This window comes from Sceloporus occidentalis, unplaced genomic scaffold (assembly GCF_023333645.1).
Source record: "Sceloporus occidentalis isolate IW3139 unplaced genomic scaffold, rSceOcc1.0.p SCAF_104, whole genome shotgun sequence".
Lineage (NCBI taxonomy): Eukaryota > Metazoa > Chordata > Lepidosauria > Squamata > Phrynosomatidae > Sceloporus > Sceloporus occidentalis.
Genome location: NW_028317084.1, coordinates 3,523,983 through 3,577,068, shown reverse-complemented (window position 1 = coordinate 3,577,068; position 53,086 = coordinate 3,523,983). Strand labels below are relative to the sequence as shown.

Here is a 53,086-nt window from a genome sequence, read left to right as displayed (position 1 = left end):
AGTGTCCCCGACTCGCTCCTTTTCCTTAATCCAGAGGAGCAGCAGGCGCTCCATCTCCTCGTGCTTCGGTGTCCTCTGCTTGGCAATCGTTGTCACGCCTTTCGCTGGAGCCACAACAGCTCTGATGGCCTCCTTCTGCTTGAGGACAGTGCCAATTGTCGAAGGGTTTCGTCCATACTCCTTGGCAATGTCCACCAAGCGCACGCCCCTCTCGTGCTTGGCGATGATTTCCTTCTTGTCCTCCAAGGACAAGGGAGCCCTCTTCTTTTTGTCACCGCCGCTTTTATCTGTGGCTTTCTTGGGAGCCATAGCTCAAGCCTAAAAAGGACAAAAGGCACAGGCACTGAGCAAAAGCCACAATTGGAAACCACCCCCACCCCCATGGTCACACTCTCTGGCCCAAACTTGCAAAACTCACACCCCACACTCTCAAATCATCACAGCCATGACCAAAGCACCTCAGAACACAAACCCATAGGCCAAAACCCCCAAATCTGCAAATGCAACTCCAAGGTCACACTCTCTGGCCCACATCAAATCAAGGCCAAACATGCAAAACTCACACCCCACACTTTGAAAACATCACAGCCATGACCAAAGCACCCAAGAACACAAACCCAAAGGCCAGAAACCCAAAATCTGAAAATGCCACCCCAAGGTCACACTCTCTGGCCCACATGGGACCAAGGCCAAACTTGCAAAAATGGATGCCCACACTTTCAAATCATCACAGCCATGACCAAAGCACCCAAGAACACAAACCCAAAGGCCAGAAACCCAAAATCTGAAAATGCCACCCCAAGGTCACACTCTCTGGCCCACATGGGACCAAGGCCAAACTTGCAAAAATGGATGCCCACACTTTCAAATCATCACAGCCATGACCAAAGCACCCAAGAACACTAACCCAAAGGCCAGAAACCCAAAATCTGAAAATGCAACCCCAAGGTCACACTCTCTGGCCCACATGGGACCAAGGCCAAACTTGCAAAAATGGATGCCCACACTTTCAAATCATCACAGCCATGACCAAAGCACCCAAGAACACTAACCCAAAGGCCAAAACCCCCAAATCTGAAAATGCAACCCCAAGGTCACACTCTCTGGCCCACATGGGACCAAGGCCAAACTTGCAAAAATGGATGCCCACACTTTCAAATCATCACAGCCATGACCAAAGCACCCAAGAACACAAACCCAAAGGCCAGAAACCCAAAATCTGAAAATGCCACCCTATGGTGACACTCTCTGGCCCACATGAGACCAAGGCCAAACTTTTAAAACTCACACCCCACACTTTGAAAACATCACAGCCAAGGCCAAAGCACCCAAGAACACTAACCCAAAGGCCAGAAACCCAAAATCTGAAAATGCAACCCCAAGGTCACACTCTCTGGCCCACATCAAATCAAGGCCAAACATGCAAAACTCACATCCCACACTTTGAAAACATCACAGCCATGAGCAAAGCACCCCAGAACACAAACCCAAAGGCCAAAACCCCCAAATCTGAAAATGCAACCCCAAAGTCACACTCTCTGGCCCACATCAAATCAAGGCCAAACATGCAAAACTCACATCCCACACTTTGAAAACATCACAGCCATGAGCAAAGCACCCCAGAACACAAACCCAAAGGCCAAAACCCCCAAATCTGAAAATGCAACCCCAAAGTCACACTCTCTGGCCCACATCAAATCAAGGCCAAACATGCAAAACTCACATCCCACACTTTGAAAACATCACAGCCATGAGCAAAGCACCCCAGAACACAAACCCAAAGGCCAAAACCCCCAAATCTGAAAATGCAACCCCAAAGTCACACTCTCTGGCCCACATCAAATCAAGGCCAAACATGCAAAACTCACATCCCACACTTTGAAAACATCACAGCCATGAGCAAAGCACCCCAGAACACAAACCCAAAGGCCAAAACCCCCAAATCTGAAAATGCAACCCCAAAGTCACACTCTCTGGCCCACATCAAATCAAGGCCAAACATGCAAAACTCACATCCCACACTTTGAAAACATCACAGCCATGAGCAAAGCACCCCAGAACACAAACCCAAAGGCCAAAACCCCCAAATCTGAAAATGCAACCCCAAAGTCACACTCTCTGGCCCACATCAAATCAAGGCCAAACATGCAAAACTCACATCCCACACTTTGAAAACATCACAGCCATGAGCAAAGCACCCAAGAACACTAACCCAAAGGCCAGAAACCCAAAATCTGAAAATGCCACCCTATGGTGACACTCTGAGGCCCACATGGGACCAAGGCCAAACTTTTAAAACTCACACCCCACACTTTGAAAACATCACAGCCAAGGCCAAAGCACCCAAGAACACAAACCCAAAGGCCAGAAACCCAAAATCTGAAAATGCCACCCTATGGTGACACTCTCTGGCCCACATGAGACCAAGGCCAAACTTTTAAAACTCACACCCCACACTTTGAAAACATCACAGCCAAGGCCAAAGCACCCAAGAACACAAACCCAAAGGCCAGAAACCCAAAATCTGAAAATGCCACCCTATGGTGACACTCTCTGGCCCACATGAGACCAAGGCCAAACTTTTAAAACTCACACCCCACACTTTGAAAACATCACAGCCAAGGCCAAAACACTCAAGAACACAAACCCAAAGGCCAGAAACCCAAAATCTGAAAATGCAACCCCAAGGTCACACTCTCTGGCCCACATGGGACCAAGGCCAAACTTGCAAAAATGGATGCCCACACTTTCAAATCATCACAGCCATGACCAAAGCACCCAAGAACACAAACCCAAAGGCCAGAAACCCAAAATCTGAAAATGCAACCCCAAGGTCACACTCTCTGGCCCACATGGGACCAAGGCCAAACTTGCAAAAATGGATGCCCACACTTTCAAATCATCACAGCCATGACCAAAGCACCCAAGAACACAAACCCAAAGGCCAGAAACCCAAAATCTGAAAATGCCACCCCAAGGTCACACTCTCTGGCCCACATGGGACCATGGCCAAAGTTTTAAAACCCACACTCCACACTTTGAAAACAGCAAAGAAAAAAAAAAAAAAAGCAAACCAGCACCCCAAGCCCATAATCCACACAGCAAAAGCATGCTCACACTGTCTCACCCCACAAGAAGAAGGTAAAAATCCATCCACCTACCTGTAGAGAAATTCCTGATGGCCGGTCTTGATCCGAAGAGTACACCTGGCAAAGTCCAAAGGCAGAAAGCCAGGAAAAGTCCAGACCAACAGTGGAACCAAGAGTTAGAGCTCAGAAGAAACTCTTGCTCAGACAGTCCACAAGGCCAGACAAAGGAGCAGATCAATGGAAGCCGGCTTTTGTTTCTCAAGCCAGGCCACCCCCCCAATTTCGTTAGCCAATCCAGATGATCAGCTTGATTTCTCAAGCCAATCACTGCTGCTAACGAAATTCAAAATTCGCGCCAAAGCTAACCCCTAACCCAGCCCCCTTAGCTTTCCGTTAGCCCTGGAAAGCCTGTAGCTGCACTTTGCATCATTTGAATTTCGCGCCGAAATGCATTTCGTAACCCGAAAAATATTTCGTAACCCGAAACAGTTTTTTCCAATCCAAGTTTTTCGTAACCCGGAAATTTCGTAACCCGATCATTTCGTATCCCGAGGCACCAGTGTATTCAGAGTTATAAGCTGATCAGCATAGAATCCCTCAGTTAATTTTAGGAAATACTTAGCTCCAGCTTTCAGAAGCATTCTAGCTGTGTCTATTTTCCTCTTTGAGAGGTGGTCTTAAGCCTCCTTTGGCCCCCATTTGCTCTAACTGCTCAGCCTGACTCTCCGTCCACTTCTGACCAGAGAAGTCCATGGAGGCTGGCAGTTGGACAGAGGCAGCCTGGATACTTCTGCCTTCATCGTACGCATCACAATGGCACAGAAAAGTAGTCCCTGGAAACCTTGGGCCAATGGAGGGAAAAGTCCATTGCTGTCCATTGGGAGATATTTGATGGGGAAAGTGGCCATGGCTCTGTTAGTGGACATATACTGGCTTCACAGAAATACACACACACACACACACACACACACACTTTGCAATAAAATCTCAGTGTTTTTTTCAAAGACCAGACTGAACAAAAGTGAAAAGGCACTCAAATCCCACCCATTTGGACAAATGGACAAATGAGTGACCAGAGAAGCGCATGGAGCATAACAAAGGACAGCCTCACTCCTGAAGCAGCCTCCTTCCTTCTGCCTTTATTGTATGCTTCGCAATAGTGCAAAAAAGTAGTTTCTGGGAGCAATGAGTTGGTGTAAGAAAAGTGTTCCTTTTCAGTGTTGTGAGATGTTTGCTGGGGAAGTTACTATTTTTATGTTGGTGGACATACTGGCACACAGAAATATACATGCACAGACACACACAGACAGACCTACTAGGAGTCCTAGTAGACCACAAGTTCAACGTGAGCCAAGAGGGTGATGCAGCAGCCAAAAAGGCCAATGCGATTCTAACATGAATCAATAGCAGTATAGTGTCTAGATCAAGAAAAGTAATAGAATTATAGAACTGGAAGAGGCCACAAGTGCAATCCAGTCCAAGCCCATGCCATGCAGGAACTCATAATCAAAGCATCCCTGACAGATGGCTATCCAGCCTCTGTTTAAAGACCTCCAAAGAAGGAGACTGCATCACTCTCCAAGGAAGTGTTAGGTTGTTCCTAATGTTGAGCTGGAATCTCTTTTCCTTTAGTTTGCATCCATTGCTCTGGGTCCTATTCTCTGTAGCAGCAGAAAACAAGCTTGTTCCATCGTCAATATGACATTCCTTCAAATATTTAAACAGGACTATCATATTGCCTCTCAACCTTCTCTTCTCCATACTAAACATCCATAGCTCCCTAAGTCGTTCCTCATAGGACATGGTTTCCAGGCCCTTCACCATTTTGGTTGCCCTTCTTTGGACACGCTCCAGTTTCTCAACATCCGATTTGAATTGTGGTACCCAGAACTGGACACAATATTCCAGGTGGAGCCTGACCAGAGCAGAATAGAGTGGTACTATGTCTTCCCTTGATCTAGACAATATGCTTGTACAGTGCGCCCTCCCCTAACGTGGGGATCCATTCCTTTTAGTTCTTCTGGGGCGTGCAATGGGATCTTCCAGCGCAGCTTTCAGCATATGCTGAAAGCTGCATGTGGCGCGCCCACGTAAAACACGGGCATGCAGTATTGATGCAGCCTAGAATCATATTTCTCAAGCATAGTTCTCCTCATAGGGCATAGTTTCCAGATCCTTCAATACATATTAAATCAATACATATCAAATTAATAAATCAATTCATATCCATCAATTCATAGCAATACTGTACAGTCGACCCCTTGTATCCACAGATTGATTTCATCCATGGATTCAAGCATCCATGGCTTGAAAATATTCAAAAAAGTAGAAATTCCCAATAGCAAACCTTGATTTTCCATCTTGTACTAGAGTCGCCATTTTCCTTTTCCGTTATATTTAATGAGACTTGAGCATCCATGGATTTTGTTATCCTCGAGGGGTCATGGAACCAAACACCAGGATATACCTCACTTGGAATATGACCACCATAATTCAAAAAGGATATGGACAAGCTGGAGCATGTACAGAGGAGGGCAACCAAAATGGTGAACCACCAAGCCCTGTGAGGAGAGACTTTGGGAGCTGGATATGTTTAGCCTCGAGAAGAGAAGGTTAAGAAGTGGTGTGATAGCCCTGTTCAGATATTTGAAAGGGTGTCATTGTAAGGTTGGAGCAATGTTGTTTTCTGCTGTTCCAGAGAATAGGACACGGAGCAATGGATGCAAGCTCCAGGAAAAGAGATTCCACCTAAACATTGGGAGGAACTTCCTGACAGTGAGAACTGCTCCACAGTGGAAGACACTGGTCCCTCGGAGAGTGGTGGAGTCTCCTTCTTTGGAGGTCTTTAAACAGAGGTTGGATGGCCATCTGTTGGGGGTGCTTTGATTCTGTGGGAGGCCGTCCTCTGAGGTTGAGAGAGTGTGACTTCTCCAAGGTTATCCAATGGGTTTTCATGGCTGAGATGTTATTCGAAACTTGGTCTCCTCAGTCCTCGTCCAACACTCAGACCATCATACCATGCTGGGTAAGGTGGGAATGCACACACGCTTTTCTATTCATGTTGGCCTCATTTTCTGCACTGGTGGTGCAGAATGGGTTTTCCATTTTCTCCCAGTTTGAGATGTCTTCTTCTCTCCTTAAGGGAGACCCAAACTGTATCCCTGAAGCTCTGAATTAATTCAGCATCATATAGTTGGTCAAACTATCTCCTCTCTGCCAGGGATGGATATCTTTCTAAATTATGTTGCCCTAGCAAATAATTAATAATTTTATCATTCTTCTCCCTGTTGTGGGCAAGTCCTCAAATCTATGCAGTTTTCAAGGATGTGTTTGTAGTATGGAGCTTATGGGTGAGGGCATATATGTCTTTTCATTATTTTCTGTGCAGAAATGTTATTTTCTCTTACAGAAAATCACATTTGCTGTGCAAAAAAACCTTCCCCCGCCGTTTTTTGGGGCCATAGAATGGATTCAGTCCACCACAAATCCACCTAATCATTCTGTCTTTATTCTATTTATTTATTTTATAACATGAACATTAAAATACATTAATATATACACATATACAAATAATAATAATAATAACAATAATAATCTTTTATTTATATCCTGCCTACTCTGATTAGGACTGAGGCAGCTTACAGTAAAAAAGTCAAAACATAGTAAAATAACAATATACAATAATCCCAAGTTCTACCCCCCCCTTAAAATAACAATTAAATCACAGTTATATTAAAAATTCATACTAAAAAGATTAATTAAAACAAATAAACCAGAGGATGGGGTGCAAGAAAATCAATAGGCTACATAATAGTCTGCTCAATGGGTACGCAATAAAAACAAATACAAAACACATCAAACACAATAAGACAAGAGTTAAGCTTCCTGAGCCCAGTATAGATTACTTCATTCTAATTTATAACTCTCTCTTCCGCTTTTGAATCTGTATGCTTCTATCCAGATTATAATTTCATCAATTCTTCTTCTCCTTATCATATTATAGTGAATTATATTATCATATCATCTCTACATTCATCTGTATCATAGAAATCATATTCACTCATCTTCCTACTCCCTCAGCAGAGCTCTACTTCAACATTCTACTGAACTCTTCTAAACTAAACTGTTCTCCTCTGCCCCTAACCAGCACTCACTCCTCTCTTTTTATATCTACTCCTCCCATGACAGTCCCTCCCCTACAGCAAGGTTGAACCAGGACTGGCTGTTGGGAAATCAAGTTAGCCCAGTGCCTGCAACACATCTAGTTTCTGCTATAAGTCCTCCAGATTGTTTACCACTTCTGCTCAAAACAGAATGAGCCAAATGCTGTTGTATGCTGATGACAGAGCCCTCTGATTTACCATAGAGGTAGGACTGAGGAAACTTCTAAGCAAATAGGATTTGAAGTTGAGAGAATTTGGTTATTACCTATTTCAAGACAAAGGTAATGGTCTTCTCTAAAAGGAAGCACCTTCATAAATGGTGCTTAGATAGCCATTTGAGTGAGTAATTCCATAGTTTTAAATATTTAGGGGTACATTTCTCTTGTAATGGAAACTGAGAGGCATCTTGTCAGCATTGGCTTTTTTCTGGAAGGGCAGCATGGGCAAGAGGGTTCTCAGTTGCTGGTCCCAGTGTGACCAGGTGCAAAGGGAGCAGTGACCAAGCAACCAGTTGAGCAATGACTGAATAGCCTTTTGCCTAGGCTGGCCTTTGCTGCAAGGCTGGCACAGGTGAGACACTTCTCCATCACTGCTCAGTCAGCTGCTCAGTTACTATCCCAAGACGACTGGGTGCAGTGACTTAGATTGGTTGTTTTGAATCTGCAGCAGAGGTATAGACCTAAAATCAAGAAATTTGCATGGGGGCACTTGGGTTATTGCCCAAGATGAAAGGAGGCAGTAGCTGAAAAAAGTTTGGCGACCACTGCTTTAGACAAAGGGGAGGAAAAGAAAATAAGTCCAAACCCCCAATGAAGATCCTTTGGATTGTAGAGTGCCAAAAGTGTTTGAAGAGTAAAAACTTTGTTTAGTTCTGAACGAATTTTGAAACACCTCAACACCTCCGAACCATTTGTTGTCCAGGAGCTGTCCTGTTGCAAAGAGACCCAGAAGGGGTACTTCAATCTTGTGGTTACCTTTCCAAAAAAATTGAGGGGAATAGAGTTGGGCTGGCCATGCTGGAAACAGGAAGAATTTGCTGTACAATGAGCTTTGCAGTCTTGGAGACAATTCCTGGAGGGGGAACCACATCCTTTTGAAGTTTGGGCTGATCATCATAATTTAGAGGCATTGCAAACCTCCAGGAGACTGAACTCCAAACAGATCAGTAGGCCAAATACTTTTATAAGTTTAACTCTAAACTTAAATACCTGCCTGGAAAGCAAAATGTTTTGGCTGATGTTCTATCTAGGCTGCCCCAACATGAAAGCAAATGGGAGGCACCCATAGACACCATATTTTCCTCTCAGCAGTTAGTTCTAGCTGGAACCATCAGGATCCTGGCTCAAGAAGACTCACAGGAATCCACTGAAATTGATCCTTTGCAGCAAAGTTTTCTGGAAGTAAATGCAGAGTATCCCTGGCTACATGAACATAAAAAATGAACTGGAACCGAAACGCAGAGTGTGGTGTAAGGGGGACAAGACTAACATTCCACTCAAAGCAGAACAAAGTTATTACAGTTGTGCCGTGATGTTAAATCAGCTGGACACTTCGGCTTTGTAAAAATGTAGCAAAAATGCTACTGGTGGGAGGGGGTGCAACAAGATGTGGAAGATTATACCAATGGGTGCCCTACCTGTGCCATGGGGGAAAGGATGAGGGCCACACCCAGAGGACAGTTGCATCCACTCCCCACACCTACCACACCCTGGTCACATATTGTGTTGGACTTTATCCCAAAGCTCCCAGAAAGCCAAGGAAAAACACAATCTGGGTGGTTACAGATTTGTTCTCTAAACAGGCTCATTTTGTGGCATGTGGGTCATTGCCCACTGCCCAACATCTGGCAACTTTGCTCATTACCCAAATTTACAGTTTAGATGGAATAGTGGCCAAATTAATTTCAGATTGGAGCACCCAGTTTATCACTCAATTTTGGAAAGTATTCTTGAAATTGTTAGGGGCTGAACAAGTCATGAGTACATCCCATCATTCCTAGTCAGATGGACAATTGGGGAGACTCAACCAGGTACTGGAGCAATATTTAAAGTGTTACACGAATTACAAACAAGATGACTGAGTATACCTGTAGCCTTGCAATGAAATAGCTTATAACAGCACAGTACACCAAAGCATTGGACATTCACTATTTAAAATATGGATCTGAACCAAGGATTTTGCTGACATGAGAGGTCCATCAGACTAGCCCAATGTCTTTGACAGACTGGGTGCAAAACATCCAAACTGCCTGGCTTCAAATAGTTGCTGCTCTGGATGAGGCAAAAAAAACAGATTAAAAAAAATATTCTGACAAAAAACGTGGGCCAAACTGGGACATAAATGTGGGACAAAAAGTATATTTGTCAACTAAATTCTTAGTGACACAACAGCCCACTAAAACGCTGGCCCCTAAATTTGTGGGGCCTTTTGTGGTCAAAAAAGTGGTGAATGCTGTAACTGTAGAACTTGCCTTACCTAAGACTTATAAGCCTTTGCACCTTGTGTTTCATTTCAGTCTGCTCAAGCCTGCTGTGGAACAAGACTGATGGCAACAAGAACTGGTGCCTCCACCTCTTATTACGATTGTGAGGGAGTAACATTTTGAGGTGTAATAGATATTAGATTCTAGATTATATAAAAATAAGCTTCAATATGCGGAAACACTTTTTGAAAGCTGAAAGGGAAAGGGTGTGTGCTAAACATGTTAACACTCTAAGGTTAGTTTAAAAGTTTCGTGTTGCTTATTCTGATGCGCCTGAACCCTAATTTAATGGAAGGGGATTTGTCATGGGGAGGCAGGATATAAGAATCTGAATGAATTTCTCATGTGTATATGTGTATTGGTTATTAATGTAGTATTACTAGGAGGTATTATTTTGAAACTGGATAACATGTATGTATTGTGAATATGGGGGATGATGAGAGGTGTACTGTTGTGAACAAACCTTGACGGTGATTGACAACAAAGGTAATAGCTTGATATAGGAAGTCAGTAATCATGCAGTGTCCATCATCTTAAACTATGTTTGTATGTTGAATATAGCCTTTCAATCACAGCTTGTTCTGATGTCATAGATATAAGTGTAAAACATTTAAGAATGCTGTTCTCACCAGCAATGGGAGTGCTTTTTTACCAGGCCATGAGTACTCAATCCGGCAAGATTAAAGTGCCATGAAGAACCAATCTCTTTCTCGGTCTCTCTCTCTCTCTCTCTCTCTGAGGCTTTGGGTGGCAATGTTAAGAGTGTGGGAAGAACCAAGATGACACCAGCATGTTAGTAGGCATTTTAATAAGCTCCAAAATGTTTGTTTTTATTTTGGACTTTTTGCCTTTATCTTGAGTCCTGCCTGGATTATTTGGCTTTTTAGCTTGTAGTTCCATTTTCTCTTTTTGGATTGGCAATGGAGTACCAACCAATGCCTGCTTTGCAAAATTTAATCATTTTTGTGGAGTCGAAGGCTTTCATGGCCGGCATCCATAGTTTTTTGTGGGGTTTTCGGGCTATGTGGCTATGTTCTAGAAGAGTTTCTCCCTGACGTTTCGCCAGCATCTGTGGCAGGCATCTTCAGAGAATGCTTGCCGGGAAAGGAGTTGAGTATATATATTGTGTGACCTGGAAAGGCAGGAGTGATTTGCATGTGTATTGTTACATTGCTAATGGCAGACCTCAGGGTGGGAGGGTCTGCAAAAGAGGATTGGTGTCTGCTTGATTAGTGCTCATTGTCTACTGCTGCTGCCCAGTAGTTGTTTTCCTATGTCACTCTCCTTCCCCCTATTATTGTTGAATTGCTCGTTTCCCTACCCTTCTCCTCTCTCCTCCCTCCTTTTCCTTTCCCTTCCTTCTTTATTTTAGTCTCTCATCTGTCTTCTGGCCCTTGTTTGATTTTCCTTGTCTGTCCTCTCTGTTTTCTCCTCTCCTCCCTCTGGAAGGAGGCAGGAAGAAGGGATATAGTCTGTGCCAGGGTTGAGATGGACTCAAGTGATTGGGATGGGATTAGATGGAGTCTTTTTCCACCTCTCTTTGTTGCTTCCTGAGGCTTCTTCAGGATGGGGGATGAGGTTGGATGGAGTCTTTTCCCCATCTCTCTTTATTGATTCCCGAGGTTCTATCATATGTCATAAATGGTGCAGGACTCCCTGATCCTGCATCAGGGATTTAAGAATACCAGAAATGTCTCTGCTGGTGGTACCTCAGAGGTGTGTGGCAGTTTTTCCCCAGCAGTGGTACCTGGCATAGTGTACATTTGTTTAGAAGTCCAGTTGTTCCCAACACTTTTGTCTTTCAGGGACCAGTTAAAAACATATCAGTTTGTGCAAGGATTCAAACAATAATGCAAATTTTAATTTGCCTCTGACTGCCTCCATTTGTTTTCCTTTTATTGTATTTAGGAAATCCTTTTTTATTATTATTTTAGATATTTGTAATATTAGAGCCAGTGTGGTGTAGTGGTTTGAGTGTTAAGTAGAACTCTGAGAGGGCAGGGTTTGCATCCCAACTAGAAATGGAAACCTACTGGGTGACCCTGAACAGGTCACACACTCTGAACCGCAATGGAAGGCAAAGAAAGCCAAGCCTCCTCTGAAGAAATCTTGCCAGGAAAGTCCTGTGACAGGTTTGCCTTAGGGCCAGCATAGATCAGAAACAACTTGAAGGCCCACAACAACAATAGTAGACATGTAATGTGTGGATTCAGGCTTGTGGTTTTAACTTAAAAAAAAAAAAATTAAGTGTGTGATTTTATGTGAGATTGTTACTTCTCTTAGCTTTTCAGAATAAGGACAACAACAAAAATTAATAGTATTAATAATAGTAGTACAGTTTTGTAACTTCCCCTTGGAGAATGGCAACACTGCAGGTAATGGTCTACTGCTATGAAATCTACAATACAGGTTTCATTATTTTCTGCAGTGACTGCAATAAGCACTGGTTCAGTTTCCAATCAAATAAATGGGTGTCCAATCATTCATGAAGCACAAGCACCTCTCTTCATGCTTCAGCATACGTAATTAAATAAAGCTATCACTTCATTATTCATTTTGAATGCAATAGTTTATTAGAAAATCGTCAATTTAATTCATAGTTTCTTTTGCTTAGATAAGGGAATGATAGATTGGGGGTGGGTGGAGCTTTTTATAATACTTAAATTAACATCTGGGCAGTTGTCTAGAAATGACAGACTGGTCCACGCATAAAACAATATTATAGGTTAGGATTCAGGTGAGAATTGACAGGAAACTCATGCTTCACTGAGTACAAGAGCATGCCACATGAGATTGCACGGTGTCTATGAAGTCCTCAGATTTTTCTGCAAGTTTTGTCAGTTCAGTAGGCAAAGTCGTCCCTGGAGAGGAAAAACAGAAAATTAGTTGTAAGAATGAATGTTTTGCAATGAGAAAAATGCTTTTCATTCTAGCAGCTAAAGGCAAAACTGACTCTCGCTTGCTTGCTTTCACTGCCTGCTTTTGAAAAGGATCTCCTCTCTGGAACTTTTTTCTTGTATTTCAAGGAAGCCTCCAGATGGCAGTTGAGGGAGACCATTTTTGTCAGGATTGCAACATAGAGAGAAAGTGCTGCTCTTTCCTGCATGCCCACCTTACAAAGAACAAGAAATTTCTTTGTAGTGTCCTGAATGCTGTGATAAATCAGGCTTCTTGGTGCTGCCCTGCAGACACCTCTAATTTTTCCCTTCAGAAGAAAGAAAGGAAAGGAGAGAGAGAGATGCAGACTAACTTATGTGGACAATCCTAACTAGAAGGTGCTACATGGACTTACCAGCTGACACACAGTGGAAGCCAGCAGAAATGTCAGTGGTTTGGGTGGGTGAGCATCCTTCTTGGCACTGCAATACAGGATGATTGGAAACACACTGGGAATTTTCTTCTGCAATCAGGGTTGGGTTCTCATGTCTTACTGTTGAATGCTGAAGCTTGCAGGCTGGAAGAGAAGCAGAATTCTTTTGACAACTTGTACAAGAGAGTAGCTATTCTACAGTTTGACCCCAAAAAATGGCATTTAGAAGAGCACCATCTTCCTTCCATTTGGTATTCATTACTTTGCAAAGATGTGTTCCAAGTAACATAGATCAGATAGCTCAATGGAGTCAAGATAGATCCTTCAAAGGTTGGCAGCAACACTTGCATCCTTGGCCAACTGCAGAGTGATCTCAGACATGACATATTTCTGGGCCACTGTGGATAAAACTACCTGCGCAATGGCCCAGTGCCATTTTTACAAGTTAGCTCATAAAGCCCACTAATAGATGAGTTAGCACACTAAAGGACATTTTGCTTATGGCCCCTACAAAGCACCCAACTCCCAGCCATCTTAGTAATACCAAAGGGGAAAAAAACAAGCTAATAAGAGTCCACCTACTTTCATCAGATGCAACAACCCAGGACTGAGCAAAGCTCACAAGATCTTTAGCCAAGTAGCCACTTGGTGTTCGGAGGTTGCCTAACTGTCCACCATACACTTCACAGAGACCACATGCGATTCCAATCTCAGGAGTAACTGTAACCTTCATGGAAAGAAAGCCAGCATTCAATGAAATTTCATTTACAATCAGGATATGAAACAATGTAAGTACGACTCCACTCCGTCTTTCCATAGAAGCATTGAATTGATATATACAGCAAATCGGTATTGTGTTGATGTTAGCAGTCACCTACCAAGAAGCACTGAGTAGTGTTGTCAGCATTGACTAAAATCTGTTAAAATAGCCTAGAATCACAAGGAGTTCTAATAGGCATTTCTCTTGCTTCTTAGCTTTCAGTCTTAGGAGATTATCACATTGCCTTTTGTGCTGATCTCGGCATGAGCTGAGACCAGACTAGGAACATGTGCTATCACACAGCTCCATGCCCAGACCACTACCACCTCGACCCCAAATGAAATGTCTCTCATAAGAGAAAACAAGCATTTTTACCTTAGGACAGGAGAAGGATGGGATAGTAATTATCTGGGCACAGAGCTGTGCAATAAGACACAATCACAGCCTGGTCGCAGCCTGTGCCCAGATCGGGAAAGGGCAGCTAGCGTGATAAACCCTTTAGTCTTATAACTGTATCAGTCTTTTCAGCAGAGAACCAAGAATCATCACTTCAGCTGTAATTGATCAAGAACACATACTTGAAGTTTTCTTGGAAACCAAACAAACCGAAACCCCACTGCCCATGATATAGGAAACTATCTTAAGAAGTTTCAGATCATTGGTCCATTAATTCAGCTGAAGCTAACACTGACTAGTCACCACTGTCTGGAGCCTCTGACATCTTCATTCTTTACTTCTATCTCCCACATATCACAGTACACAAACTGAATTGGGATCTCTCTTGTCTTAGCTCTCGTATTTTCCATTTCTCATCTTTTCTGCCTTCATTGCGACCTCTCTTACCATCTGTCAAGCCACAAATCCTGTCAGATATTTAGAAGGGTGAATGTTGTAGTCTTTTGGTGGTTGGCAAATGGGGGCTTTTCACATTCAGCTGCTATTACTCGGCCAGAAGCTAAAGAAAGTATGATTACATTGCTGCTAAGAGAAACATGGTAGCGGTACAGTGCAGAACTTATCAATGCACACAATAAACTATAATGATTTTCTCTTCCTTGCCCCAAATTAATCTGTGGATGAAAAAGACTTCATGAAACGCTTGCAGCACATTACTCTCTACCAATGGTTGCTGATAATTCCCAAATCAGTGGTGAGGTGAACCAAATGTGAGTAAAATTGTGGATTTTAAAGGAGCACTTTAAAAAGTTCAGAGTAAAAAAAAAAAAAATCAAAGTGGATTTGCTGTTTCAATGAATTTGAAGGAGCTATCTAATGTACTGAATCCATTTGGTGGCTAAAGTCCATAATCTTGGGTAGCACTTTTAAAGTTTTGAATAAAATAATCAAAGCGGGTCGGCTGCTCCAGTGAACTTGAAGCCACCATCCACCACTGCACTCTGAAATGTCTAGAAGGGATGCAGGGAGAGAATGGAGGTAGAGACAGAGAGAGACTCAGGGAAGTATACAAATACCCTTTTCAGCCTCAAAATTATTGGATGGAGTGAGAAAAATACCATAATATTATGTCCATCGTAGACTAGTTCCTCAAGTCCATGGGACTGCGCCCGAAGAATAAGCTTGTCCTCTTTTATTATAACAACTATTTCTATGTCTGTAATTTAACCAAAGAAAAGGAAGTGAGCAAAGGTCAAATTAAATACACTCTGAAATAAAACTGTTGTTCTTGTACAACTGTAAACCCCTCTTCATCAATTTCTCATAATCTGTTTTAGCATATTTTATTAGGAGCAGGTGTAGTCATTCTGCTCCTGCTTATGCTAATAAGATTTTTAGGTAACACATCCTAGGCCAAAATCAGAAGAACAAGCCACATTATATTGATGTTTTTCTCTTTGTTGTTTACTTACTTCCTCAAGTTCTTCAGTTCAAGTTCTTCAATCTATGTGTTAGTTTAAAATGTACATTCTTTTACATACCTTTAAGTCTGCGCAAGTGATCTTCATTGCTGTTTATGACAGTCCCATTAAGTGTTGCTATAAGCTTTTTCTCACGAGACATGAAGACAATTTCCCTTATAGAAAAGAAAACAAGCAGCACAGATTTAAACTTCTCCAATTATGATAATTCCTGAACTTTCAATGAAAATTAATTTCTTTTGCACTTTGAACTTGGCTAGAAGTTGTCCTATGCTTCTGTTTTCTTTTTATTAGTATTCTTGTTGTTCTGATTTACCTAAGATTAGTAACTGTAAGTCATTCTAGTATTTTTAAGCAGAATAAAAGTTACACAACATGCAATAAATCTTGTTATTTTTTCCTTTTGACAATTTCCTGAAATTGTTCTTCTCATCCCATGATTAAACAGTACTCCTGTTTCATACTTACGTGTTGGAAACAGTGACATTGAGTAATATATTGTTATTGTTATTGGATTCATATTTCATCAGCATCATAATCTTCTTGTGGCAAGTACAGTCTTGTAACAAGTCCAAGAAACAGTCTGGCACCAATCCTTTGTTGATGGTTTGTTCATTGAAAGTTGTGATTGTTTGATTATTTACTCTGCAGACCCCTATTTGACAAAGACAGAAACACGAATGAGACAAAAAGACCACGAAACACAATCCTTAGTGTTATGTGAGCAGCTAAGAAACAGCATTCAGAGAATTTCAGAAAAATAAATTAATATTCATCAGATTGAGCAAATATGGGTAATGTTTAAAGTGATGGGTTTTTATGGCTCAAAGGCAACTCTGAAATATTATTTAAAGTTCTGGAACCATGGTGGTAATGTGGTGGTATGATGACTACTTTGATACATTAAACTGAATCTTGGCCTTTCCATCATTTACTCTACACTCACAACCATTTGTTAAGAGAAACTAATGTGCACTTCCTCTCTCCCTCTCCCTCTCACATTTACATGTCTTAAAGCAGAGGCGAGGGTCCTCCACAGATTGTTTCCTTACAATTCCCACTATCAGCAATCCTGGCTCAGACAGATGGGAATTGGAGTCAAGGATTATGGAGGTTGGCCAACCCTGGGTTAAAAACTATAAAGATGGTAAAAAAAAATCTCACCATTCAGACTAGCAAGGATCCTTAATGGAACATCACTGAGTTTGGAAGATTGCATAGAACGAGTGAGTGGCACTACAAATGGAAGCATGAGGTCTTCCCCATAGACCGTATACTGGAAAGAAATATGAACACTGGTTAAAAATGAAGGAGAGCAATGTTCTTCAGAGTCTGTTTCAATTCATAATTACACTAATATGAAGGAGATCAAGATTTATTAATTGTTCATCTTTACAAGTGTGTTTTTTTAGTAATACTGTCTGACTGCTTAAGAAAAACAGAATGTCTTGCCAACTGGCATAGTACCACTGCCACAGAAGGCATTGTGGTGGATTATATTTTGATGTGCTTTTCCAGTCAGGAAAAATACTTATTTCAGGACTTATATTTCAAAACTGAGTTAAAGACTATATTGTTTAGAGAAGCATTCCCAGAGGCGAGCCCCTCTCTGACCCAGGAAGCCTCCATTTAACCATCCATTAAGAAGCTAAGCCCTTCCTCCAGTCCATCTGCCTTGGTCCAGACCACGGAAGTGGAGAAGAACTGCTGGACTTGATCCGATTCCCCACCACCACTCCCTTCTCCTTTTGTGTTGTGTCTTCTTAGATTGTAAGCCTGAGGGCAGGGAACCGTCTAACTAAAAGATTGTATGTACAGCGCTGTGTAAATTTACAGCGCTTTATAAATAAATAAATAAATAAATAAATAAATAAATAAATAATAATATATGAACTTGACACAAGCTGTTTAATGAAGAAATATAGGGAGGAGTTAAATTAATCTTTGTAAAAAGGAAATTTTGTTTGTATTGGCATATATACGTAGATTATACATATTATAGCAATTCTTCATTCTTTCACCAACCTATTTTTGCTTTTGTCACTGAAATAATATCACGTATAATTCAATTCATGGGTCCAAATACCGTGAAGGCACCAGATCCTTTCTGATCATGGAAGCTAAGCAGGGTCAGCCCTGGTTACTGCTTGGATGGGAGACCACCAACAAATTCTAGGGGCTGTAAACTATTCTTCAGAGAAAGAAACTGGCAAAATCACTTCTGTAGTTTCCTTGCTTAAGAAAACTCTATGAAATTTCTGGGGCCATTACAAATCAACACACAACATGAAGGCACGCACACAAATGCACACAACTCACTTCTGGCATCCTCAGGACCATGGCAAAGCTTCTTTGAGCAGTTAGAGCCAAAACCAATGAAGCTTCTCGAGAGGGATTTTTTTGGATTTTATGTGACAGTCCCAGCATGTAGGCCACTCCAGGGATTTGGCTGTAGATCCTTGGTTTAATGATAGGAAGATTTGCCTTACTCCTTTGTCATAATTTAAGAGAGACAAGAAAAGGATCCCACACACAATGAAAACATTTGCTTCCAGGACAAGAGATCTACAGGGCAGACCTGGAAAAGTAATGTTCTGGATTATAGTTCTCAGAATCTCCCAGCCAACAATGATTCTCATCAGACTGACCCAGGGACACTGACAGTTCTCCTCAGCTCAAAAGTCAATCGTCCAATTTATGTTATAGGACTACAGAGTTACTTACAAAGTCTGTGCAATTCTGGGGATGTCTCTTAATCACTAGTAATGAGGACATTGGCTGGATTCCAAAGTTTTACATTTGGAAGATCTGTTCCAGAGGAGTTGTTTTCAACCCATCTGGAAAAAGTGTCAGTTGTCTTGGAAGGCTGGTCTTTTTAAGGAGTCTGCATGTAGGCAAATGGCTGCCTCTCCCATTTGATATCTTGCAGGGGTCAAGGGATGGTATTGATCTTTAGATTTAGGGCTGATCCAGAAAAGAGAAAAGTCTCTGGAAGCACCAGTAGTTTCCAGTTCTTTTTGTTTTTATTTTACTTACATATTCTGAGGCTTGCATCCAAACTATTTCATGAAATATCACAGGTTTCCTTCCCTCTTTCCTTCCTACTGATCATATGTTGCATCGAGATACATGAAACATTTTAGAAACTGATTTCCACCCATTTCCACTGAGCCTTTTGAACACAATGGCTGTTTTTACTGGTGGTGGCCATCCTAGCTACTCTCAGGGTTTACAGACAATAAAGTAGAGATAGGATTAAGTTAAACTACTCTGGAAAAAGGGAATGAAAAGTCCTTGATAATGCCAGGAGTTCCCAAGAAAGACTCACATGAATTTCCAAAATAAAATCCATTTGCAAAGCAACAAGATCTGGGACTTTCAGAGTCACCCCACCCATCCTTTGGATGAGTCTTTTCAGCCTGCTTTCTTTATCCTGCTTTCTGTCTTATGTTCAAAACGGCCAGGCTCAACACCTGATGAAATGCCATAACTTTTACTCACGGTTCCCAAAGGGTAAGCAGCACTTCAGGGACCCTGGGATAATTAACTTTCCAACGAATAGCTGGATGGACAGACAACCAACCGGTCTCAACTTCTGTTGAGATCTCATACTCCTTGCAGTCCCAGCCCGTTTTCAAAGAGGTCTAAGCAAGAGGGAAATATATAAAATGCAGTTTAGTCCAATCCCTCATCAACCCTTGGTCATCCTGCTCTGAGGGAACACCTGCATGACTTGGCAAGACTCACCATTGCTTTGTAAGGGCTCAGCATTCCAGATTCCAAGCAGACAATTGGCCTGCCGGGGCGTGTGAAGTTTGTCACAGTCATTCTAAATCTGGTGGGAGTTTTAAACACCAGAGCATCAACTCCATGAGGTTTTCTATCACGACGGATGATGCGGAGATGAGCAACCAGAACCTTTACCCATTTTTTATCCTGAAAGGAAAATTGGGAAACATTTTAAAGTTGCTGCTTGATCAAATACCACATACGTGTTGTTTTGAGTGTATCCTTACAAATGTCTTCAGGCAACATACCTGCCCACATAAAAGTTTCTCTAAATTACTCCTCCATTTATAATGAAACCTAGCGGAATCTCATAAACAGATTTGCTTTATTTTGGGCCAAGGAATATTTGAAATATTTAAAATATATTGGTACAGCCCAATATAAATAGATGTGGCTCACCTAGTAATTTGGCCAGATCTGTTGAAGCTCTTCCCCCCAGGGTTCCCATAAGTGTCGGTGCTAATTCACCAACTTCCAGCTCATATTAGAGACATATGCCTGCTATCCATTAAGGAAAAGGTCCAAATAAGCAACCTATGGTCTGGAGTCTTTTCAGTCTGCTTTCTGATCATGGCATTTTCCAATTTCTACAACTTAAGTTCCTAAATTCATACCACAGTTGCCAAAGGAAATACATTTCAATACTTACTGAATAGTATATATTGTCCTCAATGCTGGAGTGAAGAGTTGGAATAGAGGAGCTGCTGCTATCATCACTGTCCTGGCTGTTGCTCTGTTGCTTTTGGTTGCGCTGCTGTTTGCTTCCCTGGAAAAACAAAAAAATCTCTAGAAGGTAGGACAAGTCCAGACTGCACAGTGGGGAAAGCTGGCTTCTATAACTGGGAAGTTTGCTATGTAGCCGTTGAAGAGCCTAAGAGATGCCACTATTTTTTCTGTGGTGATAATAAAATCTAGGAATTTAAAGTTTAGGAATACTCTACTCTGCAAACTGTAACAGTGAGAGGGAGGGATGAGTGAGATGATGTAACCACCACTTACAGTGAAGAAGGGAGGGTACACCTTGGAAAAGTTACTTTCTTGAGCTGTGGCTAGTATCTTATTCTTAGTCCCAACTAGATTAGAGTTATTGAATCAATGGGATTTAGTGGCATGTTTACCATCAATAATCAATTCAGTGGGTATACTCTAGTAATGAATACAATGCATAATTCAGGCCTACAATTCCCACAGTTCTCCAACCATCATGGTCAATGGGAATTGCATTCCACAAGGTATATTTTCCAGGTTATAGATGCCATGCAGACACCACAACCGTCTTCAGCCACTCTTCTAACACAGCTATTGTTGCTGTTTATAATGATAATTCAGTTTTTTTAAAAAAAAAATCTGGATGGGAAGACCAAGGGGAGACTGCTGCAGTTTAGGATGGAGACCAGCTGCCTTCACAAGAATAAATGAGAAGAGAAATGGTGCTAATAACTGGAGGAGTGGGCTAGTGTGCTTGACCCCCCCCCCCCAGATCTTCTCTAAGTGTGACATCAGTAAAACAAACATTTCAAAAACCTTAACATGCCTAATTTTCTGTTGATCATTTCCTGGCTTCGAATTTTTGCTCTTTCCAGCTTTTTAAACCAGCACTTAGTCGATTGAGCTGGTGGGGAGGGGATCTTACCTGCTGTTTGACTGATCTGAAACTGAACTGGTAAATTTCTTGTCCCTTTAAAAAGAGAATAAGAAAAACAGCATATTGAAGGAGGAGAAATTATTTTTATTTTTAATATGCTTGTAAAATAAAGCTGTACATTCTGGCACAGCTTTTGAAATCTACTGAAGGGCCTTTCCAGCTTCAAGAATCAAACACTTGGGCTAGCTAAACAGCCTAGATGGAGGACTCCTCTGCAAGGTTAGTTGATGGGTTCCTGTAAGTTCTACCCGAGTCACATTTTGCACATGGTGGCCACCAGGAACATAGATTTGCTTCACCTTTGGATCAAATGGAGCTATCTTGCTCTGAGGTTTTTGCAGAGCCCCTCCAGCCGGATCCAGTGGCACCGCTAGCTAGGGTGTCAGCCGGTGAGGAGGGTGTCACCCAAGAAAGGCATGTGTTTGCCTCTCCAGTTGGACCATCACCAGACTTCCTCCCCATGGAGAAAGCCCAGTGACAGAACTGCCAGGAAGAGCAAGCATTCAAGCTGCATCCTGCTCCGAAGGGGAGGAGGGCCCAACTGAGTGTCACCCCTCCTCTGAGGTTTCACCCAGTGCAGCCCACACCCCAGTGATGCCTCTGACCTGATCTTGCCCATTTCAACACTAAGCAGCTCTACACAAAGTAATGATAACACAGGTACCTTCTTTCTGGAATCCTCATGACTCTCGCTGCTGCTGCTGTCGCTGCTGCTGTCGCTGCTGCTGTCGCTGTTGCTGTCGCTGTTGCTGTCGCTGCTGCTGTCACTACTGCTACTGTCACTACTGCTGCTGCTGCTCTTTCTGCTGCTACTGCTATCACTGCTGCTGCTCTCACTGCTGCTGCTGCTCTTGTCACTGCTGCTGCTGTCGCTGCTGCTGCTGCTCTTGTCACTGCTGCTGCTGTCGCTGCTGCTCTTGTCACTACTGTCGCTGCTGCTGCTGCTCTTGTCACTACTGTCGCTGCTGCTGCTGCTCTTGTCACTACTGTCGCTGCTGCTGCTGCTGCGCTTGTCACTACTGTCGCTGCTGCTGCTGCGCTTGTCACTACTGTCGCTGCTGCTGCTGCTGCTCTTGTCACTGCTGTCGCTGCTGCTGCTGCTCTTGTCACTGCTGTCGCTGCTGCTGCTGCTGCTCTTATCACTGCTGTCACTGCTGCTGCTGCTCTTGTCACTGCTGTCGCTGCTGCTGCTGCTCTTGTCACTGCTGTCGCTGCTCTTGTCACTGCTGTCGCTGCTGCTGCTGCTCTTGTCACTGCTGCTGCTGCTGCTCTTATCACTGCTGTCACTGCTGCTGCTGCTGCGCTTGTCACTACTGTCGCTGCTGCTGCTGCTTTTGTCACTGCTGTCGCTGCTGCTGCTGCTTTTGTCACTGCTGTCGCTGCTGCTGCTCCTCTTGTCACTGCTGTCGCTGCTGCTGCTGCTGCTGCTGCTCTTGTCACTGCTGCTGCTGCTGCTCCTCCTCTTCTTATTACTGCTGTCGCTGCTGCTGCTGCTCTTGTCGCTGCTGTCACTGCTGCTGCTCTTGTCGCTGCTGCTGCTGCTGGAAGAACTGTCTCTGGACTTGTGGTGGTTGGAGTGCTTCCTTCCACCCTTGCTGTCACTGCTGCTGCTGTCACTGCTATCACTGCTGCTCGTGGTGTCGCTGCTGCTATCATCCTGCTTTCTACCTTTCCCTGGCTTAGTAGTGGGTTCAGAAGAGTCAGAGCTGGAAGAGGAATCAATGGAACTATAGTTTTCATCGAGGTCAGGCTCTTGCTTTTTGGGTTGCTTGGAAGGCCTCTTTGCAGGTGTGATTTCACCCTAGAGTGTGATTGAGAGGAAGGCGGAGAAACAAATATTACCAATGTGAAATTTCTTACAATTTATATTTTCATTTTCTTTTAATATTTACTCATTTTATGGTCGTATGTAATTTTTGGTATGTATGTTTAATAAAAAAACAATAAAAATATTTACTCATTTACTCCTTTGTGCATTCTGAACAGGGAACACAAGGTGGAATTCAGCATTAGAAACAACACATTATTTATATGCAATCTGTAGACATCTGTTAAAATAAACTAACAGAATAATGCAACAGATATGGAATTAAAGCACTGCTCCACGGTTCCTTTCATTTATCTTTTGAGTGGAAGAAGGGTCTATGAAACAAACAAACAAACAAACAAACAAGCTTCATTTATATACCGCTTCATACCTCCTAAGCAGTGTCTAGGCGGTTTACATCTGTAAGCTAATTTGAGCATAATGAAACAATTGCTGTTGGTAGCTGTGTTCTTTGCAGCAGAAAAACCACTGGCTTTTTATGGTATATTACTACTCAGTGTTGATGAACACACTGGATCCCCAAAATTGTAGTTCAATGAAATTCACTCTCAGGCAAGGATGAAGAGATTGCAGACTAAAGTTCCCAACTGTGATTGTCATTTAGTGTGAATTAGCATGTTCCAATATAAGAAAGGGTTTGGATATAGGGGTGGTATGGGGCAGAAAGACCATCAGGTCTCCTCTGCCTACCTAGTTTTGTGCACAAAGAAGCAAGGCCTTTGGTAAGAAAGGCTGTTTCTTTCACAGGGAAGGATATAAGCAGTAGATTTACCTCTTGCTCACATTCACCTTCATGTTCTATTGTGATCTGGTTTCCACTTAGCCTGAAAGACATTAAAGTTTTTCAGCATTTTTTTATTTTTTTAAAAACTGAATAATTTTAACATACCATATATACAGAGTTCACATGCCTCCTTCCCCCCCCGTCTTATTAGAGATTAGAATCAATACACTGTTTACAATTAAAAACCTACATTCAATATGTGGGATATGGATTTAATTACATTATTGACTTCATTGTAGTCCGTATCCCCTTTGACCTTCTCTAGCAGAATTTCCCAACCCAGGTTCCAAGCTTCTTCCCTCCTTTCTCCATTATATTTTAATCTTCTGTCTCTAATAATATCAAGCAGCAAGTTATCTGCCAAATACTTATCTATCTTATTCAAGTTCCAATTTTTACTTTCTTTCCACCATGATTCTATCACAGCTTGTGTTCCTTTTACTGCTTTTCTTCATTATTATTCATTCCCTTATTTTACAAATTTAATGTTATACAATTCTCTTTGCTCAAATAAACATCCTTGCTTATTATTATATTAATCTCTAATATCACTTCACCCCAGAATTTCTGAACCAAAGGACAATCCCACCACATATACATGTAGAAACCCACTTCAATTTCAACACTTTTCTGATAAGTTTTTATTGAAAAGTGCTAATTGAGAATGATTTAATAATGGAATAAGATTATAGATCTTGAATAATGAAATACCAGGGAAATCAAATGAAAGCTAGATCTTAGAAAATTGGAGGGGGGATATGACATGAAGAATGCAATTCAGCATAAGTTTTTCAGCATTTAAAATGAAGAGTACACAGTACTACCAATAATATAACTGAGCACTCATGCTTTCACTGTATTATTTGCAGAAATTAAAAAATCCTCATTTCTTCTGAGAAACATTTACAGTATCTTTGTCTTGAAATGGGTAAAAAAAGGCACCGAGAACATTAATTTTGTTACATAAGACTTGTGATCTACTCACCGTTTGGCATTGCAAAAGCTACATTTGTTTGGGTAAGTCTCACCATCACTGCCACAGACAGGTAGATACTCAAGTGTGCAGGGAACCTCCTGGCCTTTGGGTGGAACTGGGAAATCCTGGCACTCATCCTGTGAAGCAAAGGATACTGGTGGTGATGGCTACACTCTTGGTGGTGTTTTTCACAAGCCATCTTTGGTGTGACGTCTCCAAAGGAATGATTTTGTAATGTTAGCTTTCATATTCCCATGCATGGGCTCTGCCAAATTGCTCTACATAAGTATGAATTCTCATGATACAGCTTATTTGGTTTTGCTGGGTTTGCCCATTGTTGCCGCTTTTGTGCCCATTCATTCCATTTGGATGTTTGAAACCAGTTAGGGAAAATGCACTAGAGCTCTTACAAACATATTTTTAAAAAAATCACCAGGGGCATTTTTGTTGAAGTGTGCTGGTAGGGCAATTTTTCCCCTCTTTTGTTTGTTTGTTTTGGAGTTATAAAGCCATAGTACAAAAGTGCCATGTCACTGATCCACTGTAATGCAATAATAATAATAATAATGAAGGAAGAGGAAGAGAGTTTATTGTTCAGATATGCCTTGGAATTAGAAAAAGACCCACGTAAGGGAGGGAATAAAATATTGAAGCTGTCATCAGGAATTGCCAGAAAATAGTTCCAAACAATAGAAACATGGTTTGACTAGTTAAAAAAAACAACAACAACAAAACCCTGAGAATTAGATGAACCAATACTGCAGCTTCCTCCCAATACATTTGCCCTGTCCAAAGAATCCCTATGTTTTCTTATCCTCTCTTATGTCTCAGCAATAGTTGGAAAGATGAGGGAGAGTTCCACAGAAAGTTTCATCATTATCAAGCAGTGTTTTTGGCCAAAAGGTTGATAATATTTCTCTCCTAGTGTTCAATATGGCTTGAAGTCAGTTGTGTCAAATGATGCACACTAAAGTCATTATACCAAAGGTGAAGAACACTTTCCTGTTACATTTCTTATAGATATTTATAGGATTCAAAGCTCATCTGTTACTCCAAATCATCGCAGTATGAAAAGAGTATAATGAAATTAAAATTGTCTCAGATGTCTTCAAGAGCCTGAATGTTTTTGGCCTTTAAAATGGTACAGTCTCAGCAAAGCTGTCTCTATAGCATGCTTTGTAGAAAGGTTTGCTTTTATGGGATTGTTTAAGTTCTGTGTCATGTACATACCTTTCCTCCGTGACTTTTTATCTCTCTTTTCATCCTGGGTAATTCAAGGACCAGTTGAATTTCCCCTTTGATCTTCTCCATAGCAACAACTGCACAGATGACATATGTACATTAGAAAATGTATATAACTTTCTAAGTGCTTACAAAATTGAAAAGAGAGCTTCCTGGTGTGAGGATGGTACCTGGTGTCAGCAGAATCCTCACTTCATGGGCTTCACATAAGAAGTGCATCCATGTTCTCCGTATGGGCACAACATCCTTTGTTTTCTTCACGGTCTCCAAGCAGACCTTCACAGGGTAGATTTGGAATGTAAAGCAGAGGTCTCTGGGGTTGGGTTTGTAGGATGGTCTTGATTGCTGCAGGGAACATAGCCAAGTCAGTATTTCTTAAGTAGCAACACAGCAATATACAAAGTATGCATGGCAAACAGAAGACCACGTTATACAGTGGTCTTATACATTATACTGGTGCCATTAGAGTAATTAGTATTGCACAAAAGCAAGAAAGGCTTTTGGAAGTGGCTGTGGTTGCCAACATCTTTCCTGGCCAAGCCTTAGAAATCTCTGAACCAAATAATCTGGAATGCTTCTATCTACATAAGGAAACCATAAATAGTAAAGGAAGTTGAATTTAGCTCATTTTAGATAGCTTGATTTTTCAGAGGTATAGCTTATGTGTGCAGTATTATCGTTTAACATACAGAAAACATGTAGATAGTTTGGGGAAATTTCAGAAACTTCAGAAATGAGTAGAGTATGTGTCTATTCAAGAGTATGCCCTATTCACCTGAGTGAGACTGCATGTACACTACCAAAATAATCCAGTTTGACATCACTAACTGCCATGGCTCAATGCTATGGAATTCTGGAACTGAGTTTTGCAAAACATTCACCCTTTTCTGTCAGAGAGTTCTGGTGGCACAACAAACTACAAACCCAAGAATTTCACAGCATTGAGACATGGCATTTAGGGTGGTGTCAAAATTTCTCCAACCTTAGGCAAAGCCAATGGTAAGTGTGTAGGATTGACTCCATCCTTCTTTGTACGTTTGGCAGATGATGTTGACTTCTATAACAAGATAGCTCTAGGCATGCCTTAAAATTTAGCCTAGAAATATTAACGTTTTCTATTTCTATTGCCTCCAAACATCTCCTACAAAACATCTCATTTAACCTTTGTTTCCCTCATGTGTCAGTATATTAAAATAAAACCTATCTGAGTGGTCATAAGTTGCAATAAATCTACAAACAGAGGCAAACAGACACTGCCAAATTTATTTTAAAAAGTACTCAGTATATTAAAAAAAACCAACTGTTTTTCTCAAAAAGAAGAACTGTTAGTCATCAGATTCCCCATCAATAGCCTGCAAGATTAGGGAATTATGACATTTACAACAGGACATATGCATGTATGTGTAAACACACCCCAAGAAGAATGTCTTACTTTAACATCTTCATCTCTTGGTTTGAACTCTTCTCTCAAGATATCCTCTCCAAGCCTTTCAGGAAGAACTGGAGCCTTCTTCTCAGAATGCAGATGCATTGCTACAACATGGGCTTCATGGCTGTTAAGGTACACAGTGAAAAGCACTGAACTCATGAATATATGAAGAACATGAAGAATAATCAAGGAGGCAAAACTCATTGATTGGCAAGAGTACAGCAAGATCATTCCACAAACTCTGAATATTCAGGGTTCTGGCTAAATTCTTGACCTCATTTAATTTTACTTATATTCCACTTTTCTTCAAAACTGAATGAAGCTTAGAAAAAAGACTGAGGGGAGACCAAAAAAAGAAAAGAAAAGAAAAGAAATTCCAATAAAATTCTCATTGATGAGGTGCAGGGTTTTAGCATTTATCCATAGCTGGAAGGAACAAGTCAGAATGTCTTTTCTTTCATCGTACAATCCTTTTTCTGCTGGCCTGGAACCCCCTTGGTTACCTACACTTCAAATCAAACCCAAGGCAGCATTATAACAGAGCTCTGCCATGGAGCTTGTTTTAATTTGTGGGCAACTGGGAAGGCTGCAGAGGAGTGGACAGATGAATAAAAAGAAGAAGCAGTTTACAAGAAGCACTCTTGGCCACTTTCAAATGGCAAGTAAATACAGATTTTTTTAAAAAATCAAAAGGAGTTTAGAAATGCCTTCAGAATGAAGTAGAAAAATGGAAGCAGTGGTCTGGGGAAGGAAGGATACTGATTATTTATTTTGAAACTGAGGCACAGATTCTAGTAAAACACTGTGCGGTAATGGGTGAAATGGCTAATGGCCTGACTTGCTATAGGGAAAAGCTGTATGTACCTAACACTTCCACAGAACCACAAGACTGGACTGTAACATGAACTAATAATATTTTGGGAAGCCAAGGAAAGAGCACAATACTCGGAACTGTAGCCCTAACTCTTCCTTTGTTTCTTGTTCGAAAAATACTCCATGTAGTGTGTGTTTTTCATCATAAGAGAAGCCTTCATGGGGCTGGAGAGAGAGAGAGAGAAATGTAGGGAAACCACTGTACCTTGCCACTGCGAGTTCATACTTGTCATGGATTGGGTCGATCTCAACTTTGAAGTTCCGGGCTTTCATGTCCCAGATGGCATTCATTTTCAGGGAGCCTTGTGTACGGAATTGGCCTGTGATTTCCACAATATGTTGGGAGAAACCTGTGTTAACTCCCCAGAAAAGCTTTCCATAACCTTGGAAGCTAAAAGGAGATGGGAAAGGGCACATATTAGACATTTAACTATTGATGTAACTAGCAGAGCCAAGCTGAGTATTAAGACAGAACGAGAGACCACCTCAGGGTACTTGATTTTGGGAGTCCCAGTTATTCATTTAATTCAGTTCCTTTGAAGAGGATTGGTGGGTTTTCTCCCTCTTGTGGCAAAATAACCTTGATATCACTTGCAACATATGTAAATTTATATGTGCATGTGTGTATGGAGGGTTATATGTTATTCTGTCTTAGATAACAAGCCCTACCAGGTTCAAAGTCCTGTTTTCTTGAATGAAATTTTTGACTGTGACAATTATTTTGTCATAAAAGCTAAATACAAAAATCATATTTGACTTACACAACATGGCTCTCAAGCTGAAGTTCCTCACGGACCGTCTTCTGACCTTCATAATTTTTCACTGAGATAAAAAGGAGGAAAACCTTAAAATGTTGGCAGTTAGACTGAATGCCAGACTCTGTCTTTTACTTTTGGCTAGGAAAGTTATCGACTTCATTGTACTCTTTAAAAAATAAAAAGCTAGCACTGACTACATGTGAAATGAGGAAGCTAATAAAATATTGTGTTGTATTTGGTGATCCCCTGTCTTACCTTTTAATGAACTATGTACCATGGCAATGCCAGCGGCGCTTACTTCAAATGGCAGACCAAGAGTGGTAGGAACCATGTACCGAGCCTCAAGAATCAGAGCTTGGGTAATTTGCTGATCAATATTTTGGATGATCTGATAGATCATTCCTAAGGCTTGAGGCCCAAGTAGTTTTTCCTCCCCAAGCTGCAACAGAATTAATGTACAATAGGTTAAAAGACATGACAACAACACTTTGAGTATATTGTGAAAGAAAAGAAAGCAGCTCACCTTCCTAAGTTGCATTGTTTCTTCAGGAGTAAAGAAGATGACTTCTTGGCCTAAAATTTTTAAATTAGCAGCTAATAATGATCTTTCAAGAGGTATGTCTTTGAATCCTGGCAGCTAAAAATCAGAAAAATAAGAATGAGTGAATATTATGTCCATTCAAACAAGAAGGCTTCACTTCAAAAACAACAGAAATCATTCTGCTTTGCAGCACTTTTGCTGTAGATGTCTTTACTTTGGAAATGTACATATCTTGGGAATATCTGGGGGGTTTGTTAGAACAATGTTTTATCAATCCCTACTTAATTTAGTTCCAAGATACAATTCCATGTTATAAATGCATACTGTTATTTGCCACCCAAATATGTGCTTTTCCTCAGCAGTACCTGAACATAGACTTAGGAATAATTTCATCCACCATTTTCTTATGACCATGCACTCAAGAAATTGAACATCTTACCTTTCTTTCAGTATCTTTTATCTTCTGGTCGCCAGAGTATTGATCCAATGGGACATTTAGTTTCCATAACCATTCCCTGAGACCTTCAACTTGCAGTGTAACCTTTCAAAAGAAAGAACAAACTTTGGAAAGGGCAGGATATGAGCTCATTCATATGTATTGTACATGAAGCAACAGGCAAGAGAATGAAAGAAAAAAGTTTATTTTCCCTGAAATGCATAAAGGCAATGTAATGCTTACCTCAAATGGCTTGACAATTGTGCCTGAAAAGATTAATTCTGTGTTAAAGATGACATTTGAGGGGAGTGGTCCTCTGGGGTTGTCAATCACAAACAATTTTGCAATGGCGCCAAATCTGTGGGTGCCTGTAATGGAAACAGACAACAGAGATGTTGTGGTCAGGTTAATGATCCTAAAAACTGAAAGTGTGAAATCTGTATTACAGTTCTTTGGAAATACTTTTCCAGGTCATTTGCAACCATTCATGGTTTTCCAGAAGCAATTCAATGGGCATCATTATACCATCTTAAACATTTCTGCTGAAATAGCCTTGCAAATAACATGGCATCAAAAATCCCTGCCTCAGATTCCTTTAGACCTTTATTTGCAATATGTGGTTCAAAAGGAAAAAGAAAAAGGTTTGGAAAAGCTGTCCTGATTGGTTACTTGGATTACAACCACTGCCAGGCAAGTGGCAGTTTACAGAGTTGCAGTAACAGACCTGCTCCAGCCCCATGATTTTCTGATATTGATTTGGTGCAAGAGCTGACATATTCCCTTGTCAGTCTTCATTTACAAATCAGCGTTGCAATATCTGGAACCCAAATGTATCTCTTGAACTGAATTTGTGTGCCACCAAGCCAAACAACAGCTTTTCATCATTTTACTTGCAATATTATCCTTTAAAATGCTGGCTTGAATTGTTATAATACTGTAGCTAGCTTAAAGGCATTTTAGTTTTCACTTTTTGTCTATTTTTAACTATGGACTTTATCACTCAGTGAAAAAAAGACAGGAGTGTAGCGCTATGCTCCTGTCTTTTGTCGTTGTGTGATAAAGTAGTCTGTTGTTCTTTTCAAATTGTAAGCTGCCTTGACTTCTAATTTTAGAAATGGCCAGGATATTACTACTACCACTTCTGCTATTACTACTACTAATAATAATTTACAAATAAATATATAAATTTATAATTATAGGATACAAAAATATTGTTCTTGTTATTGTTGCTGTTGTTTGAGAATACGTTTGGACAAAATTTCCCAGAATCCCCAAACCATGGTCCATTCTTTTTAGCTGGGAAACACATGATGACATCCAATGACATCCTGTTCCAATTTTATGGTGACAGGCACCTTTCAATGAAGAGGGTTTGTAAAATAATAGTTTGAAAATTGCCCTTATTTGAAAATTGCTCGTGAGCTGGAAAGGTGTTTTGCAGTCTTTTGGATTCCTTTTAGACCAATCCTGCAAAGTTTGTGATTATGCAAAATGGCACATAGAATTTTTTAAAGTTTATTTTATTTACTACTCAAGACCTTCTTGGGAATGGCCCTGGAGGGTCAAATCATTTTCAAAATACAGGATATAGAGTGGAACTGGAAACTGAAGGATTGAAGTATGTTGCTGTCCCTAGTATTTATTTAGTTTTAATTAACTACTGATATGGTGGTCTTTTATCTGTTTGATGTGGTGGCTTGTGTTCAGTTTATGTAACTTTAGCATCTTAGTCTGCTTCTCTTACCACGTCTCCATTTTATAGCTGAGATAAGAAAGAGATATACTGAGACCCTGATTGCCATCTGCGCATAGCTTATGAAGTGCATGTGGACAGAAAAATTGCTTTTAAGGACTACCATTCCAGAATGATATGTTGAATAGTAGATTCAGGGAGCTGTAGTTAGGAAGTAACTTTCCCAAGCTCTTTGGGACACACATTGCAGACATAATCATTTAATTAATTAATTGTATCTGCAATTTGTGTCTGCACAATCACAAGAAAAGCGGGAAGGATATATCCATGAGATAATTTGTACTAGATGAGAAATTAATCTATATGGTAAATACGTAGATTTTCCAAAATCATTCTGCATTTTCAAGTAGAGTTAACTTTTTCACAAGAGAACAGGTGATATTTAAAAGACTGGAACTTGTTTCTTACTAATTTGATAAATAACAGATACTTACTACTGAAGAAATTGAAATGAACAACTTTGCTGTAATGTTCATACAGTCGGACAAACCTGGGATTCAGAAGTTTCAAGGCCACATTGCAAACAGAAGACCTAAACAAACAAGACATGACCAGTGAAATTAGAAACAACAGTTCATGTCCATGCACGTCTATCCAAAAGCAAGCTGTATGTGTTCAGATGGGTATAGCTTTGCAGCCTAGGCATTTTGTGGCCCTTTAAGGGCTAACAAGCTTGCAAGGCAGTTAATGAAGAGTGTAAAGTAGTCCACAGAAGCTTGGTCTACAATATGTTTATTAGGTTTTGTTTTTTCTGGTTAACATGGCTCCAAGGAGTGAAAGAAGGAAGGGAGGAAGGAAGATAGCTATAACTTTAGGGAAAGAACATGTACTGTAGGAGCTACTCTTCGCTTAGGTCAAACAGAGCCAGTTACAGTGGGATGAACCAATATTGCTGGCACCTTAAGCCCTGTTGAACTGAAAATGGGGTGTCTGTTAAAAGTGAAATGGCCTAGTGCTGTGATGCAGAAGTGGCTGGTGGATCTACTGCTGTGAGAACCGCAAATCTCCCCTTGATATTATCACTGCTCTTCCAGTAGATGCATCGGGTTGTCCAGGAGCTTGGTGAGTGCCAAGCATCTCAAGAGATTGGGTCTAGCATTGGGAGAGCTCTGGAATAATCTGAAACAGCTATAGAAGGAACAAGGGTGGATTTGCCTGATAAAAGGAGGAGTACATCTCAACTTACAGTTCGTAGTATGCTGGGATCCTGGTTTTGGTCCAAGCCTTCAGCTGAGAGTAGACAAAGCTGTAAAGGATTGGATTCTTCTCTCTGAATGCTGCATTAGCAATAGCTGTCACCATGGGGAGAGCTGGGTATGTTTGAAAGATGGCGATGCAAGACATAATTCGGACTTGAATAGAATTGGAAGTGTTCAAATAGATCTGAATGAGGATGCCTTGTACCTGCAGAAAGAGGATACGTCCCAAGGTTATTTTGCTAAAAGCCTTTGTCCTGCAATAGTTTTGCAGGTTGTAGCAAAGAATACTATACTCAGGTTAAAAAAGAACCAGGTGGCTCTTTAATGGGGATCATACCAGAAGCCTCAAAAGTGTGTATGTGAGTGTTTTCAATCACTTTGAAGAAGAATTGGTTAGCAGAAAGATATGTAGTCAGTCTACTGATCATTCAGTGGCAATCTAGATGCCCTTCAGAGAGAATGTCAGAGGCAGACTTCTCCCCTCTCCTGCCCCACCTCCTGATACTGAGGGGGTATAATTGCTTTTTGGCTGCTTCCTTTTTGTAGCCATCTTGCCCAATACTGTATTACTTATAGATCTGTCTGAAATTTCCTTCACTGTAGAGATTGGACATGTTTTTCTTGCTCTTTGTTTCTTTTCTCCCTTCTTTTCAAGCCAATTTGTGATATTCAAAATGCCAGAAGGATCTGGCCACCTAGGGATTGTCTGAGTTATGGAGAGGGCTGGTACCTGGAGCTGTTTCTAAAGACAATTTTGGCTAACATGTCACCATAGGCATCGGATCACTGTGTGCCATTTGGCTGGATTGGTTTGCACTGTATTATTTTAAAGCACTCAGATCCAAAACACACTGCAGCAATAATCCAGTTTGAGACCACTTTAACTGCCCTGGTTCAGTGCTAGGGAATCCTGGGAATTGTAGTTTATTATGGCCCCAGATCTCTTTCTGTCAGGGAAGGGTAAATGTCTCACCAAATTCCACTTCGCAGAATTACCTAGCATTGAGCTGGGGTAGTTAAGGAGGTCTCAAATGGGATTATTTCTGCAATGTGTTTTGGACCACAGTGAGGAGATTGTGGAGGTAGCACAATATATTCCTAATATGTTCAGATGAGTCCTTCTTGTTCCATTTACAAGTATGTTTAGATGAATCTTTCTTCTTCCACTTACCTTTGCAGGGTCCTGTTTGCCAATTTGCATTAGCGTCTGAATAGCAGCGGCCTGGATGAATTTTGTGTATTTATTATTCTCAGCCAGGGCTCTCACTATCTTCAAGCTGGCTGGCTGAGCAGCATTGCCAAGAGATTTCAGAGCCAACATCATGAGGTTCTCATCGTGATGTGAGACTGCGTCAGTGAGGAGGTTGTGGAGAGGCTATAAAAAAGGACACCAAAAAATGGAATCATTCTAGCTTCAACTCAACGCATGTAATATGTGTGGCAGTCTTTTCCCAGTGGCAAAACACCAAGGATTGGGATGCAAGTGACATATCTGGAGCAAAATATGAGAGAGCATGTCCTTCAAAATGTACAGCCATGGCTGGGATTTAGGAGAAAGCAGTGGCCTTTCCAGTCTGAATCACACAAAAGTTCCCAAAGAATGAACAAATTGCTTTTTATTAGTAATGTGCTACTCGAAGAAATTCTTCAGTGTTTTTAGAAAACATTTTTATTAAAATACATATACAGTGAGCCCTTGGTATCCACCGGGGTTTGGTTCCAGGACCCCCAATGGATACCAAAATCCATGGATGCTCAAGTCCCATTGAATATAGTGGCATAGTAAAATGGTGTAACCTATATAAAACGGCAAAATCAAGGTTTGCTTTTTGGAATTTATTTATTTTTAAAATATTTTCACACTGTGGATTCTTGAATCAATGGATAAAAAATCTGTGGATATGGAGGGCTGACTGTATTTCAACGTCACCAGAAACAAGGACCACATACCTCAAGCAATTTGTTGGAGCAAGGTCTAGCCTGAGAACATTGTTTGTAGACCAATGATCCATATCCCAGGAAGGCAAGCTTCTGAAGCCAAAATGACCCGGAACTACTAACTTGGTTGAGTATTTCCTGTGGATTAGAGAAAGAAGTCATTCCAAGAGCCAGATTTTCATGGACAATTCATCTTTTGGATTTGTATTGACTGACAACAGTTTAGATTCCATGCTGTTGCAAGGAGTACAGTAAGTGCTTATTGAATAGGTACTCACTGCTGCTACTCGCGCTGTGTCTTCCATTTTAGCAACGGCAGGGTTGGCGAAGTGGAGAGTTATGGGAACAACCCAATAAGGTTCCATTATGTGCAGTTCTCCTTTGACCAGTTTGTCCTTGATGAACTTCATGCAATTTAAAGTGCCTGCATAGGCCATTCCAGTCAGCAGGAACTGCCTGCAGAATGGAGAAGAAAGTCTTCTTAAGATTCATTTTGAACTCTTTCCTATAAAGGCAATATAGACTGGATGATTTATAGGCCTGTTCTAAGTACACCTTTAGGATGGATCCTCACCAGCCCATCAGGGAGGTGCTCTGTCAGACATGCTGCTCAGGCAACGTACCTGGCTCTGGGTCTGTTCCCAAAGTCATTGTAGATGCTGTTCATCTCTTCAACAGTCAAACGACGGAACAGCTGACTCAGTTCGATGTACTTGGGGACAACTTCTAGAGGGATGCCTGGCAAGCGGTCTACCTCTTGCAGAATTTCTACAATCTGTTAGATTAGCAGGAAGAAAAGAGTAGCTAGGATGTAATCACTGTAGGCCACCAGGACATATTCCCTGTAAAGCCAGTAAGAAAACAAGAAATATATTTGTTCTTTACCTGTTGCTTAGCGTTTTCAATGAGAACCATCTGAGGCAGATTTTCTGGAAATTCATAATGAATGTCTACAGTCTTCTCTTCAGCCACAACCTGTTCCTGTTGCCGTTGCTGTTGCATTTCTGTTTTGACATCAATCAAGGTAAGTTTTTGCCTGGAAGGAAAGAGTAAGGTGCCATTGAGGAATGAGTCAGTTGCAGCCATTCATATGATCTGCTTCTCATTTTCCCCCAGAAAGAAGGACAACAGGGAGATATGGACTGCACTGCCGAGCCCACAGAAGCCAATGGGAATGTAACCATTGACTTCCTAGAGTCAGGTTTCTACCTGATAATCACTCTAACATCTAGAAGAATGTTACAGGAGAAAGAACACGATGTGTCAGCATTTATAAAGCTATATATGTGCATCTGATGAAGTGGAGTGTGGTCAACAAAACCTTGTGATAGAAATTGCTTTTTCTCAGGCTCAAAGGTGCTACAGGATTCCTTCATATCTTTTTAATACTAGTTTGCTTTTTAAAGGAAGAGGGTTTTTTAAAATAATGTTGAAAATGCTTTACCTAGTTGCTTCTCAGTCCTACTTCTATTTAAGTCAATGGGAACCTAAACCTTCATGGTATCGTCTTTAAAAAAACAACATGTGGCTGTTCCTACTTACTAGCATTTGTAAGACTATTTACATGCATCTGATTATGTGGACTGTGATCAACAAAACCTTATGATAGAACTTGCTTTTCCTCAGGCTCAAAGCTGCTACGGGATTCCTTCATATCTTTTTAATACTCGTTTTTTTGCTCCTCAGTCCAGCTTCTACTTAAGTGAATGGGAACCTAAACTTTTGTGATAACACCTTTAAAAAACATGTGGGTGTTCCTACTTACCAGGCTGTCATTACTCCAGTACCATCAGCTTCACTGAATGGAGAAACTTGGTATACTTCCTCTGACTCAACTTGAACGATCTTGCAATCATGACCTTCAAATCTCAGTTTCATGACAAAGGCTGAAGTCCCTTGAACCATTGTGTTTCTCTAAATGACAGACAGAGGCACCTTTTTTGAATACAAATACTGACTGGATTCAAGAGCCAAAGTGGCTACTTTAAAGATAGAGGCTAGCAGTTCATATGGGGGGGGGGGGGGAACAAGGGACATTAATCTTTTGCCCTCCATTCCTCCACCTCTCTGACACCTCCATTCAAGAGAATGGAATCCCTTAACATCCATGTGTGTGCAAATATATCCAAACTGTTCTTACCAGCAGGCATTTAGGATTCAAGTAGAAGTAGGACATTCCAATGGTCCGCTTGACTTTATTCCTGCAGTTGTTCAAGTCCTTGGTCCTGGTCATAATGACCCCATTGTTGCTCTTGTCATCTACGATTACATACCGAGTCTGGCACTCACCATCAATGCCATCCTGTAAATATTGATACAATCAGGTTACCAAGGGATACACAAACACCACCCAAATAGGATAGAAGGGCAATGGTGGGTTGTGTAGGTGTGATATCAATTAGTGCAGAGTGAAATTAACATTGTGGTTAGCAGAAACTAGTCACAGTTAAGAGTTAGAGCTGACTTTTTTCTTGTAGCTGATATCTAATTTTTTCATAATGTACATTGTTTTTTTTAGGATTATAGAAACCTGCATAGAAAAAGACTGGGCAGATACTTTGTTAACCCCAAAGATAGAGAATGGTCTTTAGTCTCTTGATTTTATAGTAAATGTAGCAATTTTAGATCAGATAATTTGGGCCCAAGACCCCTATCTCCATTTATCAAGCAGTCCTCTTAATGAGAAAGTATTTAACTGGATGATCAAGCTTGAAATCAAACTTCTAATGGTGATTAGAGTTGGAAAGTCCATGATAGTTTACAGCCTTTTTAAAATCCATCCGAGAAATTACAGGTGTGCATTTATACTAGTGCGTTCATTATGCTCTGGCCTGGTAGTGTAAACAAGACGTGGGGAATAATTTATCCTGCAGGTGTTTTCCAATTCTTGTTTACACTTTCACTAAAATTCAGCTACCATCATCCCTTGCCATCATGGTCAAAGATGATGGAAGTTGTAGTTTCACAGCAAACAGAAGGCCAGAGAGCATAAAGAACAACTTGAGTGTAAGCAACAACAACAAAAAAAGGTCATGTTACTACTAAGGTAGGTAGGGTGGAGGTATAAAATACAAGTTCAACATTTGTAAATGGTATATTTAGAGCTTCCTGTCATACCAATACAGTATGTGATACTCTAGTCTCTGCTGCTTTTAACTGACTAATAATTTTCAATTTATTGTGTAATTTGCTGCTTCTCGTTTGATGCATATGGACTCTGTTGGTTTGCTATTGTATATTACCACATCAATAAATCTGACATACAAACAAAGTGTATATGGAAGAAACTAACCTCCTGGAGCTCATATTCTTTCTGGTTCCTTGGTGTTGCAATCAGCATGTTCAGGATGCCTCTCACCATGTTCAAACAGTATAGAGGTACTTGTGTTGATACACGGATATTCTCAATCCTTCCATTGTTGTATTCAAAGTGGTAGGTATACAGGGTGCAAGCATCCAGTTTGCCAGGTTTCTTGGGAGGTTCAGTGAATTGGTCTTTTGGCTCAACAAACTGATCTCTTGGCTCTCTAGGGAATCCGACAAATTCTTCCATTTGAGGAGAGAGAAACTGAGAACAAAATGGAGGGGAAAGGGAGAAATATAATCTTTGTGTGTGTGGGTGCTTCTTTTCTAAATAAGCAAATAAAGAAAAATGTAATGATCCAGTCGAAATGAAACACTTGTAACACCTGCTGATTTCAATGTATGAGGTCAGTCCCATTGCGTTCAATGGGTTTTACTACCATAGAGGTGTATGGTACAGCATTACAGCCATAAAATCAATCAAACCCCAAATCCTTATGGCTACATTTTGCCCTTTCTCATCATACAAAATTTTTCATATATAAACAGGAAGCAAGTATTAAAACTATTTCACTGAAGTGTTAATGTTTCTTTGCATTTTTCATTCCTTTTTATTGCATTATGTAATATATCAAGCACATATATGTAGTATAAACAGAGTCGTTCATTCTTTTCCTGTGACAACGTTGCTTTCTAGTGTACTCCAGTATAACACAAATAAAGCAAACATTTGTTTCTCTAGTCCTTTGAAATGTTCCTCCTCCTTACCATGAGGGTATTGTCCTGTTCTCCTCCATAAATAGATATGTCAGATGTCAGCTTTACAGCAGATTGTCCCAGACCGTCTCCTTGGGCTGTATTCCGGATGACACCTTCATATTTGTACTCGTACAGTTTCCCTTTGGTGAAATCTAGCCCTATAAAGAATCATGTAAAGAACCGTTAACATCTCTAGTCTTTGTACACTCATGTACACTCATTGGCATCAAAGGCTTTCAGTGGGGAAGCTAAGGCTTGAATGGATTCAGTCCTTGGCAGACATTTTAAGTACAGGTCAGCTATTTACGCAGAGGCAATCTGGAGCTTGTTTGGCCTTTGCGGTAACACTGCAGATAGGAAACCAACAAGGAAATGTTTCCTCTGACCCCTGAATGGTTTCCTTTGCTCAGAAAAATGAGTTCTTCTTTACAACAACCCATGCCATGCAGTTCACTATATCTGTATTGGAGGGAACAGGGCCAAACTGAGGAGAAAAGTTTGGCTAAGGCAAAACCAAACAGAGATCTCCCCGATTTCCAGTTCAGTCTCTAGGCATCATACTACACCAACCCTACTAATCTCCACCCCTCAAGGATTGACTCCTATAGATGCCATTTCAGTCAAAGGGCTGAGGGGAGTTTGTTGTTTGTTCAGTTAGCAATACTTACTGAGTCCGTGGCTCTCGCCTTCTAAAGAAAGAAATTGGGAAGGTTACAGCCTGAATATAACAGCAGAGCATGATCTTTTCATTGTAATATATACCTGTGAGATGTGATCTACCTTCACCTTCTAATAAGGATTCTGCTGTTGAGGTTTCTTGTCAGCCATTCACTCCTTTCCCTTATTCTATTTTCTTTTCTTTTCCAAGGGATAGTCTACATTCTGCTCTGCTGATGCTTATTAAATAAATACTAAATACTGCTTGGTATTTGTAGAGACCTTTATATTTCTTTACAAATGCTTCATATAATTTATCTTTACATTTACCCTTCCAGGTCAGTACAGTATTATTATTGTTGTTTTGATAAGGTAGGAAAGAGGCTAAGAGGAAGTGTCTGATAATACTTCCCAGATTTACACTTTTTTGTTTGTTTGTCAGGAAGCCACAGAAACTTAATCACACTTTTTCTCTTTCTCTCTCCCTTTTCTCTCTCTCTCCTTCCCCTTTCCCCACCTCTCCCTCTCTCACATACATATTTTGACAGCCATAAGCATCATTTCAATAGGCACAGTGACAATTTATAAAAATTTCAGTAGACTTACTAGTTTCTTGAACTTGGCCTTCTAGAAGAAAGAAATTGGAAAGGTTACAGTGTGAGTGTAAGAGTGGAAAGCAGTCTTTTAATTGTAAAATGAGCAAGCAGAATCTGTGCCATAATGTTACAGTGCATTGTTGGTGTTGTTGCTGTGTGCCTTCCAATCATTTCTGATCTATGGCAACCCTAAGGCTAAACTACCATGGGTTTTCTTGGCATGTTGTGTTCAGAGAGGGTTGTCTTTGCCTTCTTCTGAGGCTGAAAGAGTAGGACTTGCCCAAGATCATCAACTGGGTTCCCATAACCAAGTGAGGATTCAAACCCTGATTTCCAGAGTTGGAGTCCAGTGCTCAGACCACTACACAACACTGGATCTTGATGCAGGGCATCCTAACAGCAGTACACTTGTCCCTCCATATTCGCTAAGATTAGGGGCACAAGACCCCCATGAATATGGAAAAACTGCAAATAACAAAAATGTCATGTTTTTACTTGAGAGAACACCTCTCTAGGAATCTCTAGGTCCTCCAGTGCAACTCTGTGGTCAATGTCTGACAGACACTGACCCTAGAACTGCGCTGGAGGAGCTACAAAGGCCTAGTATAGTATTCTCTCTAGGAATCTCCAGGCCTTTGAGTGCAACTTTTAGTTAAAGTTGACCACAGAGTTGCACCGAAGGACCTAGATATTCCTAGAGAGAACATATTTATAAAATTCGTGAATAATCAAATCCACAAATATCAAAGCCGCAAATATGAAGGGATGAGTGTACTTCACATCAAGGTTCTAGCCACCAGATATGGGGTGGTGTATATGCTTGGGATGTAGTCCAAACTTTAAAGGGGTTATCCAAGGCACTAAAATAGATTCAGCAACTTGGATAATTCATTTTGAGTAAAACTTGGACCGACCTCCTCTCCCATTGTGGAAACCATTCACCACCCCTGACTCCAGGATACTGGCAATTCTGTTCCTCTTCCATATTTTGGAAGACACTCAGTGTTCTTCCGAGTATGTTCAGTCTTTGTTGTTTATTGGGGAAAGGGAGCATTACCACACAAGATATTTTAAAATATCTTTCTTCACAAGTCTTCTTTTTGGACTTCTACAAATCTGGTGGCCTAAGTCCCATAAAAATTGACCCATTTGCTGAATGATAATTCAAAACTTACATAAATCCTACCAATTGGATTTTCATTGGTTGGGGATAAGAATTTTAAAGCTTCTTTGGACTTTGGTGTGCCCCTGCACAATTAGGGAATTATCAAGAAATCTAACCATTCAAGTGCAACCTGTTGCTTTTGCTTATTAAATCATAGCTGAACTTCATAATTCACTCAGAATCTAAAGGTTATTTATGTTGAAGTGTGAGTGAAGTGCAAATGCATTTAACTGTAATTAACTGTTTCATTAATAATGACATTGAATAATTAATTAATAGTTACTCCACAAACATGCTAAGTATTTGTTGAGGTTTATTCATATGTTTGTTTAAATCCTTGTGGACTTACTGTTTTGGGAACTCTGGCCTCCTGGTAGGAAAGAAATTGGACAGGTTAAAATGTGAGCTCAGCGCCATAAGCATAGTCTTTTAACTGTAAAATATAGGAGCTTTAAATTGTATTCTGGTTAAGGGCTTCTTGTTAGTATAAGGAAAACTTTCACTGGTAAAGTCTAGCTCTATTTTAAAAAATACTGTAATACAAAGACCAATTTGCATCCATTGGTTTTAATAAATGCATAATCACCAGGACTGCAACTTTGAATTAGTAAACTCTCTTAAGTTGAAGTTGAAATTGATGGATCTGGAAGAAAGTTTAGTAGGCTTCCAGTTTAAAAACACGTGCCTATATGTATGTTTATATTCATGACATAAGTTTTCACTTTTTAAAGAAATAAACCACACAGACCCATAAAGTCAAGGTGTTGCAAAAGTAATAATGCTTTAACATACATAGAGTTTTTGAGCCTCTTTGGGCTTCGGTCTACCACTGAAAATAGGGAATTGATAAGGTTTTCCTTTCAGAAGTAAGCTGCTACTGGCTTCACTAATTCATTCATATATTGATTCATATTTTCTTCAAGATTTTGAAGATACATATATACATTTAAATGAAATCATCTGATTCATTAGTGCATATAATTTAGGTAGCACTCTAGTTCAGGAGTGAGGACTCCCTGGTGATCCAGATGTTTTTGGATTTTAGCTGCATGAAGCTGCAGAGATCAAGAGCAAATGGCAAGGGTTATAGGGCTGCATCTACACTGCAGAATTAATTCAGTTTGACACTGCTTTAATTGCCATGGCTCAATGCTATGGAATTCTGGGATTTGTAGTGTGTCGCTCAAGCTATCTGAATGATCCAAATTCCCCCAAAAGATGGTTACAACAGCCCTATAAGGCAGATCAGTATTGTTATTCTCACGCTGTGGGTGAGGAAAGAGTGGGGCTAAGAGACTGCACTGTCCATAAGATAGTCTATAGCAAGATTTACAACTGGTAACTTGTAGTTGCTTTGAGGGCCACACACCACCAGCCCAACTCTTTCACCTCCTGCCTCCAAAAGCTGACTGCCACAAATGCCATCCCAACAAATGTAGGTACATTCATTATTATTTTTTTAAAAATTGAATAACTGATAGACTTACTTTGTGGAAACTTCTGGCTCACTGGGGAAAAGAAAGTGGATATGCTTATTAATGTGAGCATAGAAGAAACTATTAATTGTAAAATGTCAATTTGAGTAAAATAAAATAAATTCTTGATAAAAAAGAAAGGCAAACTTACCCGCAAGGGTGAGCAGGAGGGCTAGGACGATTCCCCTCATGGTGAAGGTGAATGACAGCCCTTAGAGATGCTGGCTATTTTATAGGATGATCGAGAGTCCCACGTGATCTGGGTTGACCAGAATTGTGCTGTTTCAGGTAAAAAAATTATCTCTTTCAGCAAACATCTTTTTGGCAACTATTCTGATTTTTTAAATTTTCAAGATAAAGAACCCATTTCCACCTCTTCCTCCACAAACCTGTTTACACTTCTTTGCAACCATCCTGCTATTATTGCATGGTTCTTATTGAAATGTTTCATAAAAGTGTCTTATAAATTGAAGAAAACATTTTAATTGAACCAAAAAAATAAGGTTTTTGTTTTGTTTTGTTTTTTACTATTGCTAAGGGTCATTTTTGGCATAATTTTAGGTGAGGGAGACTTTGTCCTGGTTAATCTGACCTAATATGTGACGCAAAAGTTTACCTAACTGATAACTACAGAGAAGTGATGCTGGTGCATAACACCCCAAAGTATAGTATCTTTGTACATATTTCTTTTTCTATTTCATGCTGCAATATTATGCATACTTACTCTCAAGTAAGTCCACTGGGACTTAGCATAGGATTCCAATCATACAGAGCAATCCTGAAAGATCTTGGATCAAATCTTTTGCGGCTCTCTCTGCTCATACTGCTTCCTGTATTAAAGGCTAGCTGAGCTGGGCTGAGCTGGCAGGTCAAGACTTGGCGGATCATTCCATCATCATGCCTAGGAGCTATACAAAGTTGGGAAGCTCCAAGAGATGTATTGTATAATGTGCAGATATATTTACTGTTGTACATAAAATGTGTTTTGGAGAAGAAAATTTGTTTTCTGTACAGAAAACAAGTGCACTTTCCCCTGTGAAAAATTACAGTCAGCCCTCGTGAAACATCTTGCAGATGTTCTTTTTCTCAGTGGGGTGCATCAGAAGTCAGGACACTTTCCTTTCATAAAGTGTGTGAGTGTTTACAAGTATTCACATTCTTATTTATTTCATTTCATTTCTGTGTCGGCTTTCTCCCAAAAGGGAGCCAAGCATGTGCATACCGCAACAAACTATAATTCCCCAGATTCCACTGGATGCAGCCATGATATTTAAAGCGGGCTCATACTGCTGTGGCTGCATCTGCACTGCAGGAATAATACAGCTTCACACTGCTTTAATAACTGCTATGGCTCAGAGCTATGTAACCCTGAGATTTCTAGTTTGCTGTGGTCCCAGAGCTCTCTGACAGAGAAGGTAAATATATGCACAAACCACAAATCCCAGGATTCCATAGCATTGAGCCATGGCAGAAAAAGTGGGGTCAAACTGCATTATTTCTGCAGTTCTACCAGTGTAGTGTACAGTGGTGTTACTAGATGTTTGCAGGGTCTGCAGACCACACTGGTTGACATTTCAGAAGAAGAGTGACACCCAGTTGTGCCTTCCTCCTGCTGTGGGATGACAAGGGGTGAGAGCGCCTCTCCTGGTTTCACTGTGGTGGTGGCTTCCTCCTGAGGACTGTAGTGTGCCCATCTTGGCTTCACCATGGTGGTAGGTAGCCTCCTCCTCAAGAGGGAAGACCACCACCACTACGGCCAAGAATAAGGGCAAGTACGCCCTTTTGGTTGCCACCGCTATATTAAAAATTCTCAGGCATAGATCTCTTGTATCTCACCAGACTAACCCCATGATGCCATAGGATGCAGCCATAACCATTACAGTGGAACCATAATGTTGTATTTGATTGTGTGAAATGGCCCCACTTGTGTCCTTCATATGCTTTCCTACTACAGTATTAATTCCTTCTTTTTCTTTCCACAGACAATGAAAAGATGGAATAGCTGTACAGAACCTGTATCCATACATTCTGCATCAATGGATTCAGCCAGCCACGGTTCAAAAATATTCACCACAAAAAATAAGAAACCCCCAAAGCAAACCTTGATTTTTGCCATTTTATATAAGGGGTACCATTTTACTTGGCCATTGTATTTAATGGGACTTGAGCATCCATGGATTTTGGTATCCATTGGGAGTCCTGGAGCCAAATCCCAGCGGATACCAAGGGTCAATTGTACTCTATATTGTGACTGGCACTGCTAAGAGTCCGTTATAGACAGAGTGAGGCACCTGCCTCAGGCAGCAAAGGTCCAGGAATCATACATTTCAATGATCTCATATCCTGAAAAGGAAATCACTGCCACCTTGACTCTCTTCCTTCCCCTTCCTTTGCCTTGCCTTGGGAGGTAGTAGCAGCAGTGAGGTAAGGGAAGTTGCTAAGGTGGATAAGCCTGCATTAATGGACGGTTCTAGAGTGCCTGGACTGTCCCCCATCATTACTTTATACCTTTATTATAGCTGAGGAACAATTCTGATATACGGATCACAACATTTAGTCAAACCAGGTGTGGGGAACAGGTCACAGTTCAAATGTTCCTCTGCGTTGGCTCTCCTGGATTGGGGTGATGGGAGCTGTAGTACGATAACACCTAAAGGACCACACGTTTCCCATCTCTGAATTAGACGGTATAGGGGAAAATGGAGAGGCATTAAAATGTTATGTGATTAAAAATGTAAGTTGGTCTACCATTGTAATTATTGTTATGAAACAAATCATAGGCATTCATAAACTGAAAATGTCCATATATAAATTAGCAATCTGCTTCTCAGAATTATTGTCCACTTTGGCATTTTTCAGCTGTATCTGTACTGCAACCTTATAGCCCAGGTCACAGTGACCAAGGGATTTCTTCTTTGAGTACAAAAATATCATCAGCAAATATTGTCATTTCCAAGGTAAATGCCAGCTTTAGTAGTAAGGGATACAGGGGCTTTTGGAGGTCATGAGAACCTTCCAGTTTTCTTCATGGCAGGTCATTTTAGAACAGCAAAGAAATGAGTGAAGCATATGTTCAATCAGCTTGATTACTGTAAGTATAGTTTATTTCATATTATTCAGTTTTATAATGTGGCTAATTTTATCTCAATACACAAAGCTCCCATTATAAACTGCCATGCTTTAATATATAGTCTTGTGATATAGTTCGGAAACATTTCATGTGAAAGGCTTCATTGATTTGGGGATATTTGTCAAATGCCACAAACCAGAATAGTGGGGAGGGGATGAAACCAGGAGAAACCACTCAGGTGCCACAACAAACCACCATTCCCAGAATTCCATAGCATTGAGCCATGGCAGTTAAAGTGGTGTCATACCAGATTATTTCTGCAGTGTGGGTGCAGCTTCTCTCTCTCTCTCTCTCTCTCTCTCTCTCTCTCTCTCGATTTCTGCCACCCCATTTCTCTCTGTTCCTCTCTCCTTTCTCTCACCCCATCTTTCTGTCCATTCCAGGTAGACAAAAATGGACAGATTTTTCTTGCCACATGTTTTGTGGAATAGCTTGTAAAGTGCTTTTGAAAATAGGTGTTTATGAAATTGGACTTTAAGCCCCATGTGACCCATCCCTGATTTAGGGCACAAAGGCGTGTGGTGGTGTTATTGTGTGCCTTCAAGTTGCTTCCAACTTAGTGGGACTCTAAGGTAAGTCTATCATAGGGCTTTCTTGGTAAGATTTGTTCAGAGGAAGCTTGCCATTGCCTTCTCCTGAGGCTGAGAGCATGTGCAATCACAGAATCACAGAGTTGGAAGAGACCACAAGGGCTATGTGAATCTTATTGTTAAGCTTATCACCTTGTCATCATAATTTATTTGTTGCCTATCAAACCACATGTGCTCCCTATGTAGACTTACTAATTAGACTGCTGCCACACTGCAGAATTAATGCAGTTTGACACTGTTTTAACTGTCATGGCTCCATCCTATGGAGTCCTGGGATTTGTACTTTGTTGTGGCCCCAGAGAAGACTGAATATCTCACAAAATGGTAAAACCCAGAATTCCATAGCACTGAGCCCAGGACAGTTAACATGGTGTCAAACTGCATTAATTCTGGAGTGTAGATGCAGCTTCTAACAAATGTTGAATGATGAATCAACATTACGTAAATCCCGTTGAGTCAATGGGTCTGTTCCAGCTGAGATTCACAATAGGATCTAGGTTTTAGTCTGGAGCCAATTATTCTGTGAAACTGCATACAGAGAGACACAAATGCACAAACATTTTTTTCTTCTTTCTCCTTGCTGCATTTTCAGTTACTGGGTAGATAACTAAGTAATCGATTTTTACCTCAACCAAACTTTTTACCAAGTTCAGTGTAAAATTGGTACATCAATTAGTTCATCTCTGCAATATTGTCAAATTGACCAGTCAATGGATTGCCTATTATTTGATCACTGTCAAATATTGTCAGGTGTACCATGAGGCCAAGAACGTCACTGTGTACTTTTTATTTCTTCATTATTTAATTTGTTCACAAGTGCCAAGAGGGCTGTTTACCAGGCCCTAGCTTTGCATTAACCAGGGCCATAATGATGCAAATAGAGCTGAATCACAACCAAAAGCTGACACAGAGAATGCTTGAAGAAATATCCTGTCTCCCACATAGTACAAAGCTGCTCTCTGGGTTTTTCATGTTTGATTCTTGTTTTAATTTCAGAGTTTATCTCATTGACTTTGCTACCACAATAGATGAGGGATGTAACTTTAAGAAGGTGGCTCTTATCGCATTTTGCCATCGCAGCCCATTTGCAACCCGGCATTCTGCCGCATCTTTTCAAGACCGGGAATATCCCATTCTTTAAAAGATGCAGGAGGAGCCCAGAGAAGCCGGGGATGCAAACGGGCTGCATACTCCCTGGTGCTGGGGAAATGCAATAAGATCCACTTTCTTAAAGTTATGTCCTACATCTATCAAGGGAGCAAAGCCAATGCAATAAACACCATCTTTCAGGGTGGTAGTAGGCTTGCTCTTGTGGTGGAAGATACAGTAAATGTGAAAATGCTGAACTGGAATGGAATGGAATAGAAAGCTTATTCAACATTGCTTAAGTTATGAACCCTCATTCATACAGTTGCCTGTTCACATGTAATCCTATATGACTGATGGGGAACTGGGTGTCTACATATTCCATGTCTTAAACCTTTGTGCAGTGAGTGTAAATACCTTAAGACATTTTTGTAGTCATGTTTAACTAAAAACAGTTACTGGGCTCTCATACTGAGGGACCTGGGATCTTCCTCAAATGCATCTGAGGAAGTAGACTGGAGGTTACAAAAGCTCATGCTGCCAATTTCTTTCTTTGAGTTAGTCTCAAAGGTGCTACAAGATCTCTCTACATTTTGGCTGGAATCCCTGTTGGTTAGTCCCAACTAGAGTGGACCATTGGATCATTTGTTGAATGGTGAATTAACGTGTAAATCCAACTAGTTTAGTGGCTCCACTCTAGTTGTGACTATCAAGAGGATTTTGGCATTGTTTAGGTTCAGTCAGACCATCTCAGATAAGAGGACAAGTATTTGTATGTGGCTGGCTCCTGCCTTTCCAAATCCCTCTGCCCAGATTCTCAAACCCCACAAACAGGAAAGTAACCATAACATTATTAAAAACTATGAGAAGATCCATACTATAGATTCTGTAACTACATCTGCTATCAATGCAGAGCCCAGATGTGAACCATGTTAGCTATAAAGTGTCTTGCAAGGGTTGTTCCAACCACTATCACCGACTGGAATAATAATAATTATAATTATAATAATAAAATTTATTTCTACCCCACCTCTCCAACAAGATGGAAGAACCCTGCTGGCTGAATGTAACAACATAACTGTGGCAAAGAAAGAATCTTTCTTCATTGTCACTGCAAAAAAAGCTAGATCCTTAAGGGAAAATTGTGGCTGTGTGCTGTGGGATTTGTCACAAATCCTCTTTCATCACTGAAGCAGTCATCCTTCTTGCTTTGCTATCTTCAACTCCTAAATCTACTTATATTGAAATAATCCCTTTTGAAGCACATGGGGCTCTAAGTAAAGATGAGGTTTTAAATTTGGTGATTTGATGTAGCATAAACTATAGCTAAGCATACTTTTATTTTTAAAAAACTTGTGTATAAGCAGAGGTTTGTACACTCCCTGTAGAATGTTTTCCTTTTATGCTTCTACTTTTTTACTCTCTAGTGTGTGTGTGTATATATATATCCCCCCCCCCCAGGGATACCCATGTTGGTTATGCAGAAAAATAAAACAAATCCAAAGTACACATCATGGTGATCACCTTTATTGGAATAAATGTGCTAAATGCATTACACTTTCAAAGTTCACTGGCTTCTTTATGAAGAAAATTCATATAGGAAAATAAACCAATGTGGTTTTAGTAATAGGCTGGCACCTTGTTTAGGATGGTTTCTGAAGCTGATGTGTAAGATAGTCTTGAGGGAAAGTTGATGCAGTTAAAAGGCTATAACCCTTTTTGGCCTCGAAGGAATTGAGGACAAAGACAGTAAAATTTGACAATAAAATTTCTGTCTTAACTAGCAGCAACAAAATAACTGACATCTCTGAAGTCTGTGCAAGGCTGCAAGCCACTTTGTAGACAGAGTACAATGAGACTCTCGTGAAGTCTCTGCAGTGTCATATCTGGAAAGAAAGTTCAGTCTTGGAACAGTTAAAACTAGCCAATTAGAGCCAAATTTAGATTGTTTTTCCTTGAACCATCCTAGAATTGGTCCAAACATTCTTTGATGTAACCTGTATTATACCTGGTATACTCTGGTCGGATACAAATGGGGAGAAAGGAGCGCCAAGACGCCACCCCTTTGTGCCCCACACGGAGGCCACAGCAACCAAATGGCATGGCCTCCAGGAGCCCGAAAAAGAACCCACTCCCAACAGGTTCTTCTCAAAACACGCATGCTGTGCCATTGGTGCCCTCACATGCAGCGATGACGTCCGAGCAGCACCACGCACACACGTCATCATGGTATCCCCTGTGTGGATGGGGGCATGCCATTATGACACAGTAGGGTTTGGGAGCATGCGGACGCTCTGCTCTCCCAAGCCCTAAAATCGGCCGCAGTCTGTATTGGGCCTCTAATCCATTTTCACTCCATTTTAAAACTATTTGGAACTCATGATTTCAACATAAGCTCTTTTCCTCCTCCTCTTATGCCCACCCGACTAACTTTTTTTCAGTGACATCTTCCCTGATAGACAAAATCTGGAAAGCTTACTCACAATCCTGTATATACAATGCTTAATGACAGTATTATTTGAGCACTATGTTTTGGAATCCACCTCGTAATGTACTCCTAAACAACTTATGTGGGAAAGACAATGATCCCATGGCCAGTCATACCCTCCTAACCTCCAGACTAAGCTACTTTAATGCAGTATGCTTGGAGCAGCCTTTGAAGACTGTTAAAAAACTATATGAGGTTAATCCAAAATGTACTGGGCTGGAATGTTGTGATCTCAAAACATGTACTCCTGTGACCACAGTAAAATTGAGATCATTTTTGGCTCAGTTCAAGATCTTGCTTTTCCTTGAAAGCTTTAAAGTTCTTCCCAACTTGAGAGAAAGGCCACCAAAGAACCATTTCTCACATACTCCTGCCTGTACACTAAGTTTTCCAAAACAAAACTTTCTTGAAAGTTCCCCCAATCTTCTTAAAAAGTGGCCTATTTTGCAAGTCTACCTGCTATCATTTTAACATCACACATTTCCCCTCTTTCTGTAGACTTTTTAATCATGTGTGCATTATGTCTATGTAGCTTGATATTTGCTTTTGACACAGCTCTTTTATGTGTTATTTACAAGTTCTTCTTTTTATATGTTTTGTTGTAACTGTGAACTTTTTGGAAGCCAGCTTGGAAGTCAGCTGGAGCACAATGTATAAATTAAGTAGAAATGAAGTAAAATCTTGGCTCCTTCAGCAATGCCAGACAAATGGACAGTTGTTGAGTGAAAGTCCAAAGTTTTCTTGGTCATGTAGTCCTTTGGCTCCAAGCCAACATAAGGTGGTGTGTGATCTGCAGATGGCAGATGTTTCAAATTCACTGCCTGGCCATTGAAAGAAAAAACATACATCTATATTTAAAAAACCTCCCCTGCTTAAGCATTGAAAGCTTGCTTAAATAAAAATGGTTTTGCTTGCTGGGAATGGAAAGCAGGAAGGGGGCCAGCCTAGCCTCCTGTGAAAGTGAATTCCAGAGGATGGGAGCAGCCACTGAGAAAGCTCTCTTGTGTCCTCACCGAGCAAACCTCTGATGGCGGCAGGATTGAGAGAAAGCCTCCCCCTGATGATCTTAAAAGCTCTGGCAGGTTCATATGATGAGACAAGGCCATTATTTCTACTGCACCGTAGAAATAATGCAGTTTGACAGCACTTTAAGTGTTGTAGCTCCATCCAACGGAATCCTGGGATTTGTTGTTTCAGAAGGCTTTTCGCCTTCTCTGCCAAAGTGCTTCTGCCTCAGCAAACTACAAATCCCAGGACTCTGTAGGATGGAGCCATAAAGATCAAAGTGGTGTCAAACTGTATTATTTTTACACCCTTAGATCAGCCTATGCAATTCACATTTTATATTGTGTACAATATAAGGCAGAGTGTAACACCCTGCATGTGCAGTTCCATGTCCCCACTGCCCCAGCATCTGCCAAAAGTCTGGAAGGTCTCCTGGATGGTGATGCTAACCAGTGAGGAGGGAAGAGAGGGGGGAGGCAATTCAGATTATGACATTGTTTCTGGTCTCATTTTAAGAGGGGGAAAGAAATGAGGCTGTGCTCTCAGATGCACTGCTCTCTCCACTTCGTTCCCCTGGGAAGCCAGAGCACTCATATTCTCACAGCCTGAATTGCTTTCCTATGGGTAAGCAACTGCAACAGGGATTGGCAGTTGCTTGTGGGAGGGGATTTTGAACAGAGTGTAAAGGATGAGAGATTAGCTCTCTGCACTGTTTAAAAATAGGCATATAGGGCATAAGCCACACTTATGCACACATGTCACTAATAGGGTGCAAGCCAATATGCAGACACTCCCTACTGGAAATTGGCATGCATAGGACAGGTCTGTACATTTTAGATTTCATTTACATACATACTTTTTCTCACACTGCAGTTTCAGAATTGCCATTGTATGCACCCAACAGACATATTTAAAAATTCTGCAAATCTGTGTCTCATACATATGAAACACATACGTACAAGCATGCATATATAAGCTAATATAGCTTGATCAAGAATCCATTTTCCCCGATCCATTACAAGCATGAGAATTGTTACAACCCATAGCTATGAGTGTACATGATTAGGCACATCTGCACGCAAAACATAAGTGTTTTGGGTGTGCTCTGGTGTAACTTTTGCATGATTTAATACTAAGCAAGTTCTTAAATCTAAAACAAATAGACAAGCTAAGATTTATTTCCTTTTAAGAGCTGGGATGCTTGCACAAAGAACTCCAAACCACTAGCTTATTCAGCTTAGGCTGTTAACCTAACCCAAATAATTCAGATTTTATGTAATGGCATGATTCTGAAACGTCTTCTCAATCAACCAATAGAAACCAGTGCCTACATTGTAATACACAGACTTTGAATTCTTCAGTTACAAATACACTGTTGTTATACGGCATCTAGTCAGCTTTGACCTATGGTGACCCTATGGTAGACTTCCAAAAGCTGTCATCAAAAACACTGTTCAGACCTAGTGAATTCCATACTGGCTTTCTTTATTGAATAAACCATTCTGTAATGTGGTCTTCCCCTCTTTTTACTGGCTTCTACTTTACTGAGCATTATCATCTTTCCCAGTGAGCCCTGTTATTTCATGATATGTTCAAAGTGTAATTGCCCCAGTCATTTTGACAGTTCAGACTTTATCTGCTCTGGGACCCATTTGTCTTTTTAGCATTCTGCATTATCTACAGAACTCTCTGCCAGCAGATTCCAATTAAGTTGATTTTCTTCCTGTCAGCTTTCTTTACTGTCCAGCTTTCAAAACCATACACAGAAACTGGAAATGCTATAACATGGATGATTCTCTCTATGGTATTTAATAGCAATAGCAAGTATATTTCTATACTGCTTACTGGTGTACTAAGTGGTTTACAAAGTGTAAGCTAATGGCTCCCAACAAACAATGATGTATCTTTCCACTTAATGGTCTCATCTTTGCTTTTCAATGTCTTTTTCTGATTTCTTCAT

At 40.7% G+C, this 53,086-nt stretch overlaps 1 protein-coding gene across 1 annotated transcript; it reads right to left on the bottom strand.

Annotated features, from left to right (window-relative positions):
- Positions 1 to 12,433: 12,433 nt before the first annotated feature.
- Positions 12,434 to 43,018, bottom strand: LOC149283451 (vitellogenin-2-like). Its single transcript, XM_089497546.1, has 37 exons — positions 42,979 to 43,018; positions 42,840 to 42,860; positions 38,944 to 39,092; positions 38,165 to 38,440; positions 37,013 to 37,174; positions 36,638 to 36,786; positions 35,758 to 35,908; positions 35,496 to 35,647; positions 35,151 to 35,328; positions 34,885 to 35,010; positions 34,106 to 34,309; positions 32,922 to 33,139; positions 32,170 to 32,267; positions 30,226 to 30,350; positions 29,986 to 30,087; positions 29,529 to 29,642; positions 29,261 to 29,444; positions 29,009 to 29,069; positions 28,453 to 28,638; positions 27,378 to 27,498; positions 26,116 to 26,290; positions 25,934 to 26,022; positions 24,713 to 24,840; positions 23,716 to 23,767; positions 21,774 to 22,916; positions 21,104 to 21,148; positions 20,120 to 20,236; positions 19,429 to 19,617; positions 19,183 to 19,325; positions 18,001 to 18,139; positions 16,846 to 16,957; positions 16,150 to 16,336; positions 15,742 to 15,836; positions 15,319 to 15,416; positions 13,627 to 13,771; positions 13,027 to 13,188; positions 12,434 to 12,595 (listed from the first exon to the last, which is right to left on the bottom strand). Exons 1-37 carry the CDS (start codon positions 43,016 to 43,018, stop codon positions 12,498 to 12,500), a joined length of 5,934 nt encoding a protein of 1,977 aa, XP_089353672.1. The 3' UTR covers positions 12,434 to 12,497.
- Between the last annotated feature and the right edge of the window lie 10,068 nt (positions 43,019 to 53,086).

What these genes read in the sequence shown, in the direction of transcription:
- LOC149283451 (XM_089497546.1), bottom strand. Translation starts at nt 43,018, where the DNA reads ATGAGGGGAATCGTCCTAGCCCTCCTGCTCACCCTTGCGG. An exon ending in TGAATCCTAAATGCCTGCTG is followed by an intron (nt 36,787 to 37,012) that starts GTAAGAACAGTT and finishes TCTGTCATTTAG; the next exon opens with AGAAACACAATGGTTCAAGG. An exon ending in TCAGATCAGTCAAACAGCAG is followed by an intron (nt 20,237 to 21,103) that starts GTAAGATCCCCT and finishes TTGTTTTTCCAG; the next exon opens with GGAAGCAAACAGCAGCGCAA.